The sequence below is a fragment of the Cetorhinus maximus genome, chromosome 31 (genome assembly GCF_964194155.1).
Source record: "Cetorhinus maximus chromosome 31, sCetMax3.hap1.1, whole genome shotgun sequence".
Taxonomy (NCBI): Eukaryota; Metazoa; Chordata; class Chondrichthyes; order Lamniformes; family Cetorhinidae; genus Cetorhinus; species Cetorhinus maximus.
This window is the reverse complement of record NC_135909.1, coordinates 9006736-9078824: the sequence shown is the minus strand read 5'-3', so window position 1 is coordinate 9078824 and position 72089 is coordinate 9006736. Positions and strand designations below refer to the sequence as shown.

General features: G+C 43.9%; 5 non-coding genes across 5 annotated transcripts; 1 reads left to right on the top strand and 4 right to left on the bottom strand.

Moving 5' to 3' along the window:
• Nucleotides 1-11649: 11649 nt before the first annotated feature.
• On the top strand, nucleotides 11650-11721 carry trnam-cau (transfer RNA methionine (anticodon CAU)). The gene has a single exon. It is a non-coding gene; the product is annotated as a tRNA-Met (tRNA).
• A 27805-nt stretch (nucleotides 11722-39526) lies between these two features.
• Nucleotides 39527-39600, bottom strand: trnat-agu (transfer RNA threonine (anticodon AGU)). The gene has a single exon. It is a non-coding gene; the product is annotated as a tRNA-Thr (tRNA).
• A 12917-nt stretch (nucleotides 39601-52517) lies between these two features.
• Nucleotides 52518-52607, bottom strand: trnap-agg (transfer RNA proline (anticodon AGG)). The gene is given in 2 exon segments: nucleotides 52518-52553; nucleotides 52572-52607. It is a non-coding gene; the product is annotated as a tRNA-Pro (tRNA).
• Nucleotides 52608-66172: 13565 nt separating this feature from the next.
• Nucleotides 66173-66244, bottom strand: trnaw-cca (transfer RNA tryptophan (anticodon CCA)). Its single transcript has one exon. It is a non-coding gene; the product is annotated as a tRNA-Trp (tRNA).
• Nucleotides 66245-66820: 576 nt separating this feature from the next.
• Nucleotides 66821-66902, bottom strand: trnas-gcu (transfer RNA serine (anticodon GCU)). Its single transcript has one exon. It is a non-coding gene; the product is annotated as a tRNA-Ser (tRNA).
• Between the last annotated feature and the right edge of the window lie 5187 nt (nucleotides 66903-72089).

The window sequence follows — 72089 nt, the reverse complement described above, 5'->3', positions numbered from 1 at the left end:
CAGACATGATGATTCTTCACTCAGATCGCTGCAGAATATGAGAGACGAGCTCCTGCACGTTCCTCTTTTATACAGCCCGCCCCGACCTAACTGAGAAACGGGCAGAGAGTGAGAGGCGGGACGGGGAGGAGACTGAGTGACAGACAGAACAGAGGAACGTCTTTGATAATCCAGCTCCGCCCCCTGCCCGCTCGAAACGACATTTTTTTTAAATTATCGACAATGGAAGTTAACACAGCGCTCGGCACAAAACTTATAGATTGGAGCTTCATGTTCAACGGTTCTAGAAACCCGCAGCTTTTAAATACAGAGCGTTACAAAGAAAATTCAGTACTACTCCCGCCCATGTACATACACTATATGCTGTCAAATCCTTCTGTTTCCACTTCACTCCCAGCTTCTGTTCTATCCCCACACACCTCCCCTCCAGACGGGTTGAGCAGTTTACCGACACCTCACTCCAGCTGAATTAGACAAACTCATGTATTGGGCTTTGAGTTGTAACGCGGGGTTTCTCCGCCCGGGTAACTGTCTTACACACTCTCACCCTGAATCTGTGAAAAGGAAACGAGCAGAAACTGACAGAGCAGCTGAACAAATCCCCAGTTACAATGGGGCATGGACACCGCTCTGTTTTATTACAGAGTGGGGGAGGGGATGGGTATAGTGCATGTCAGTGAGATACCGGGAATTATCAATTTAATATAAATCATTTCAGTGTGAAACCTGCTCCCAGCGCCGGGACAGGGACATTTGATTCGGGGATCAGCTCTTTCCTGAGAGACGTGGGCGGCTCTGAGAAGAGCCTTTGTGTTCAGAGGTTTACAATTTGCTCGGCTGGTTTCATTTCTTTCCTGGCGCTGCTTTCTTAGCCTTTGCTGCTTTCACTTTGGGCTTGGCCTTCGATTTATCCACTTTTTTAAAAACCTTTCCGCCCGTGACCTTCTTGACGGGAGATTTTTTCTTCAGCGCTGCTTTCTTCACCGCCTTTTTTGGAGTTGCCGCCTTCTTGCTGCTTGTTTTCTTGACTGTTGCTTTCTTCGCTGGGGATTTCTTGGCTGCTACTTTCCTGGCTGGAGATTTCTTAGCTGCTGGTTTCTTTGTTTTCACCTTCTTGGCCGCTGGTTTCTTGACTAAAGATTTCTTGGCTGTTGGTTTCTTCTCCTTCTTTCCCACTTTCCCCTGGGATTCCTTCTTAGGGATTTTGAAGGAGCCGGAGGCGCCCTGTCCCTTTACCTGCACCAGGGAGCCGCTCTCCACCTTCCTCCTGATACTTAGCCTGATCTGGGAGCCGAGCTTCCCCACATCGACACCGCTGCCAGACAAAGCTTTCTTTATCGCGGCCAGGGACATCCCCTTGCGATCGCTGCAACCCGCCACAATCTTGAGGATCTGTTCGCCTAACTTGGGACCGGCTGCCTTCGATCGGGAAGCCGCCTTCTTCTTCTTGGGAGGTTTGACTTGAGCGGCAGCGGCTGGAGGAGCCGTTTCAGTGGCTGCAGTATCAGTCATATCCGAGACTGTGTGGAAAATCTCTCTGACAGTCAGAACTGGATCAGAAATGAAAGCAGTGGTGGCGGCTCAGAGCAACTTAAACACAGAGAGCGGACGGGGCAGAGACAACCTGCTGTCAGCTCCCGGCTCCTCCAGCCTCTCTGTGTTTCTCTCTCCTCATAAACTCCCCAATTCCACTTCAAATTGGACATTTCAGATTCCCACACTCGCTTCCTTCTGGTAACAAAATCCGAATCTTTGTTGTCGAGAAAGTTCCATCCGAATTAAAGGCAGCAATTTCGATTTAAACCCGTTTCTTTGCTGCTTTGATCGCGCCCTCTCAGCCGAGCGCTGACTTCTTCTCTGTGTTTCCACTGAAATCTTGAAATTATCGAAATATTTCCCTTAAATTCTCTCTTCAGGGCTGAGCAGGGGAGCAGCGCGATCCAATTACAGGGATATCTTGTGATTTTACACAAGAATGACTCGGAAACCTGGCGCTGAGTCCGGACACACAAACACAGTGACATTAGTCTAACCCGCCCGCCCCTTTAACACACTCTCGCTGATACAATGTCACTGTCAGCCTGTTCCTGCCCCACGGAACTCATTTCTTGCTTTCTTGACTCCATTCTCTCTCCCCTTGTCCAGTCCCTTCCCACCGACATCCGTGATTCCTCTGACACCCTACATCATATCAACAATTTCCAGTTCGCTGACCCCAACCGACAGGAGCCATGGACGCCCAATCCCGCTACAGCTCCATCCCCCACCAGGATGGTCTGATGGCTCCCCGCTTCTTCCTCGAACAGAGGCCCGAACAATCCCCATCCACCACTACTCTCCTCGTCTGGCTGAACTTGTTGTCACACCGAACAATTTCTCCTTAAACTCCTCTCACTTCCTCCAAATAAAAGGTGTGGCTATGGGTACCCGCATGGGCCCCAGCTATGCCTGTCTCTTTATGGGGTATGTGGAACATTCCTTGTTCCAGTCCTACTCCGGCCCCCTCCCACAACTCTTTCTCCGCTACATCGATGATTACTTCGGTGCTGCTTCATGCTCTCATCTGGACCTGGAAAAATTTATTAATTTTGCATCCAATCTCCACCCCTCCATCATCTTCACATGGTCCATCTCTGGCACCTCGCTTCCCTTCCTTCACCTCTCTGCCTCAATTTCTGGAGATAGATTGTCCACCAATATTCATCACAAGCCTACCGACTCCCACAGCTACCTTGACTACAGCTCCTCACACCCCGCTTCCTGTAAGAACTCCATCCCATTCTCTAAGTTCCTTCACCTCCATCACATCTGTTCTGATGATGCCACTTTCAAAAACAGTTCCTCTGACATGACTTCCTTCTTCCTTAACCAAGGTTTTCCACGCACGGTGGTTGACAGGGCCCTCAACTGCGTCTGGCCCATCTCCCGCGCATCCACTCTCACACCTTCCTCTCCCTCCCAGAACCATGATAGGGTCCCACTTGTCCTCACGTATTACCACACCAGCCCCCACATTCAAAGGATCATCCTCTGCCATTTCCGCCAACTCTAGCATGATGCCACCACCAAACACATCTTCCCTTCACCCCCCCGGCGGCATTGCACAGCGATCGTTCCCTCCGGGACACCCTGGTCCACTCCTCCATCACCCCCTACACCTCAACCCCCTCCCACGGCGCCTTCCCATGCAACGGCAGAAGGTGCAACACGTGCGCCTTAACTGCCCCTCTCCTCACCATCCAAGGGCCCAAATATTCCTTGCAAGTGAAGAAGCATTTCACTTGCACTTCTCTCAATTTAGTCCACTGCATTCGTTGCTCCCAATGCAGTTTCCTCTACATTGGAGAGACCAAACGCAGACTGGGTGACCACTTTGCAGAACGCCTTTGGTCTGTCTGCAAGCATGAGCCAGACCTCCCTGTCGCTTGCCATTTCAACACTCCACCCTGATCTTATGCCCACATGTCCGTCCTTGGCCTGCTGCATTGTTTCAGTGAAGCTCAATGCAAACTGGAGGAATAGCACCTCATCTTCCCACTAGGCACTTTACAGCCTTCTGGACTGAATATTGACTTCATCAATTTTAGATCATGAACTCTCTCCTCCATCCCCAACCCCATTCCGATCCCCCCCTTTTATCCCCAATAATTTATATAGATTTTTCGTTTCCCAACTATCTCCATTATTTTTAAATGTATTTCCGTCCATTGTTTTATCTCTACCTTTTAGCCTATTTCGATCCCTTCCCTTCACCCCATCCACACGTGGGCTATCTGTACCTTGCTTGTCCTGCTTTCTACCCTTAAATAGCACATTCCTTAGATAATATCACCACCTTCAACACCTCTTTGTCCATTTGTCTATGACATTTTTTGGCTATCTCCACTTCTCAGTGGCCTTCTATCCAGCTCTACCTGTACCACACCCCCTCTCCCTTAAACCAGCTTATATTTCACCTCTTTTCTGTTTTTACTTAGTTCTGTTGAAGAGTCATACGGACTCGAAATGTTAACTGTGTTCGTCTCTGCATATGCTACCAGACCTGCTGAGTTTTTCCAGGTATTTTTAATTTTGATCACATCTACACATTGACAGGACAAACTGTGTCTCAGATTTACAGCTCCCAGGACAGGCGTTCCTCTCCTCTCGGCCTGAGCTGTGGATTCTCGGGAATTAGTTGTAGTTTCCCAGCTCAGTAACTGTTAAACCCTCTGAGATCGGAGTTGCTCACAGTGTCTGTTCCCCAGATCCAGGAGGCTGCAGCCAATCACAGCTGTGCCTGAGTTAACCCGTAACTGGTTTAAATTATTAACTTGTTCACAGGCAAATTTACTTTTGATCATTGGAGGGGGCATCGAATGAAGCTTTGTGGGTAGATTTTAGGAATTAAAAAGGGGCAGCCACATTATTAGGTGGTATTATAGACCCCCAGATTGTCAGCGGGAAATTGAGGATCAAATATGTGCACAATTTTTGGAGGTGGGTAAAAACAATGACAATAGGACGATTATATTAGGTGATTTCAACTTTCCCATCATTAATTGGGATAGAAAGTGTGCTAAGGACTTGGATGGAGTGCATTTCTTGAAATGTGTACAGGAGAACGTTTTTGGTCAATATGTAGAGGGTCCAATAAGGGACGGTGCATTGCTGGACCTAATTCTGGTGAATGAAGCTGGACAGGTGGCTGAGGTGGTGGTGGGCGAGCATTTTAGTGATAGCGACCACAACATGGTACAGTTTAAGTTTGTTATGGACAAAGAAATCGAAAAGTTGCAAAAAAATGTTTTGCATTGGGGGAGAGTGGATTTTAGTAAAATAAGGCAAGATCTGGCCAAGATAGACTGGGAACAGTCATTTGTGGGAAAATCTACAGAGGAACAGTGGGGGGTGTTCATAAAGGAAACGGGGATGGTACAGGTTCAACATGTTCCCTCTAGGGTGATAGGAAGTAGTAACAAGCCCAGAGAACCATGGGTGACCAGAGATATTCAGGTTAAGATGAGATAGAAAATAGAGGCTTTTAGCAGGTACAAGGGATGCAAAACAGCAGAGGCATTAGTGGAGTACAGATAGTGCAGTGTGGAGCTTAAGAAAGCAATTAGGAGAGCAAAGAGGGGATATGAGAGAGCTCTGGCTGGTAAAAGAAGGGAAAATCCCAAGATATTCAATAAGTATATCAATGGGAAGAGGATAACCAGGGTCATAGTATATGGGATCAAGTGGGCATTTCATGGGTGGAGCCAGAGGACATCGCTAGAATTTTGAATGAATACTTCACATCGGTCTTCACCCAAGAGTATGAGGATGAATGTATCGAACTCGGGGCGAAAGACTGCGAGGTACATAAGCAAATTGGTATAGCGATTGGCAAGGTATTGGTGGTGTTGGCAGGTTTAAAAGTGGAGAAATCTCCAGGTTCGGATGATTTGTGTCCCAGCCTGCTGAGGGAGGCAAGGGAGGAGATCACAGGGGCTCGGACCCAAATTTTAATTCCTCTCTGGCCACGGGGAAGATTCCAGAGGACTGGAGAACAGCTGATGTGGTTCTGCTATTTAAGAAGGGTTGTAGAGATAAACCAGGGAACTACAGGCCAGTGAGTATCACGTCAGTGGTAGGGAAACTATTGGATAAATTTCTGAAGGAGAGTATCCATCTCCACATGCAGAGGCAAGTTTTGATCAGGGATAGTCAGCATGGCTTTGTCAGAGGCAGGTCATGCCTAACAAATTTGATTGAATTTTTTGAGGAGGTGACCAGGTGTGTAGATCAGGGTAGTGTAGTTGATGTAGTTTATATGGATTTCAGCAAAGCCTTTGACAAGGGAGACTTATAAAGAAGGCAAAGGCACATGGGATACAGGGTAAATTTGATAAGGTGGATTCAAAATTTGATTAGCTGTAGGAGGCAGAGGGTGATGACAGAAGGATGCTTTAGTGACTGGAAGCCAGTGTCCAGTGGCATACCACAATGATCTGTGCTCTGTCCCCTATTGTTTGTCATTTATATAAACGACATAGATGACTATGTGGGGGGGTAGAATTACTAAGTTTGCAGATGACACAAAGATTGGCCGGGTGGTTAACAGTGAGGTTGAGTATCTTGGGCTACACTAAGATATAGATGGGATGGTGAAATGGGCAGATAAGTGGCAGATGGAATTTAAACCTGAAAAGTGTGAGGTGATACACTTTGTATGGAGTAATTTGACAACGAAGTATTTAATGAGTAGCATGGCACTAGGAAGTTCTGAGGAACAAAGGGACCTTGGCGTGTGTGTCCATAGATCTCTGAAGGTGGAGGGGCATGTTAGTGGGTTGGTGAAAAAGGCATATGGGACACTTGCCTTTATCAATCGAGGCATAGATTACAAAAGTAGGGAGGTCATGTTGGAGTTGCATAGAACCTTGGTGAGGCCACTGTGCAGTTCTGGTCGCCACATTATAGGAAGGATGTGATTACACTGGAGGGGCTACAGAGGAGATTCACCATGATGTTGCCTGGGATGAAACTTTTAAGTTACGAAGAGAGGTAGGATAGACTTGGGTTGTTTTCGTTGGAGCAGAGAAGACTGTGGGGCGACCTGATCGAGGTGTACAAGATTATGAGGGGCATAGACAGGGAGGAGCTTTTCCCCATTGAGGAAGGGTCAGTCACAAGGGGGCATAAGTACAAGGTGAGGAGAAGGAGGTTTAGTGGGGATGTGAGGAAAAACTTTTTTATCCAGAGGGTGGTGATTGTCTGCAATGCACTGCCTGGGAGGGTGGTGGAGGCGGGTTGCATTACATCCGTTAAAAAGTACCTGGATGAGCACTTGGCACGTCATAACATACAAGGCTATGGGCCAAGTGCTGGTAAATGGGATTAGGTAGGTAGGTCAGGTGTTGGTCAGGTGTTTCTCACGTGTCGGTGCGGACTCGATGGGCCGAAGGGCCTCTTCTGCATTGTGATTCTGTGATTCTGTGATTTGAAGATAGACTGTGCCTACTCAGCTACAAAACAACAGTATCGCGCCTTCATGTGGAGTTCAAGAGAGAGGGGGTGGAGGGATAGACAGAGACAGAGTGAGTGAGGGTGGTGAGACACAGAAAATGCATCAGTTGCAGAAATCCTTGTAAATTCTGGTGTTATCCAGAAAGATTCTCATGTAGAGGCAGAAGCTGCAGTCTCAGATCTTAATGATATTGTAACAGAGACACATTATTAATCCCACACGCAGGATTAATGCTGTATTTTAACAGAAATGAGGCAGTATGAAGATAATGGTCCAGTTCTAAAAATTGTGCAAGGAAAGAGGGACCAAGAGTCTTTATATCTTTGAAGGTGACAGGAGATTTTGAGGGAGTAGTTAGGAAAGCAGATGGGATCTTTGGTTTCATCAACAGAGGTACTGAGCATAGAAACAGGAACGTTATGTTTAACATTTATAAAGCTCTGGTTAGGCTGCAACTAGAATATTGCCTCCATTTCTGGTCACCACGTTTTTGGAAGAATGTGAGAGTGTTTGAGAGGGTGCAAAGGAGATTTACCAGATTAGTTCCAGACATGAGGGATGATAGCTGCAAGGTTTGTTTGCGGAATCCGGAGTTGCTCTCCTTGAAGCAACCGAGATTGAGGGAAGGTCTGAGAGAGGTGTACAGGATTATAACAGGTTTAGATCAGGTAGACAAAGGAAAGCTGTTCCCATTAGCTGAGAGCAGAAGGATGAGGCAGCACGGATTTAAAATATAAGACAAGATGTACAGGGGGGATGTGTGCAAGAAATTTGTTACACTCTGGGTAATGACCTGGATCTTGATCCCTCTGGGCATTGTGGAAACGGAGATGGTCAATGATTTCAAATTGAAATTGGGTGAGCGCTTGTGGGAAATAAAGTTGCAGGAATGGAGCAGGAGAATGGGACTGACTGGATTATTCTACAGACAGTCAGACTGGATGGGCCGTATGGCCTCCTTCTGAGCAGCAATGTCTCCATGACTCTATGTCCGTCTGTCTCTATGACAGTGTCAGCGAGTGAGAAACAGTAGCCCATGTTTAACCCTCGGTTCTCCGTTCTACTCCCTGCAGCTCTTGGCCGTTGGGTATCACTCTCAGTGAGTGATAGTTTCACTCGGATTGAATGAATCTGTTAGAATTCCTGACAGATATTAGCTCTTGCACGGTCCCAGCAAACACCCCGACTACCGGCTTCCTCCAGTGATTCTGCAGGATTGCTTTGTGATGACGGGCCCCTGAACAGCAAAAAGACTGCACAGAAAGATCCCAAGCTGAAATTCTTAAGGGGGCGAGTCCTAATTTCCATCGTTCCCTTTCTCAGGAGCTCCACATCTTTTGCTGGTCTCGGATATAAGTGAATCGGAGAACGTTTCAAAACAAAATTGTTTCACGGAATGTTGTAGAATTCTGCGTCATTCCGACCCACCAGAGCTCAATGGGTCGGAGCGGAAGAGCGCACGGGCGCTGCTCTCCCCCAGCTCCACCTGGGACAGGAAGAGCTGCCAATGAAGAGACCCCAGTCCTGGGGGAATGGAACAAACAGCAGCCTCCTGGGAGGAGGGAGACAAAATGGCAAGAAGCTGTTATTGAAAATCATTGCTGCTTTCTCCCCACAAAGCAACTGTGAATATTCCTGGTTGAATTCCCACTCCCCCGGTTTGTTGATATTGGACAGTGAGGAGTGGGAACAGAGCCGGACAGTCAGGATGTGGGGAGTTAGACAAAGAGTAGCTATTGCAGGCACCAGATGAGAAATAGGACGGGCACTTTTTAAACTGCGGCAGTTTGGTTTCGGTAGCAGTTTTATTAGTGGAGATGGGGGCGTAGCGGGAATCTAGAATTCCAGGTTAATGAACATAAGAACAGAAGGAATAAAGAGCAGGAATAGGCCACTCGGCCCCTCGAGTTTGCTCCACCATTCAGTAAGGTCATGGTTGATTTGATTGTAACCTCAACTCCACATTCCTGTCGACCCTCGATAACCTCTCACCCACTTGCATTCAAGAGTCTACCCCTTCTTTAAAAGTATTCAGAGACTCCGCTTCCACCCTCTTTTGAGGAAGAGAGTTCCAAAGACTCAAGACCCTCAGCGAGAAAAAAAAAATCTCCTCATCTCTGTCTTAAATGGACGACCCCTTATTTTTAAACAGTGACGACGAGTTCTAGATTCTCCTCCAAGAGGAACCATCCTCTCCACACCTACCGTGTCAAGAAACATCAGGGCCCCCTCAGGATAATGTTATGGAGGTGAGGGATCAAATCCCACCACAGCTGCTGGTGACATATAATTCAAAAAAACCTTGAAAGTCACGTTGATAAAAAACCCATCTGGTTCATGCACTCTCCTGCTCTGTTTGAACGAATATACATTCCTGAGACTTGGGCTCACTGCCGGACTAACTTAGTGCAAACAAAAACAGAAAATGCTGGAAAAACTCAGGAGGAATAACAACATCTGTGGAGAGAAAGACAGAGTTTACGTTTCATGTCTGTATGACTCTTAAACGTTAACTCTGTCTTTCTCTCCATAGATGCGGTTAGACCTGCTGAGTTTTTCCAGCATTTTCTATTTTTCTTTCAGATTTCCAGCATCTGCACTATTTTGCTCTTATCTTACTGTGTTGTTGGTGCTTGTGGAACTGGTGTCTCTGCTCTCTGTGAGTGATACTGTACTTACTGTGTGAGAAGGAGCTGGCTGCACTTCTCCTTTTGTCACGGAATCACTATTTCGATTCTGCTGCTATCAAACTTTTGCCTGTAGGAACAAAAAAGTATTTATAATAATTCAAAGAGAGAGGAGGTAGCAAATACAAAATAGACCAACGCATTTGTTTCAATTAATAGTCAATAAGAAAAAACAGAAAATTAAAAGCAGCAACTCAAGCAGGGCCTGATCTGAAGGGTAATTAGAGCGAGGCAACATATTCTGGCCTTGTCAGCGACTCCTACAGCCCGTAAACAAATAAAAACATAAGTGGATCCCGAGTGTGGGAAGTAGTAATTTGAACTGTACAGAACTCCCTGCTCTGTCACTCAGTCCCATTCATGGAGCAGTGGATTGTTTCTGGAGGGCAGGAAATTGTTGTAAAATGATCCAAGCCCTTGCAGTAGCTGGGTGCTGCAGCACTGTCGTGCAATCAGACACTGACTCTGTTCAGAGAGAGAGAGAGAGAGTGGATGCAAATCATCCTCTAACCCGAAGGTCTGAATAATAGAAAGAATAACGGAGACATTCCGATACAGAATTAACCCCACTTCCCCTGGCAGTAATGGTGTCTAATAGACACAGAATGATTCCCACATTCACAGTCAATACCACTGCCTGATACAGAATTAACCTCACCCTCACATATAGTACCAGGCATTGACCCATAAAGAAGGAAACCTGCTCTCAAAAATTGTTCCAGAGACTGAGTTGCAGAATTAATCCTACACTCACAAACACTATCTGTGATGGACACATACAGAACAAATCTCGCTCAAGTCCAATAACAGAGTTCTCAGAATGTATCACACAATCACATTCATCACTAGAAGGTAACAGATACAGCTGTGAATTGACGACTGTAGTCCAGTTGGGAATTAACCAGATTTTCACTCAAGAAGAGGGAACATCTGAACACAACATGGAACACATTAACATGACAGGGAAAATTAAGGCCCCTGAAAGAAAATAATAACCCGATAGAAAGCAGTCACACTGAGCAACAGAGAACATCTTTGCAGAACAGGGAGCACTTTGAAACAACAGAGAAGATTTTAATGCAGCTGGGAACACGTTTGCGTGACAGGGAAGCGCGTTACACAACGGTGAAGATCTCCCAACAGCAGAAAGCACAGTTACACGATAGAGAGCACAGTTACACAACAGAGGGCACAGTCACACAACGGAGAGCATTGTTACACAACAGGGAGCCGAGTTAGACAACAAAGGGCACAGTTATACAACAGATATATAATTACATAATCGTGAATACAGTTACACACCAGAGGGCAAAGCTCCACAACAGAGAGCACAGTTAAACAACAAAGGGCACAGTTCGACGACAGAGGGCACAATTAAACAGATGACACAGCTACACAACAGAAAGCACAGTAACACAGCAGAGAGCATAGTTACACGACAAATAACACAATTACACAACAGAGAGCGCAGTGAAACAACATAAGACGCAGTTACACAATAGAGGGCGGAGTAACACAACAGGGAGCACAGTTACACAATAGGGAGCACAATTACACAACAGAGAGCACAGTTGCACAACCAGGTGCACAGTTACACAACAGGGTGCACAGTTACACAACAGGGTGCACAATTAAATTACACGATGCAGAGTAACACAACAGGAGTCATTATTACAAACAGGGGACATCTCTGTGCAGCTGGGAACAGTTTACAGAAATGATTAGTTTCTCCACCTCAGTGTCTTGCTAATTTTCTCGGCGTCTTTCTCTGTCACCTTGTGTATCCTGACAGTCTCTTGCTGCCTTTCTGTGTGTGTTTTTCTGTGTGTCTCTGGTGTTACGCAGTGGAATTGTGCAGCCAAGATGATCCACCCAACACATCTTCTCTCTCTCTCAAAAGCACTAAACAAGTGACCATTTAGCTCCCTAATACACAAAACTAGCATTCATTAACTAGTGATAATATGCAGCAGAGTGGCGCAGCGGAAGCGTGCTGGGCCCATAACCCAGAGGTCGATGGATCGAAACCATCCTCTGCTATTTATATACCCACTAAAATAAACATTTTGCTGATACCCACAAACTTATCTCATTTGTAGGTATTAGCATTGGCATCTCGCTTCCTGTAAACACTTCTGTCTGCAACAAATATCTCAAATTGCTTTTATTCACAAAAGGATACTAGCTGCAATTGCTACAAACACTCACCAGCAGAGACCAGCCCATTTCTCGCAAAGAGCTGGCACAGTCTGAATGTTCTTCTCTCGTTCACTATCACCTCATCATTACCTGAATAGGAAATTCCTGAGATGGGAAAATATAGTGAAATTGATATTTATTACATGCAGTCTGTCCGACCTATATGACAAGCAGCAGTAATTCACCATGCTAATTTGGACAACAGCTTCATTCACTGTGACATGTACCATCGAGGAAGAGAGAATCATCATAATGAAGACAGCATCATGTCAAAGGCAGTTAATCAATATTTGGGTAGATATCAGCGTTCCTGCTTAATTACTGGTTTAAAACTGGGATAGTGAAGTTTCCTTCCTTGGGCCTTGCATCAGATACCTTTTATACAGTAAACACCTTTGAGAGCCTCTGATTCTTTCCTTTATCCTGTTATTAGCTGTTCGGAATTTAATGTGTTCAGCTTCCTGCTCATTCTGCCCTTACCGACCTTACTTAAGGTGAAAATTGTAACATTTCTGTGACCATTCTCTGCCTCTAACATATTATGGCCACTCATTGCTAGATGTTCATATACTGTCAGAATATGAATTAATTATCTCTCGTTACTTATTACTAAATCTAATATAACATTTTTCTCTTGTGGTTTCCAAATCAGGGTGGACGGCAGGAGAGGTTAAATGACAAAAGAGTTGATGGTGCAAGGTTAAGGTAAATGGGCAAGTAACAAAACCAAAGATGTGTCTAAAGGAGATGTGAATGATGGGATGATGAACAGCTGCCATTCAAAAGCATAAACAAGATAAAAATGTGAATTCAACCAAAATATCCAATGGAAAAGATACATAATGGGGATTCAGATTACATTCTCAAATTGTTGTACTCATTGTTGAGCCTGGAAGGTTTTAAAGTGCTAAATTTAAAGATGAGACATGGTTCGTCGAGCTTACGTTAAGATTCATTAGAACACTGCGGGGTGCCGAGGACAGAAAGGTAAGTGTGAGGACAAGATGGAAAATTAAAATCACAGGAGATTGGAAACTCAGAGTCTGACCTGCTGACAGAGCAGATGTTCATCACAGTAATCACTGAAACTGCCTAACATAGATCAGACCACCATTGTGAGCAGTGAATGCGGGGTGCTAAGTTAAAGAAATTACACATAAATCACTGTTTCAGCTGGAATGAATATTTTGGTGAGGACAGGTAATATTCCATACCAACACTGCTAATTACCTTCCTTTTTTCGCAACTGGTTATCTCTCCTCTCTCTGATTGAAAGGGCCCTCAAGCATTTCTTTTCCATTTCGCGAGCTCTGCTCTCAACACTTCCCTCGCTCCCCGTACACCGATAGGCTTCCCTTGTCCTCACCATCCTCCCCACCATCTTTCACATTTAATGGATCATCCCTTGTCATTTCTTTGTAAGGCAGAGAGCTGTTGCGGTCTTTAACCCTCTGCCGTAATTGGTGGTGAAAGCCGAAACAAAATAAACTTTCAGAAGTGAAACGAGTAAATACCGAAGGGAAAATATTTTATGTCCATTGTAAAGGAGAAGGGGAGGGGTCTAATTTGCTTCTATAGAGCTTGCACAAAAACGTTTCCTCCCGTGTCGCTGTTTAGAATGAAATGGCGGTAACCGCTTCCCAGAATGCTTTGGGGGATGTAAAAAGGCCTATCTCGAGCAGAAGGGCCGCACCTCGCAGGCGCACCCATGTCCAACGGAAATCCTCTTTAAGCCGAGCATGCGCGGTACAGCTCCCGGAAGCTGAGCTTGGCGAGTGCAGCCTCAGTAACACCGATTCTCAGAGTCCGAATCAGAGCCTCCGGGTCCCTCGGACGTGCGGCGATGAACCCGGGGGACGGCACCATGAAGCCGATGTGCACCATCCCAGGCGCCGCTTCCCGGTTTCATCTCCCGTTTGCACCGAGTCTTTGATGCGGTAACAGAGAGGGTTGGGGAGGGTGATGCTGTTCATGTGCTTTACATGGATTTCCAAAAGGCATTTGATAAAGTCTCACACAACAGACTTGTCAACAAAGTTACAGCTCATGGAATAAAAGGGACAGAGCAACTTGGATATGGGATTGGCTGAGTGACAGGAAACAGAGGGTAGTGGTGAATGGTTGTTTTTCAGACTGGAGGAAAGTTTATAGCGGAGTTACCCAGGGTTCGGTGTGAGGACCCATGCTTTCCTGAAAAATATTGTTGACCTACTCCTTGGTGTGTGGGAGACCATTTCAAAAGTTGCAGATGACATGAAAATTCGAGGTATTGTGAACTGTGAGGAGGATAATGTTAAACTTCAAGAGGACATAAGCATATTGGTGAAATGGGCCGATAAGTTCGACCTCAGAATGACCCGGGGCCGGCCCTGGGGAGCATGCGCACTCTCAATGCCGGGGAAGTCAGTGCATTTGATAGAGCCGTTTCTGGGATGCAGGGAATTGTGGGAACTGCAGTCACCATGGGCAGATGTTAGTAAGTGTTTTATTGCAGGTTGATCGTCAGTAACCCGAAATGTGAACTTTTCTTTCTCCACAGATGCTGTCTGATGTGCTGTGTATTTCCAGCATTTTCTCTCTTTATTTCAGATTGCCACTATCCACATGATGTTGTCAGTGAATTGTTGCAGGTGTTGCTCACAAAACCAAGGTCAGAAACTCAAACTGACAAATGAAGAACACTTTTGAATCAGAATGGATGTTGGACGTGGAAATCGTTCCTCGCTTACTTTGAAGGTATGTTCTTGTTGGCTGATTTAGAACTGGAGAGTATAGAGAGGAGAAGGTGATGGGTTTAACCACGAGCACTTTTGAGAACAGTAGGGCCCAAGCATTGCTGATAAAAGGTCTTTTACTGTTTCCTGTACAGTAACAGACTGACAGGAAGTATATTTCATATTTATATGTAACAGCAGAGAGTGACAGACGGTGTTAATTCCACCCACACTCATATATTGCAAGACAGATTGACAGAGTTAATTCATCGAATCATAGAAAGATTACAACACAGACGGAGGCCATTCTGCCCATGATGTCTATGCTGGCCTTCTGATGGAGCAAATCACCTCTTACCACTTTACCGCCTTTTCCACATAGCCCTGCACGTATTTTCCTTTTTGGATAATAATCCAATTCTCTCTTGAATTCCTTGATTGAACCTGCCTCTACTACATTCTCAGGCACTTCTCCTATCCACTTACTGCATGACAAGGTTTTTCCTCATGTTGCCATTGCTTATTTTACCAGTTACCTTAAACCTGTGCCCATTGTCCCTCCACCTTTCCACCAATGGGATTAAAAACTCTTCCTGTCTGCTCTGCCACACTCGCAGTAACAGAGACGGACAGAAAATTAATTCCATATACATTCAGTAATGCAAATTATTAGACTTTTTATTCAAACTCACATACAGTAACAGACTCTAACAGAGAGTTAATTTCACACTCAGATCCAGTAACAGACATTGACAGGATGTCAATTTACAATCACGCAGAGCAACCAAGACTGTCAGAAATTTAATTTCACACTTATTCACAGTAACTGAGACTGGCAGAGAGTGAATACCACACTCACAGCATAATTGATACTGACAGGTACAGAATTACTTCTGCATTCATGTACAGCAAAGAGTTTGACATGTAAGGTATGAATTCCACGTCCACAGTCAATACCAGAGACTTAATGATAGAGATTTAATTCGTCACTCACATAACAGAGACTGAGACTTAATATCTCACTCATATACAGTAACACAGATTGGCAGATGATGAGTGTGGCATTAACTTTCTCGAAGTAGCAGAGCCTGAAGAGGAGTTGTTTCCATGGCCTGATACAGTAACCGACACTGACAGATACAGAATTAATTCCACGTTCTGATACAGTGACACAAGCCAACAGAGTTAATTCTATATTCACCTACAGTAACAGATTATCATACAGAGATAATTTCACACTCACGTACAGTAACTGACATGATTGGATAGAAAGCTAAATCCGCGCTTGCATACGTGACAGAGATTGAAAGTTAAGCTTTACACAATAGGAAGGATCTGAATGCATTGCAGAGAGTGCAGAAGAGGTTTATGAGAATGAGTCCAGGGATGAGGCACTTCAGTTATGAGGAAAGATTGGAGAAGTTGGGACTGTTTTCCTTGGAGAGGTGAAAGCTAAGAGGAAATTTGATAGAAGCTTTCAAAATCATGAGGTGTGTGGATAGAGTAGATAGAGAGAACCTTCCCTCTTGTAAACGGATCGAGAACCAGAGGGCATGGTTTTAAAGTGTTTTGCAAAAGAAACAAATGCGAAGTGAGAAAAAACTTTTTCACACAACGAGTAGTTCGGTTTTGGAATGCACTGCCTGGAAGTGTGGTGGAGGCAGGTTTAACTAAGTCATTCAAGAGGGCATTGGATGATTATTTGAATAGAAACAACTTGCAGGGTTATGGGGAAAAGGCAGGAGATTGGCACTAAGTTAAAATGCTCAGAGAGCCGGTGCAGACACGATGGACCAAATGGCCTCCTTCTATAGCATAACAATTCTTTGATTCTGTGAATTCACACTCAAAGTGACAGAGACTGACTGATAGAAAGTTAATTCCACACAATCCAGAGATTGTTTGTGTATTCCTCACTCACATACAGTAACACAGGCAGACTAATATGAGAGTGTGGAACTAACTGTCTTACTTTCACTCAGTCTCTGTTGTTATAACTTAATTCCTCACTGAAATATTAATGGAAATTGACAGGTCCTTTATTCCACTCTCAGTTGTCACAACAGAGACTGGGAAAGAGAATTTCACATTCACAGTAACCGAGACTGACCGATAGAGAGTTAATTCCACACTCACATACAGTAACAGAAACTGACATAAGGAGTTAATTCCATATTTTCATACAGCAATTGGCTAACAAAGAGTGAATTCCACACTCATACAGTATCACAGGCTGTTCGAGAGTTATTTCCACTCTCATAACCATATCAGAGACTGACAGAGAATCAATTCCACACTCACATGCAGATAAGGCTGAGTTAATTTCACACTGAAATACAGTAAAAGAGACTGACAGACGGAGGGTCAATCCCACACTGACAAATTAAAAATATAAGAGAAACAGGAGGAAGCCATTCAGCCCATCGGGCCAGCTTTGCCATTCAATAAGACCATGGCTGATCTGATTGTGCCCTCAAACCCACTCTCCCACCTGCGCTATAACCCTTGACTCTTCTGCCGATGGAAAATCTGTCTAACTCAGCGTGAATATATGTAATGACCCAGCCTCCACTGCTCTCTGAGGTGGACAATTACAAAGATTAAGGACGCTCTGAGAGAAGAAATTCCTTCTCACCTTCTTCTTAAATGGGAGATGTTTATTTTTAAGCTGTATCCCCTGGTTCTATTTTCACCACAAATGGAAACATTCCTGTCAACATCTACCCTGTCAAACCCCCTCAGAATCTTATTTGTTTCAATGAGATCACCTCTCATTCTTCAAATCTCTGATGCAGATCAGCCCAACCTGCTTAAACATTCCTCATAAAACAACTCCTTCAACTCAGGAGTCAGTCTAGCACCTCTGTGAATTGTCCCCTATGCAATTATACCCCTCTTTAAATAAGGAGACTCCAACATAACACAGTACTCTCGGTGTAGTCTCACCAAAGCTGTGTAGTTGTAGCAAGACTTCCCTACTTTCAGACTCCACCCCCCACCCCCTCCCCCCCCCCCCCCCCCCACCCCAAACCGAATAAAGGCCAACATTCCATTTCCCTTCCTAATTACTCGCTGCAGCTGCACATTAACTTCTTGTGATTCATGTACAAGGAGATCTTGATCCCTCTGTACTGCAACATTCTGCAGTCTCTCTCCACAGTATCACTGCATCGAAGGAGGCCATTCGGCTTATCAAGTCTGCATTGGCTCTCTGAAAGAGCATTCTACCTGGTGCCATTCTCCTCCCTTGTCCCCATAACCTTGCACGTTCTTTCCTTTCAGGTAGCAATGCAATTCCCTTTTGAATATCTCAAGCAAACCTGCCTCCACCACCCTTTGAGGAAGTTTGTTCCAGACTCCAACCACCCTCTGGGTGAAAAAATATTAAATTTTAAATGAAACTTTGAGTCTATCTCACATCACATTTACTCCTTTTGCCAATTATTTTGAGTCTGTGCCTTCTGGTTCTTGATGTTCTATTGAGTGGGAACAATTTGTCATTTATTTACTCTGTTCATACCCCTCAGTATTTTGAATACATCCCTCAAGTCTCCTTTAAGTCACCTTTTCTCCGGGGAAAACAGCCCCAACCTCCCCAGTCTATCCCCATAGCTACAGTTCTTTATATTGGAATCATGCTTGTGAATCTTCTGTGTACTCTCTCCAATGCCTTAACATCCTTCCTTAAGTATGACACCCAGAACTGGACACAGTACTCCAGATGACGCCAAAAAAGAGACTTATAAAAGTTCAACATGACCTCCTTACTCTTCACAGAATCACGGAATCTTGTCCTCAGTGCCCCTATTAATAAAGTCTAAGTTACTATATGCTTTATTGCCTGTTCCCTCAACATGCCCCACCATCTTCAATGACATATGTACATATACAATGCGGTCCCTCTGTTCCTGCACCTCCTTTAGAGGGTCTCCCTTTATTTAATACTGCCTCACTATATTTTTCCTACCAAAATTAATCACCTGACACTTCTCTGCATTGAACTTCAGCTGCCACTTGCCTGCCCAATCCACCAACATGTCTATGTCCTTTTGAAGTTCAAGACTATTCCAATCACAGTTGACAATGTTTCCAATCTTGTATCTGCAAATTTTGAAATCATGCCTTGCACACCACAGTCTAGGCCATTAATATATATATCATTTGAATGATGTTTTTTTTTTCTATTCTTCCCATCAAAGTTTCCCACTTTGTATTTCATCTGCCAAATGTTTGCCCACTGATTTAACCTTTCTATATCCTCTTGCAGACTCTTTGTTTCCCCCTCACAATCTGCTTTTCCACCTATTTATGTATTGTCTTAAAATTTGGTGATGCTCTCCCCACTCATCTGAGTGATTAATATAGATTGTAAATAGCTGAGAACCCAGCACTGATCCCTGTGACACTCTACTGGTTACAGTTTGCTAACCTGAAATTGACTCTCTGCCATAGAGTAACAGAGACTGACAGACAGAGAGTTAATTACACACATTATTATAGATTGACAGAGAGTGATTTCCACACACACGTAGTGTAACATTGATTGATAGAGTATTAATTCTGCACTCACACACAGTAACAGATTGACAATGTTTGTGCCACACTGACACACAGTAATGGAGACAAAACGATTGAGAGTTAATCCCAGGCTGTCATACAGTAACAGAGGCCAACAGATAGAGAAATAATTCCACACACATATAAAGTAACGGAGACTAATGTAGAGTTAATTGTGCATTCATGTACAGTCACAGAAACTGAGAGAGAGTTAATTCCATATTCAATTACGGCAATAGAGACTGAGGAAGAGATGATGCTGCACTCATATACAGTAACAAAGGCTGACAGTTAATTCTACTCTCACATGCAATAATAGAGATAAACAGAGAATTACTGCCCCACTCACAAACAGTCATAGAGAATAACAGAGACAGAATTAATTCCATCCTCACATACACTAACAAGATGGACAGAGAGGTAATTCCACCCAGAAACACAGTAACAGAGACTGACGGATAGAGAGGTAATTGTGCACTCATGTACAGATTGACAGATACTTGGAATTAGTTAATTCTAGATTCACATACAATAACAGAGATAGACAGATAGAGAATTAATTCCACACTCTTGTACAATAAAAGTCACCTAGTTCTCACTTGAAGAATTTACCTGACATGCATCATACAGTATTTTCATTGTTTCATCATATTTTCTATCTTCTTCTTCATCAAAGGAGCTCTGGTTTTGGTTACCCTCCCTTTCCCCCCTCATTGGAATGTACCTAGTCTGTACCTGAAACATCTCCTCCTGAAAGATCACTCATTGCTCTGTTACAGATGTCCCTGTCAGTCTTTGGTTCCATTTTACTCTGGCTAAACCCCCTCTCCTCACATTGAAGTTAGTCCTCTTCCAATTTAGAAGTTCTACTTTTGATTGCTCCTTGCTCACCTCAAGCTTGTGATACGATGATCACTCTTACCCAAGGGTCCACCCACAGACACTTGGTTCACGTGGCCAACCTTGGCCCACCTCATTCCCCAGCACCAGATCCAGCAATGCCTCCTTCCTAACTGGACTGAGAACATTCTGGTCGAGGATTGTCTCCTGAACACATTTCAGAAACCCCTGGATATCACCACTCTACAGCTCTTGTCGCTGGTTAAAAATAAGGGGTTGCCCATTTAAGAAAGATGAGAATTTTTTTTCCCTGATGGGGTCTTGAGTCTTTTGGACTCTCGTCCTCAATGGTGCTGGAAGCAGAGTCTTCGAATATTTTTAAGGCAGAGGTTGATAGGTTCTCGATAGACAAGGGTGTTGGGGGGGAGGTGAAATCTTATCACAGGCAGGCACGAATGTGGAGTTGAGGTTACAATCAGATCAGCCATAATCTCATTGAATAGTGGAGCAGGCTCGTGGGGCCGAGTGGCCTCCTCCTGCTCCTAATTCATATCTTCCTATGTTCTTAGACACCTCTGTGATTTCCCTGCAGATTTGCTCCTCTATCTCCCTCTCTCACTATTTGGAGGCCGATTTAATATCCCCATGAGTCTGATCATCCCCTAACTATTTCTCAGCTCTAACAAATGAATTCTGCCCATTTCCGGTCAAGGACACTGTCTCTTCCCAATATTACAGTGATTTCCTTAATCAGTCCCGCTAACCCACTTCCTTTTTTCCCTTCTCTATATTTTCTGAACAGTTTGTATCAGTGAATATTAAGCACCAGTCCTCACCATTTTTAAACCACGTTTTCATCACTGTCAAGCAGCTGGAGACACTTCCTGCACATGTGGCCCCCAAGACACATGAAGTGTCCTGAGGCTCCTACATGGGGCAGGAACTGCAAACAACAGGTCTCAGCTGCCCATTTTTAAACCACGTTTTTGTCATTGTCTCTACATCATTTTCCCACGTGGCTATTTGTGCTTCTAGCTCAGCGACATTATTCACCAAACTTTGTGCGATTACACACATGCATTCTAAACCTGTCCTTGTATTCCTCTTAGAATCCTTCTTCATCTACTCCTATTTTATATGGTCCTATTTCCTTCTCGAGTTAGTTCTCCTTTGAACTTCGATATCCTGATGCCCACCCACCCCCCCCTACCAATTTAATTCAAACCCTCCCCAACCACTCGAGTGAGCCTATCCATGAAGACATTGGTCCCAGTCTTGTTAAGGTGCAACCTGTTCCTTTTGATTAGGTGTTTCCTGCCCCAGAACTTGTCCCAATGTCCCAAGAATCTGAATCCCTCCCTCCTGCACCAGCCTCAAGCCACATATTGATGTTCCCTATCTTCACATTTCTACCCTCACTAGCACGTGGCACTGGCAGTAATCCCGAGATTACTCCCTTTGAGGGCCTACTTTTTAACTACCTCCCTCGCTGCTGGAATTCTGACTGAGGGACCTCAATACCTGTCCTCCCTGTGACATTGATACTGATGTGTACAACAACCTCTGGCTCACTCCCTTCCCCCTGCAGAATAATCTGCACCCTCCCCGTGATGTCCTTTACCCTGGCACCAAGGAGAAAACACACCATGTGGGACTGTCAATGACGGTGACAGAAATGCCTGTCTGTCCCCCTGACTATGAAATCTCCAATAATGACTGTGTTTCTACTCTTAGCTGTTCCCTCCTGTGCAGTTTCCTGCCCATTGATGCCATGGTCTGGACTGCACTCCTTCAGGGTGTCACCATTCCCAGCAGTCTCCAGTGCTGAATACCGGTTTGACAGTGGCACATACCTGAAGACTCCTGCACTTTCTGCCTCTTCCTACTCTTTCGATGGCCACCCATCTACTATCCTGAACCCGCTCTTTCCATTTGGAGTGTTCACCTCCTGGAACGTACGATCCAGGAAACTCTCATCCTCCCTGATTCTCCACAGTCACTCCAGCTGCCCCTCAAGCTCAGAAATCCTGAGCTCGAGCTCAAGCAGCTGGAGACACTTCCTGCACATGTGGCCCCCAAGACAGATGAAGTGTCCTGAGGTTCCCACATGGGGCAGGAACTGCAAACAACAGGTCACAGCTGCCCATTCATGATCTAAAACAAACCTCTATTCCCTCTTTTAGAATCTAATTAGTACCTTGTTTAAATTATTAATTTTATTAAATGCATCTCGACCTGCTCTGCACTAATATTCTTATTATACTTACACTTACTGTTATACTTACCCTGATTGTAATGTTTAATTTTCCAGCTCCTATTTATCATGCTCTGACTATTTATTTTAACCATGGCCGGTTTGCTCCAACCCCTCCCTCACAGCTCTTTATTCCCACCCCCCCGTCACTCTTCCCTCCTTCTCTCTCTCACTGCTGCTCTCAGGCTGCTCTGCCGCTGCTTTTTATCCACCCTCCAGTCTCACTCAGCTCTCACCCTCACTCTCGGCTCCTCCACAGTCCCACGTTTCTGACTGTTTAGGAAATTCTCTGATCTTTGCTCCAAGATGGATGATCTCATGTTGACCACCATCGGCCACGGTTTTTTTCACTCACTGAATCTGTCAGTGATGCTTTGAAACTTGCTGCTCCCACCTACACTACTAACCATGTCACCTAACCTAGTGCCATCAGCAAACTTGGATATAGTCTGGAAGTTATTAAAATGTAAAAGAGCTCTGGGAATGGGAATAGAACAGCCGGCTGACGTGACAGAGAATCAGTTGTGTATGTATCCCTCCACCCCGAAAAACACACCGCTCGCCCCCACTTTATCCTTTCTTCCCCTTATTCAATTCTGTAACCATGCTGCCACTGCCCCTGTATTCCCATCTGCTTGAATTTTACTAACAAATCTATGATGTGGGATTTTTGCAAACCCTTTTGCAAGTCTGGACACACATCATCAACCTCACTCCCCTGGTCAATGTTAGTCCTTGGCACTCTTTGGTAATATTTCATACATTTTGTCACTGCCAATCTGTGACACTGTCAATATGTGAAACATTCTCAAACTATCAGTCTCCATTACTGCCTGTGAGCATTGTATTATTTCTGTGTCTGACAGTCTGTTGTTCTCCAGGTGAAATTGTAAATCCTGATGTTCAGAGAGATTTGAGTGAACTTGTATATGGATCATGGGAAGATAGCATCCAGAAATCAATGTGGAAGGCAGCTAGCATGTTAGACTTTATGACAAGGGGATTGGAGTACAACAGTAAGGAAGACTTACTACACTTCCATACGGCTTTGCTGAGACCACACATGCAGCATTTGGCACTGTTCTTTTTGTCTCCATATCTAAGGAAGGATATATTTACATTGGAGGTCAGAAAATAATTGGTCGCTGTGATGAGACGTTTCTCCAATGTTGAGAAGCAGTGTAAATTGTTTTCATATTCTCTGGTTATTGGAAGTAGAAGTGATCTCATCCACGCGTGCAGGATTACAATGGAGCTTGACAGGTTAGACACTGAGAGGTTGTTTGTCTTGGCTATGGAATACGGACATACATATGAATTCGGAGCAGGAGTCGGCCACCCAGCCCCTCGAGCCTGCTCCGCCATTCAGTAAGCTCATGGCTGATCTGAATGTAACCTCAACCCCACATTCCTGCCTTCCCCGATAACCATTCACCCCCTTGTTAATCAAGAAACTATCCAGCTCTGTCTTAAAAATATTCAAAGACCCTGCTTTCACTGCCGTTTGAGGAAGACAGTTCCAAAGATTCTCAACCCTCTGAGAGAAAACATTCTCCTCATTTCTGTCTTAAATGAGTGACCCCTTATTTTTAAACAGTGACCCGTAGTTCTAGATTTTCCCACAAGAGGAAACATCCTCTCCACATCCACCCTGTCAATACCCCTCAGGAACTTAAAGGTTTCAATTGAATCACCTCTTACTATTCTAAATTCCAGTGGATACAAGCCTAACCTGTCCAGCCTTTCCTCATAAGACAACCCCCACCCTTTCTTGGTATTAGTCTAGTAAACCCTCTCTGAACTGCTTCTAACATATGTACATTTCTCTTTAAATAAGGAGACAAGTACTGTATACAATACTTCTGAAGAGGTCTCAGCAATGCCGTGTACAACTCAAGCACAGCCTCCTTACTTTTGTAATCAATTTCCCTCACAATAAATGATAACATTGTATTAGCTTTCCTAATTACCTGCTCTACCTGCATACTCACCTTTTGTGATTCATGCACCAGGACACCCAGATCACTCTGAATCTCAGAGCTCTGCAATCTCGCACCATTTAGATAATAAGCTTATTTTTTATTCTTCCTGGCCAAAAGGAAAGATTTCACATTTGCCGACCTTATACTCCATTTGCCAGATCTTTGCCCACTCACGAAATCTATCTATGTCACTTTGTAACCTCCTTATGTCCTCTTCACAATTTACTTTTTCTACCAACTTTGTCTCATTTATATAAATTGTGAAAAGCTGGGGTCCCAGCACTGATCCCTGTGACACACCACTCATCATATCCTGCCAACCATAAAAAGACCCATTTATGCCAACTCTCTGCACCCTGTTACCTAGCCAATCTTCTATCCATGCCAATATGTTGCCCCCTTCCCCATGAGCTTTTATTTAATGCAAGAACCTTTGGTACTCTTTCGAGTTATCAACAGTCACAGATTGCAACTCTTTCGAGAACAATCACAGTTCTTGGTTTTCCAGGAGTGGGACATGAACCCACAACCCTCTGATTCAAAGGCAAGGGTGCTATGAACTGAGCCACAGCTGTGGCACTTCATCAAATACCTTCTGGAAATCTAAGTACAGTACATGGACTGGTTCCCCTTCATCCACAGCACATGTGACTCCTTCAAAGAACTCCAATATATTGACTGGACATGATTTCCCTTTCACAAAGCCATGTTGACCCTTGAATTTTTCTAAGTGCCCTGCTATAACTTCCTTAATAGCTTCTAAAATTTTCCCTATGACAGATGTTAGGCTAACTGGCCTATAGTCTTCAGCTTTCTGTTTCCCTCCCTTTTTGAATGAAGGAGTTATGTTTGCTATTTTCAAATCTAATGGAACCTTCCCTGAATCAGGACGTTTGGGAAATTAAAACCAGTGCATCAACAATCCCACTAACCACTTCTTTCTAGACCTTAGGGTGAAGCACATCCGGACCTGGGGATTTGTCAGCCCGCAGCCCCAACTATTTACTCAATTCCACTTCCCTGGTGATTGTAATTTTCCCCAAGTTCCTCCCTCCCTTCCATTTCCTGATTTACAGCTATTTCTAGGATGTTACTTGTGTCCTCTACAGTGAAGAATGAAGCAAAATACCTGTTTAATTCATCCACCATTTCCCTACTTTCCATTATCGATTCCCCTGAATCTAGAACATGTGGGCACCATGTCAGCATAAGGGGTTGATCATTTTGGACTGAAATTTGGAGACATTCTGCACTCTCAGTGTGTGAATATTAATACTTCTCTGTCCTAGTGAAATATGGATGCTTCATCCATGAATATATTTAAGGATGACGCAGACAGGTTATTCAGTGAATCAATGGATATGGGGTGTAGGCAGGAAAATCTAGTTAGGCAGAAGGTCAGGCCTCTGACCTTATTTTGTTTGCTGTGATATTGCCTCTTAGTGAGTGATTTATTTGGTGTATTTCAGTCTTTGGTATGATGTATGAGTGGTTCGGGTTCTGCAAGTCAGTCTCTGGTACTCTATCTGAGTGTGAATATCCTTTTATTTCTCTTTTAGTCTCCCACTCTGAACAAGAGTGAGTGATTTTTTTTTCCATCAGTATCTGGTACTGACTGTCAGCTTGAGATTCATTCAACATCTGCCAGTGTTTTATATTCCATGTCAATGTGGAACTAATTGTGTTTTTCAGTGTGAGTAGTTGCAATCAATTCTGCATCTGTCAGTATCTGGAACTGAACAGCACTATGGGATTCATTCTGTATCTTACAATCTCTGTTAATGAATGTCAGTAAAATTCATTTTGTGTGCATTATTTTCCGGTACTGGAATTGATGGCGGGATTTAATATTTAACTGTTATTCCCTGGTACTGCATGTGAATTTGTGTCACATCCTGTATCAGTCACTATCTTTGTGTGTGTCTGTATGTGCATGCAGGGTTCATTCTGTATTTGTCAAAATCTGGTACTGAATGGGAATTTGGAATAATGTATTTTAATATGTGTCTACATCTGGGGCAGAGAGTTACTGTGGGATTAATTGTATATCACTCGGTTACTGGAACTGTGTGTGTAAGTGGGATTCGTACTCTATCTATGTGACTTGGGAGCTGTATATGATGGTACTTTACTTCCATATCTGTATTTAATAGGTATCTCAAGAGTTGTCGGCAAAACCATTTATTTCACATTGTAGACTGCAGTTCAGGGTTAACCTGATTATTGTGATTTGTTCTAAGATCACACATAAACCCAATTGGGTAAGGATTGGGATGAGAGGTTTCCTTCCTGCCAGGTATTAAGATGTGAATCATTTACAACACCATGCCTGAGATAACTATTGAGTACAGATCCAGAATTAATCCCAGAGTCATAAGCAACATCAAAGATTGAGAATAATAAAATACACCCCACATTCACACACAAAACTGGACATGGTGAACTACTGGACAAACCCTCTACGTTACCAGGCACGGACAAACTGCCCAATACACAGACAGCACCAGAGACAGACAAATGCAGAATGAATCCCACATGTCACATTGAGAACAAAACACTTGCACACCTGCAGTTCTACTGGCAGGCTCAAAAAGTGTCCAGACACTCATACAATACCAGAAAATGCAATATGCAGTCTGAATATGACACAGATATATTGTACCAGAGAATGAGAGACACAGAATGACTCCAACACTCACTTTCCCACCAGAAGCTGACTGATAGAGCAAAATCTTTCCACATACAGTTCCACTGACAGTTTCAGAATGTAACCCACCTCTCAGTATCAGAAAATACTGATACAGATTGGAATTGAATATAACACAAAAAAACTGTCCAAGAGAGTGACTGTTACAGAATAAATCCAAACATATTGGCAGTTCCACTGACAATGTCTCCACACTCACATACAGTAACCAAGACTGACAGGTTCAGAATGTCTCTCAGTTTCACACACTACCAGTGAGTGACATAGATAATAAATCCCACATTTACAAAATGGGCCAGAAAAGGGCAGTGAAGAATGTATCTCACTCTCAAATACAAAACAACGGTCTGTCGGTTTGAGCACAACATTATAACTTCTGCTTGGTATAACAAAATATTATGAAATGTCATCACCTCCGTTAGTAATTCCAAAAACCTCCCTTCGCCGTCCAATAAAATGTGAACGCTTCTTGTCTGTTCTGTCGCTCTCTGAGTGTGCTGACATCTACTGGCCAGAGCTAAGAAGTGCAACAGAGCGGAACTTTTTTTTATTAATTCAATGGATATGAGATTCGCTGGCTCGGCCATCATGTTTATACAACTGGGAACACGTTTGTACTGCAGGGAAGCATTTTACACAACAACAAAGAACATTTCAACACCAGAGAGCACAATTTCACAGCAGGAAATATATTCTAAACATGTGAAGCACTTTAACACCATAATGGAACAGTAGACATTCAACACCAAGCAGCAGAGTGGCGCAGCGGAAGCGTGCTGGGCCCAAAACCAAGAGGTCGATGGATCGAAACCATCCTCTGCTATTTACATTCTCATCAATGCCACAAGGGAGTATTTTCTGTTGCCCACAATCATGTCTGTTATTTGCAACAGTTTCTTGCAAGAAATTTCAGAAGAATTCAATCTTCAACAAATCTCTGATATGGTGTTTATTCACAGACGGACACAAACTGTAAATGCTGCAAACACATACTAGCCAATGCTTTCCCCTTTCCCTCAGCCCATTCCTCCCAAAGAACTGGCACAGGCATGTCCTGAGTGGCCACCTCCTCTTCACTATCGCTGTATGATTATCTGAATAGAAAAAACCATCCTCTTAGATGGAAACAATATCGTGAAGGTCATATTTTTTTCAAGTTAATTCACGGGATGTTGGCTTCGCCGACAGGGCCGCAATTTTTTACCCATCCCGAGTTGCCCTTGAGAAGGTGGTGGTGGGCTGATTTCTTGAACCGCTGCATTCCGTGTGGTGTAGGTACACCCACAGTGCTGATAGGAAGGAAGTTCCAGGATTTTGACCCAGCGACAGTGAAGGAACGGCGATATATTTACAAGTCAGGATGATGAGTGACTCGGAGGGGAACTTAGCCGCAGGTTTTCCGATCTATAGGACACCCTGCAGTAATTCGCCATCTTTATTTGAACAGCAGCGTCCTCCCTGTGACATGAACCACCGAGAAGGACAAAACTATCAGCATAGCGGAGACATCATCGCACCAAATACACAGTTCATCATTATCTGGACAGAAATTGTCATTCCTTCTTAATCACTGGTTTAGTTTATGGAATTCCGTCCCCATGATTAATAATATCAATCATAAAAATAAGTAACCATAATTATCATAAAAGTTTCATTCCTTCGGGTTTGCATTAGATACAGATTACAGTAAATTATTATTTGAGTGCCTCTGATTGTTTCCTGTCTTGTTTTACCTGTTAATAGCTGATGGGAATTTAACGTGCTCAGTTTACCACTCATTCCGTCCTTATTGGCCTTACTTGAGGTGATAACCAGCATGTACGTGACCTTTCTGCTCGAACTGAATGTCTGTCTCTCACATATTTTGGTCACTCATTGCCAGATGCTCATTCACTTTCATATTGTTAAGACATTCGAAACTCCAATGAGTCTAGATCCAACCTGATCAACCCTTCCTCATTAGAAAACCCCTTCAGTCGAGGGAATATCCCAGTCACCTTTCTCGGGAACTGTCTTCAATGCAAATAAAATCCATCCTTCAGTAATCAGACCAAATCAGCACCCATTATTCTAGGTGTGGTCTCGCCAATGCCCTGTACAGTTGCAGCAAGGCTTCTCCGCTTTTCTATTCCAGTCCCCTTGCAATTAAGACCAACATTCTGCATGCCCCCCTAAGTATTTGATGCACCTGCATGCTAACTTTTTTTCAATGATTCTTATACAGCGGCACCCATATCCATCTGTACTGCAGCATTCTGCAATGTCATCTAAACATTTTTTGTATTTCTTGTACAAGGATCCCTCTGTACCACAGGATTCTGCAGTCTCTCTCCATCTCAGTAATATTCCTCTCTCCTATACTTCTTGCAGAAGTGGGCAACCTGACATTTTACTACATTGCACTATATCTGCCATTTTATCCCCACTCACTTGAACATCTACATATCTATGCAGACACTCTGTATCCACCTTACAAATTGATTTGATTCCTATATTTGCATCGTCAACAAATTTTGCTACAATACAGTGGATCCCATCATTCAAATCATTAACATCGATCGTAAATAGTAGAGGCCCCAACACTAAACTCTGTATCTGTCCACTAGTTATAGTTTGCCAACCTCAAAATGATCCATTTATCCTGACCCTCTGTTTCCTGTTAGTTAGCCAGTTCTCAATCCATGCTAATATATGAACCATAACAACATATACTCTTATCTTGTGTCGTGACATTTTATGTGGCACCTTATAGAATGTCTTTTGGAATACAACTGGCTCCCCTTTATCATCCCTGCTGCTTACATTCTGGAGGAGCTCTAAAACAATAACCCAACAAGATTTCCCTATCTATCTCCCCTTAGAATCTTTGAATTACACTCACCATTTGCCTTCACACTTGACGATAGTACATTAATTTCCCTCATCCAAACCTTCCTGGCACTTGGTGATGGACGGCTTCAGTATCCAAAGAGACGTGAATGGTGCTGAACTTTGTGCAGTCATCAGGTTTCTGACCTTATTTTGGAAGGATGGTCATTCATGAAGCAGCTGAAGATTGTTGGGCCGAGGACACTACCCTGAGGAACTCCTGCAATGATGTCCTGGAGCTGAGGTGATTGACCTTCAGCAACCACAAACATCTTCCTCTGTGGTAGGTATGACTCCAAGCAGCAGAGAGTTTTCCCCATGATTCCCATTGAATCCAGTTATCACACTGGCACTTACTGTTATACTTACCCTGATTGATTTTTTAAAAAATTTTCATCTCCTAGTTTCAATCAATATCCAAATTTAGAAAGAGAAAAACAGAGAAATCGGCACAAACTAACCAGTTACCTCCTTTCCTGTGATATCAAGCATTGAATATTTTGAACATCGCCGGTTTGCTCCAGCCCCTTCCTCTCAGCTCTTTATCCCCCGCCACTCTCACTCTTCTCTCCGTCTCTCTCCCTCACGGCTGCTCTTGGGCAGCTCTGCCGCTGTTCTTTCTCCACCCTCCAGTCTCACTCAGCTTTCACTCTCGGCTCCTCCGGCATAGTCCTAAGTTTCTGACTGTTTAGGAAATTCTCGGATCTTTCTTTAGTTCAAGATGGATGACCTCACTCTTCCCAGTGTTGACCACCACCGGCCACAGTTTTGTTCTCTCACTGAATCTGTCAATGACCCTTTGAAACTTGCTGCTCCCACATACGCTACTAACCATGTCACCAACCTATTGTTATCAGCAAACTTGAATATAGGCTGGAAGTTATTAAAATTTACATTAAAACAGAAAGTGCTGTAAAAACTCAGCAGCCCTGGCAGCATCTGTGCAGAGAGAAACAGAGTTAACGTTTGAGTCCATATGACTCTTCTTCAGAGCTCGCCACTACTTTACCCTTTTTGTCCCTTATTCAATTTTGTATCCATGCTGTCGCTGCCCCTTTACTCCCAGCTGCTGGAATTTTACCAACACGTTCATTATGTGGGACTTTTTCAATTCGTTTTGGAAGTCCAGACACTTATCATCATCCTCACTTCCCTGGTCAATGTTCTCTGACACGTCATCAAAGAACTTTATTAGTATTTCAGTGCTGATTTTCTGTTAACCAATCTGTGCTGGTTATCATTTATCAACTCATGTTCTGCCGAGTGACAATGAATTTTGTTCTGGATTATTGTCTTTAAATGTTTCCCCACCACCAGCATGAGACTAACTACTCTGTAGTTACTGGGTTTATCCCTCTCAATTTTAAACACGGATGTAACATGAACAACCTGCAGTTGTTTGGCTTCATTCCCATATCCAAGAAGGATTGAAAGATTGTGGCTCGAGTCTCCGCTATTTCCACCCTTCATTCCCTCAGTAATCCAAGGTGTATCCGATGCGGATCGAGCAGCTTTTCTACTGTGAGCGGTGCCAGCCTTGTGATAGCTTCCACTTCATCTATTTTCATCCTATCCAATTGCATTAGCAGCATCCGCTTGTTTTGTGATGACAGGTTTAGTGCAAAGTTTACGAGGCGAATACCAGGGATGGGCCGGTTGTCTTTGAGGTGAGATTGAACAGGTTAGGCATGTATTGCATGGAGTTCAGGACAGTAAAATGCAACTAGATTCAAACTTTTAACATCCTGAGGGTCTTGACAGGGTGGAGATGGAGAGCACGTTTCCTCTTGTAGCAGAATCTGGAACTAGGGGTCATTGTTTAGAAATGAGGGGTCGCTCATTTCAGACAGAGTTTCTTTTCTATCCGAGGGTCGAGCGTCTTTGGAGCTCTCTTCCTCAAAAGCTGGTGGAAGCAGAGTCTTTGAATATTTTAACGGCAGAGTTAGATAGATTCTTGATTAACAAGGTGGGGGGGGGAGGTGAAATGTTATTGGGGGGAGGCAGGAATGTGAGGTTGAGGTTACAATCAGATCAGGCAGGGTCTTATTGAATGGCGGAGCAGGCTCGAGGGGCTGAGTGACCTACTCCTGCTGCTAATTAGTTTGTTTGTATGTTCTCATTTAGTACGTCAGCCATGCCCTCTCCCCGCACAGGATCTCCAAATCAGCCCCCCTTTCAGTGACTGCCCTTATGCTGGTAAAAAATCTTCTGTGTTTTCGGTTGTTACCTGCAAATCTTTTCTCATACACCCTCTCTTCTGATCTAATTTCCTTTTTCCATCTCTCCTCTGCACTTTCTGTATTCTGCTTGGTTCGCTAATGTATTATGAATCTGACTATTATCATCAGTCTTATTTGGAGTTCCCACAGAGCACAGGATGTGTAGGCAACAGCTCTCAGCTGTCCCAACATTTCACTGAAATGAATTGTCTATTTAATTAAAGTTCTTGTTATTTAGAGAGTTCCAATCCTTCCCTCTTGTACTTTTGCTGCAGTATCTCGGTTAAAATTACACAGCAGCTCCTTCCCCCTCTGCACTTAACCCTCACTTGCAAAAAATTGAAATTTTTAAGTCTTCACTCTGAAATTTACTGGCTCTGTGTTTGAGCTCACAGGTCACTTGAGTTCTTGTTTGTAATTTAATTGTTTCACGTAATTTACCTGAAAGTAAGGTTTTATTTTGAATATCAATTCATTTGCATTGTAATTCCAGTTTATTTGAATTTATTATATCAACAAACTAGAAGTTTGCTCCTAGTTTCTATGTTTTCAAAGGAAAATCTAGAAGTGGCTTATTTGTTCTGCAATAACGTGCCTGCACAACTCAGGTCAATAAATCCTGTTCTAAACAGAACGCTTTATCCAGACAATACATCTACTTGATGAGCTGATGATGCACGGAACACTCAGCTTTTACTCACTGATCTTCACAAGAGTTGATTGAGTTTTGATGTTGACTTGTTCGCTGGTGTCGATTTACTCAGACTCCTCACCTGATTTCTGTGCTGTCTAATGAAGCTTTCTCAGCGGAATTCTCAATAATAAGGTGACTTTTCCTCATAGAATTTCAATCTTGATGGTTTTTGAACTATTTTATCAAATGATTTTGTCTTCAAAATGTCACAGTTGCTCTCATGATCAGGCAGAAAGTTTAACTGCTGTGTTTTCAAGCAGCCGACAGCTTTATTTGAGATGTCTTTGAGACAGGATTTTGGGTTTGAATCCAGTCACAAATCTGGCTGTGATGCCTTGTGGCTCCAGCTGTCATTACCTGCCAGGGGATGATCACATAATTACCCCAGTCATGTAGTTGTGGATTGGGCGATTTCTTAAACACTTTCACTGGGGCTGACTTGGTCATACTCGCCTTTGAAACACAAGGGTCTTTCTTCAAATCCCAGAACGGAATTTTCTTGTAACAAGGAAGGCTGACACTCCAGTACTAAGGGAGGTGTTGTCCTTCAGAAGAGACATTAAAACAAAGCCCCGTCCATCCTCTCATTTTATTTTAAGTGATCGGATGGTGCTGCGGCAGAAAACACACGAGCAGTGGAGTTATCCCCGTCCCGAGTACTGGCTGATATCTATCCATCAATCAACAGCCCGAAGTATGATCACATTGATGTTTGTGGGAGTTTCCTCTGTGCAAATTAGCTGCCCCTTTCTGACAGAAAGTGTATGTTCCTTTTCCCTTAACCAGTTTCGGTTTTGCTCAATTAGACATGAAATCTGACTTAAAACTCAACTCGGGTGGCACTCAAAATCACAACAAATGAATCATTAATAAAGGATAGAGGGTCTAATTGATCAGAGTATGCGAGGGGCTAATGTTTTCTGTATGAAGAATTGATTGCACTAAGTCACTAACCTCAGTGTCCCAGCTCAATATAACCCTGAGCAATAACTGGCAGCAGGTTTTTGTAGAGATGATTAAATTGGGCCCTGATGTTGACGAAGGTTCCCCCGCGCTATTGAAAGGAGCGCGGGGAATTCTGCCACTGTCATGGCCAACTTTCGTGACTCAATAACGCCACCAGAAACTGCTGCACATAAAGAATTAACTGAAGGGTCAAAGTTTAAAGTGGAAAACCAAACCCCTTCCCGGCTTCACACAGGAACACATCGCCCTTCAAAAAACATTCTTCATCAGATCCAATATCTGATCAATGAGATACAGGCACCTCCTCCTGCCTGAATTCATTATGTGCAGGAATTGGATTTATTTTGTTTTATCAGCTCTTAAAAGTATCCAGGAACCGGGAAACTTTCATGATTTCCTGTGTTTCAATGAAAATTATCATCTGAAATTTTCAGAAAGACACAGAAAATGCTTGTATCACGGAGCAGATTTGTCCATCACTGGATTAATACAAACTCACTTCCCGTCCAATCAGTGAGGGATGTAGACACAGAAAGAATATGAACAGAGAGGGAAACAACTGGATTCTAATTCCGCCCCCCTGAAAAAAACACGACGAAATTGGGTTAACAGACAGATGTTTCAGGATTTAAATTCCCAAATATTTATCAAAGGATTGGCAGATGGTAAAATCTAGGAAATGCAGGTTGGAGAGGATAATTTTATTATCTGCAGTGTTTACTCGGGGTTGAGTTGGGTGCGGAATTCTAGCTCAGGACTGGAGACTGTCAATATTGAGAGAATAATGGCATCAACAAAGGCTGACACCTCGTTTCAGTTCCCTCCAGATTTAGTTTTTTTTTATGAAGAGGGGGTGGAGGAATTAACTTCATGAGGCAATATGTACACACTGGATCAGAATTTGAAAACCTGCTCGGTCCAGGATTGTGAAAATCGGAATATACAAACAGAAGTAAAGTATCCTTCCCTCATGCCTGTTCTGCCATTTAATGAACTCGTGACTGGTCTGTATTTTAGCTCCGTCTATCCCTCTTTGTTTTGTAATTCTTAAAGTTCTTACCAAACAAAAGCCATCAGTTACAGTTTGGAAATTTTTGATTGACTCCCAGCTTTAACGCTTGATTGAGGGATAGAATTCATTATTTCCACCAACCTTTGTGTGAAGAAGTGCTTCGTGAAATTACCCCTGAAAGGCTTTGTTCTAATTTGAAGGTTATGTCCCCTTCTTCTGGTCTTCCCCCGCCCGAGGTAATAGTTCCTCCCGATCTACCCTGTCAAATCATTTAATCATCATGTATGTCTCAGTTAGGTCGCCCCTTAATCTTCGATATTCAAGGCATTATGAGACTAGTTTTTGAAATCCGTCATCATTTGAGGCTGGTGAAATTCTGCTGCTCCCACTCGGAGGCCAATCTATCCTTCCTGACGTATGTTGTCCGGAACTGAACACAGTGATCTAAATAGGATCTAAACAGAGTTTTATAAAGCTGTAGCATGAGGTCCTTTGTATTCTACTAGCATTGTTACAGTATTTTTACCTTCCTGTCCACTGGCTTTTAATGATGTCTGTACATAGCTTCCTGCTCCTCCACATTTTCCCACCTCTCAGCACAAAAATTAACAATCCGCTCTATCCTTCATAGGATTAATTAGACAGCCCATCACTTTAAAGTTCATTTGCTAAAACTTGCTCACTCACTGAACTCATCAAGCAAAATTCAAATTAAATGTGTTCCCCAAGGATCATGTTATGTTTCTGCTCCATTGTCATTAACTTTTTCCGTTGCCTCCTTTCATGAATCCTGTCTGATAATCATTCCAGTATAATTTGGGTGAAGAACTGTAATTGTCGGTCTCAGTTTTGATGAAGTCTGAACAAATCCGGGATCTCCAGTGAGATATTGACAATCAACGGGTTTCAGGTCTATTTTATTCAAAATGTAACAAAACAGAAAGCAACAATTAATTAATAATATCCACAAACTAGCAACAAGGATTGGATTGGAACCCACATATGCAAAACACAATAGATTAGCAATCCAGCACCTTAAACTCTCAGTCACCTGGTCACCTGTCTGAGTTTTAGAACACAGCCTCACACCCTTTTACCATCCATGAGAAGTTGGCAAGAAGGCTCTGAATGAACATTTCTATCACATCAGGTCAGGGACTGTTTGGAATGGACCAATGTGAAACATTTCCTGACAAATTAAGTTATGACAATAGCAAAAACTTACAGAGTGTATGTACTCTTCATTGGTTGTCATTCTGTCAATTGGTTAACCGTATTGTATAAGAAACAAAATACTTGGGATGATTTTAAATACCTGTATTGAATTTCCCCTTAACGTTCCCTGTGATAAGAAGAACACTGGCAGTTTTTTCCCCAGTCCATCCACATACGGGATCCCTCACCGCTCATACCATTCCAGTAAATCTCCACTGTATGGTCTCCAAGGTCTTGCTGTTCTTCCCAAAACATTTCCCTAGCCCTCACCAGGATCTTATTATCATTATTATAATGGGATATGCCTCCTATTCTTTGAATCACATCTACCCACATGATTCTTGTTAACTAAGATATGCTGCATTATAGATGAGGATAGGCTTCCATCAATGTTAATTTCCTTAAAGACGTCGAAAAATTGATTTTCAATCTCTATTAAATTAACCTTTGAGAAATTCGGCAATCAGACGATGAAAACCCCGTTTCCTTCATTGCACTTATTGCTATTTTTATTTCTGTTAATCCTACTTCTTTATCACAAAATCTTCTCCTTTACATCCTCTTCAACAAAAGTGCTCATTTTCTCCATCCACAATTTACAACCGTCTTCTTTTATATTTAACTCTTGTTTAAAAAGAGGTACTGATGGACTGGCTGAACTTTATGTTGGTAAGTCGCAAGGACTTAATGGGATGCAGCTGACGATGCTGAGAGATGTAATAGTGGAAACTGTGAAGTTACTGGCCAGAACTTTCAGAATTCTATTTGTTTTTGTAATAGACAGCAACAAACCACTTATTTATCCCAGGACACAATATTGAGTTAATGTGAATCGGTGCTGAGCAGGTTCTAACGTCCCGCGTCTCCAATTCTTTTTTACTTCAGTGACCGGTCCTTGATGTAAGCTTTTTGCTTCAGAACTCTTGTTTATTACGGGAAACAAAGATGAATAGAATTTAATCGGTGCAGAGCAGATTCCAACTCCCTACATCTCAGTTTTGATGTAAGTTTTTTCCTCTAAAAATGAGACCCCACCTCCTGGGAACACAGCAGCAATACTTCCAGGATCTGATTTACAAATTTGAAACTCAGTGAAAGGCTTTCACCCTCCCCTCGGGCTCTGACCGCCGCTCTACCCCCAACATTCCGCTTGGATAAGCAGACAAAACAACTTCCTTCCCAGCAGTCCCCCAGCACAGACTGGATAATGTCCCAAGCTCGTATCCCGCTAATCTCACATTGCTCTACCGATTTATGATATTCCCCCAAGCTCCGGGAATCTCGGCCCAAATCCCCAGACCTTTCAATATCTCCTTAACCAACATTATCTCCCCAGATTAAGTCCACCCTGAGAAGAGGTGCTCAGCATTCCGTGTTCCTCTGCAGACATCCGGTTGCTGCTAATGGGCCAAAAGGGGCCTAAAACCTGAAAGAAACCCTCTGGCACAGCCCCCTGAACATGTCTCCATTAGACCGTATGTCTCCATTAGACCGTGCAGTCACTCACTTTTCCAGAGCCGCTTCATCCAATTCAGGATCGCGGGGAGTCCGAGACCATCCGGACAGGCACTAGGCGTTGGCGGAGTTCACCCAGGGCGTGGACTCCAGTCCATCACAGGGCACACACTCACACACACAGACACACACTGAGGGGCAATTTACCGTAGCCAATCCACCTAACCGGAGAAAATCTATGCGGACACGGGGAGAAAGTGCAAACTCCACTCGGACAGACACCCGACCGAACCCGGATCCCTGAAGCTGTGAGGCAGCAGCGCCTCCGCCCACCGCGCAGACAATACCTGCTTCATAGATAACAACAGCGCGAAGTATGAGCCATTTCGGTGCCAGCATCCTGTGGAAATAGAGGATTAAAGATAAAACAGAATTAGAAATACTGAACAGATCCTCAGGGAGCAGGACTCAAATCAAAGTGGAAAAACCCAGTGGATTTGTCGTCGTAACTTTTCACCATTGGACAATGGCAAATGAAATCACCCCCCCTCCCCACCCACCTCCCTCCCCACAGCCCCCCTCCTCCCACCCCCCCTTCCCCCCACCTTCCCCTCCCCCGCTTTCATACAGAACAAAAATGTTCCTGCGCTGATTCACTTTTGTTCAAGTTGTTTACAATCAAATGAAGAAAATAAACTGCTGGAGGGAATTTCCATGATTTATGGAAACACCAACAGCCGCCAGTTGTCAATCACTCAGCCCCATCAGACCCACCCACACTGACGGGAGCTTCCTGCATCCAGCACTGGCCCTGTCGCACTCACCAGCTGCTCACCCAGACCCCACTCTCACAAACACTCAACATTTTTACACAGACACTTCAAATTATTTTTAACAATGAGAAGAAATGTTCACATTTCATCGCAGTTTGGTTGAACAGAACAAATGTTCAACTTTTCACCGTCACTCGGTAACCACGCTCGACATTCCTTCAATCAGTTGTATAAATTATCGGCTGTAAGGATTTATTTCACTGGGTTAAACAATTTCCATGTGAGGAATGTTCCAGTGTGAGAATGGAGGGGGCCGGGCTGACTGAGCTGTGTCTTCACCGCTTCTGGGCAGTGGGAATGTTCACCCTTCATTCTGCTCCGATTCACTTTCCCAAAGGGAATCTACAGATTCTCCAATCTGGGCCCTGGGGTTTATTCATTGGTTCCTTTCAATTTGTCTCATTTTTCCTAATGACGATGTTTTCCGAAATTCGGGGAAACCCTCCCCCTTACATCATGCCCCAGTCTAGGGTGGAACAGGCCGATAGCGACCCCAAACTGGTCACCTCCACACTGACAGATACAACACGGTCACACTCTGCTTCAGTGAGATGAATGTCGAGAGCGGTTTCTTTTGAAGAAATTGTGGCTGATTGAGGTGCTTAGAAAGTCCTGATTATTTGTAATGAATCCGTCCCAACTCCATTGGAATGTTCCTGGAGTGACACCTAATAACCCTCTTTGTGAAAGGATATTTAAGATAAATGATAATCTCTTTCGGCGAAACGTGTTGAGCAGGTTGTGAGGAGAACTCTTTGAAATGTTCACGTGCTGCCACGTTAACAACATGTAAACAATTGACACTTTTTCACAAATAAATTTAAACCAAATATCCACCTAGATGTAAACTCAGAATATTCAGCATTTTAAACGGAGTGGAAAACAGGTTCATTGCACATCTTCAGTGAGGTCTCGGCAAGCGGAATTTGCCAACTGCTTGTTACAGTGTTCACACAGTAAACTATTGTTCACCTCTCTTCCTCTTATTTCCGGTGATGAAGTTTGAATCCTATCGCTGACCCAGTGAGTTTTACCTTGCTCTGTTGTCTTGTTCTTCCAAAATCTGGATGTCAGTGTTCTGAACTTCAACTATTAAATAGAATAGCGCCCATCTCTTCCGGTGGAGTCACACGAGGGAGGGTTTCTCAGTGTGAGTGGCCACTTTCCACAAATCTCTTCTTCAGTTGTGTTGAAACGTTAGAAGTAAACCTGCTGTACAAGGGAGGGCAATTTGAGCTAGCAATTTGGAAATACTCATCAGAACCAAGAAATGTTTTGCACTGTTACGAAGGACTTGCTCAAATCAGCTCAAAACTTGTAAATGGAAGCAAGGCTCCGCTAGGATTTGAACCCAGGGTCTCCTGTTTACTAAACAGGCGCTTTAACCAACTCAGCCACAGAGCCCAAGGTCCGTTTAGATGTCTCATGAACAGTTAGTTATATGTCGCAGATCTGGCACGACTTCTGTCCAGAAAACTGGGGTAAAGTATAAAATGAGTGTAGCGCCTTTCATGATGTGGTAAAGAGACACTTCACACAAAGGGTGGTGAAAAATTAGAACTTTCCTCCCAAAAAGCGAACGAAACTTAGAGTCAAATGACAATTTTAAAAATGAGATGGATCGTGGTTTTTTTGAATCAGCACTGGTATGATTGTCTGTGAAATCCTGCCAGGAAGATGGAGCTCAGATACAGATGATCCAGGATCCAGTTGAAGGGCGGAACAGGGTTGTGACCCAGCGACAGGGAAGGGGTGGCGATATATTTCTAAGTCAGGGCGGTGTGTGGCTCCACTGAATGGGGAACTCACCATACTGAAGGGACAATCCCCTCCGCGACCGCTGCTCTACCGCCAATATCCCCTCCCCTTTTAACCGCACCTTTCTGTGCTAATGCAGGGGATACAACGTCAGCTTTTTATCTCCTCAAAACCCAAACACCTCTTCCAAGTGAAGCAGTGATGCACTTGTCCTATTTTTCAGTTTAATGTCGTGTGTTTGCAGGTGATGGTGTTCCCATGCGTCTGCTGCCCTTGTCCTTCTCGCCGGCAGGAGTGGCGGGTTTGGAATGAGCTGTGGAAGGAAAGTTAATGTCAGGAGGGGGATTCTTCACCCACGCTTCCAGAAGAATTGGGCAATATAAACACAGCACTTCAGACCACTCGGCCATCATAAATCGCAGCTGTGATGTATTGGGACACTAACCCATTGAACTTTGCACAAATGTTTTGGATTCTATTTTCACCTTCATTGAATTAGAAACTCGATGTGATTTTGCTTTTTTCAGCACCTGTCAGGTTCCTGTATCTGAGTCCCATCCTTCCCCAAGCCGCCGGGGGGTGAGGAGCTTCTCATTGCTGCATTGCTCTGTTTGCTCAAATCAACAAAGACCCAATTCCCGCCCGACCTGTTCCTCACACGAAGGTGATGAGAGTGTAAGATCTGAGCGGCGTGAAGTATCCAGTTGGAAAGTTACATCCTTGCGACAGGAATCTCTCTCTACAGCTGCTTTCGGACCTGCTGTATATTCTCCGCATTTCCTGTTTCTGATTTTGTGCCTTCATTACAGGAGTTTTTTTTCACTGACAACCCAAAACTTGTCTCTCGGGGCAGCTCCAGCCATAGCTTTTCTGTGATCTCCCCACATACATGCTCTCTCTTCACTTTCCTACACACATGTTTTAAAGTCGGCTGTTTTCACACTCACCATCCTGCGCCATTGATTTCAATCCCTCCCTCCCCGCCTCACCTCCCCCTACCCCACACCCGCTGCGCAATTACGCCTCACGCAGTCTAAGCATTTCTTAGGCATTGGCAAAGACGAGGGGAGAATTAATCCACACTCACTTTCAGTAGCACTGAGTGATAATGAGTTAATCACACAGACACACACACGTACAACCACATACACCCCAGCCCCCACACGCCACCAGCCAACAAACACACACAGACACACAGACACACATACACAGCGCCATTGTGAGATTCAGGATGAGGACATTCAGAAAGTCGCTTACAATACCAAAGACTGACAAATACAGAATAAATCCGGTCATTTACAGCACCGGAAGCTGACTGTCAGGCAGATCAATTGCACACGTACAGCTCCACTGACAGACTCAACTAATGGCCCAAACCTCATAAAGTATCAGAAAATGCAAGATGCACACTGAATATGACGAAGATATATTGTGTCAGGGAATGACAGATGCAGGAATCTGATCCTGTCACTGGAAGAGAATTCCAGCGATCCCAGGCTCATGCTCTGAGAGCCATCAGCAGCAGCAGAATTGTATTCGACCATAATTGATACACTCCTGGCCCAGCACATCACCCACCCTAACATTCCCATCAAACGGCGGAATCAGCCTGTATATCGAGGGTCTGCCGAACGTCACGACTCACTGGGGATAGTTCGCTGCAATATCAAACCCCACTGCTCCCCGAGCCACGACAAATGTGAAAGCGTTTGATCAAACCACCACATTGCCCCAATTCTACCTAACTGTTTAATTTAGGCTAACAGAGTATGAGCACCAGGTTTGTAAACTTAATAAGTAAGTCATTGTTTTTGATCAAATTGTTTTTATCAAATGGCAAAAGAAAAAAAAATAACTGCTAACTTCTAACACGATAACTTAAACTCCACCCCCTTCTTAAACCCCCTACGTACACACACACATACACATACGTCACACAAAACATGCATTTTAAGGGTGGGGTAAAACAGTTCATTAGCAGCAAGCTGGAGTACAGGTTGGAAGGATTGATTTAGATTGATGGCTTCCAAATTCCTTTCAGATCTTGTTGATGATACGAGGTGGCCTTCCAGCACTTTCAGAATTTAGTTCATTGGTTGATAACTTGCCTTTCAATGTCTCTAACAATGGTTTCCCCTTTCCCTTTTCACACTGGTTTCCTCAGAGAGAGAGAGCTGGTTATAGAGATATGAGGAAAGAGATTTTAGATGCTTTCTCTTTGCAGGCCAAGAGCTTTCTGCTATACCGCGCTTCACACAAAACCTTGGTCACCTGGTCAGGAGCCAATGACGATGTTGTTGTCAGACAGCTGCCTTCTTCCAGAAATCCTCCCTGGCACCATCCTGTCTTTCATGACACAGTCTGTTCCAGGATTGCAGCATTGTATATATCTCTCATTCTGTTCCAATGAGCATGTCTTTCAACATGCAGCCATTGTAATTCTAATCCACAGTCCAACAGGAAATAAAAAGATATGTTCTTTACAACAGCTCAACAGAAATGAGAAGATATGTTTCTTACACTGTGAATAAGAAAATACCAGAGACATTTAGCCAATTTCCCTCACAATAATGATGGCTGATAGATACAGAATGACTCCCACATTGGCAATCAGTACCACTGACTGATACAAAATTAATCCCACCCTCACTTACAGTACAAGACATTTACCCATAAAGAAGGAATTCTACTCTCACAAACGGTCCCACAGTTGGGGATACAGAATGAATCCGACACTCACAAACACTACCTGTGACTGACAGATACAGAACAAAGCTCATTCAGTTACAGATGCAGAGTTTTATGGATCTTTAATCCCACAATCAAATTTATTCCCAGCGATTAGCAGATGCAGTCGAGACTTGATGACATTAATCCCATTGTCGTTTAACCAGATTTGTACACAAGAACTAGAACATTTCCTTTTTTTGCACGAGATGTGGGCGTCGCTGGCGAGGCCAGCAGGTGTGCCCTGTCTACAAAAAAAGCAGAATAAATCCAACCCGGCCAATTAGTCTACTCCTGATCAAAAAAAAAGTGTTGGGTGGGGACTTCGACAGCGCCATCAAGCAACAGTTACTCAGCAATAACCTGTTCATTGATGCTTGGTTTGGGATACACCAGGGCCATTCAGCTCCTGACTGCACTGCAGCCTTGGCACAAACATAGACAGAAGAACTGAGCTCAACGGGCGAGGTAACAGCGACTGCCCTTGATATCAATGAGGTATTTGAATTGAAGATTTGCATTATTAAAGCTGTTTTCACAACCACAAGGGGTCTCAATACGCGTTACAATGAATGAAACACTTTTCAAATCTAATTAATGGTCTAATGTTGGAAATTGCTGAGCTTTGGAACAATTATCCATTGTTGGAAATCCGAAAGGAACACGCGCAAACCGAAGTGGTTCTGCGGCGCAATGGAAAGCGGGTTGAACTTCTAGGCAGTGATAATTAAGGTATTCAAAGGTTGTGGTCTAGAGTCCCACGGGAGTCGGATTTTCGATCAGGTTACAAGCAAATCAATGAGTCCACTGCGGATGCTGGCAATCAGAAAGACAAACAAAAAAGGCTGGATAAAGTTAGCAGGTCTCACAGCGTCTATGGAGGGAGAATAGGGTTAATGTTTTGAGTCCGATATCACTGTCCTTCGGCACTCTGAAATAGTGGACACGAAGCGTTAACTCTGTTTCATTCTCCACAGGTGCCGCCAGACTTGCAGAATTTTTAACGTTTTCTGTTTTTCTCACTCTTTCATTCAAGGCTTTCAGTGAAGGGGAGCTGTTTCACCGACATCTCCAGTTATACAGGGGGCTCCTGTCCACCCCCACTTTCTATCTGAACCACTGACCAGAAGAAACTCGCCTTCTCACGGCTACTTTTCATGAAACTAGAAAACACCAGGCCAGGCCAGAATCAGTCTGTTCATTCTTCAAACAGTTTCCAAAGTTGACATATACAGCCAGCGGGAACAGTGGCACGCAGCACAACACGATCTTTCCAAAACTGCTCAGTCATCTCACCGTGCTGTTTCTGGCAGAGAGCGTGGATACAAAATTGTCAATGAACAGTTGTTTTCCAGACTTCAGCGGAGCGGACGGTAATGTCCCCAGGAGTCAGTGTTAGAGCCACTTCTCTTCTGGATAAACTTTAATAGCCTTCACTTGTGTTTATTGCGTACAATTACAAAGTCCAAAATTACACATAACTCAGAAGTCATCAAAACAATGTGAACGATTGCAACAGATTTCAGGAGGACATTAAAAAAACACTGGTGAAGTGGTGGAGTCTAGGACTAAAGGACATAAATTTCAAACAGAGACAGGCCATTCAGGAGAGGCGTTAATAATTATTTCTTCGCGCAAAGATGGAGATGTGAAGCAATCTTCCCTCGTAAGCAGTAAATGCTGCCTTAATTAATAATTCAATAACTGCGAGTGATAATTTTTTGCTAGGCAACCGCCTAACAGGATTGGAAATCACGGCAGCTGGATGGAGCTAAGATACAGACCATTGAAGAGTCTCTGAGGAATCTCTACAGCTCAAGAAAAAGGGCAGAAATAGCAGCTATGGAACCGACACAGGGCTGACAGGAAGGGGATGGAGGTTAAGTCTATAGTTCCGTGCTAGAATCTGGGAAATCTGGAAAATCAGCGGCGTTTCTTACAATAACCCTGCAACCTATTCTTTAAAAAGCCGAGGTTGTGGGCCGCCAGATCCAGGGAGTTCATCAAATTTTAAACCGTTTTTTTTCCCAGTAGCACAACATCCTATCTTCAAATTTCCGTCTGAACTTTCTGAAAAAGAAATTACATTTGTTTGTTGAAATATGAAAAGTGTTTTCTGTCGATGGCTGATTTTCCTTAAGAATAACGGGAAAGAGGAATCGGAATCTATTCAGCCTTCTGTTGCCTTTTCTGATCGAGAGCGAGGGAGAGAGTGAGATTTAAGGGAGGGATAGTCAGAGAAACAGACAGATGAACAGAGGGAGAGCGATGGAACTGCGCTTTTGACGAACACATGACGTTCCAATCCGTTTGAGCAGCAATGAAGTCGTTTTGAAACGTTGTTAATATTCTAATATCAGATATGCTGAACTTTTGCAGCTCTCTGCTCGTCCTACATTGTCAGAAATCCTTATAAGGCAAAGGGAAATGCTGCCACATGTGAGACTCTGTAGTGCAATGGGTCGTGTGTGTATTGCTTAAAACAATGACAAAAAGGACATTCAAAAGTCGTGAGTGCCAGTCCCCTGGAAGTTAGTTTTTAATTCATGTGTGAGCAGCTCCTTGTAGGAAAATCTACATCATCGCAGTGGGAGACATTCAAAAAGAAAATTATAAGATTGTAGGCCAACATGTTCCCGTAAAGGTGAAGGGTGGGACCATCAAGTCCGGAGAACCCTGGATGTTAAGACATTTACTGGATTGTAAAAGGAGAAAAACTGGAAGCTAGGGCAGACACCGAGGGCTCAAAACAGCGGAAGCCCCCGGGGAGTATAGAAAGTGCAGGGAGTTACTTTAAAAACAAATTAGGGGAGCGAATAGCGGGCATCAAAATACTCTGGCAGGTAAAATAAAGGAAAATCCAAAGGCGCTTATAAGGATATTAGGGTAAAGGCGATAACTAGGGAAAGATAGGGCCAATAGGTACCAATGTGACAGCCTGTGTGAGGAACCAGAAGACGTTGGTGAGGTTTTATTTGAACACTTTGCATCTGTATTCACTATAGAGAAGGACGGTGCAGGCATAGAAATCAGGGAAGGGGACTGTGATACACTGAAACAAATTAGCATTGCGAGGGAAGAGGTATTACTGGTTTTAGCAGGCGTAATAGTGGATAAGTCGCCAGGCCCAGAAGAGATGCATCCCAGGCTGCTGTTGGAGGCAAGGGAGGAGATTTCTGGGGCGCTGATATTAATTTTCAAATCCTCTCTGGCCACAGGAGAGGTGCCAGAGGACTGGAGGACACCATTATTCAAGAAGAGTGGTAGGGATAAACCAGGGAACTATAGGCCAGTGAGTCTAACATCAGTGGTAGGGAAACTTCTGGAAAAAATCTGAGCGAAGAGTTAATCTCCACTTGGAGGGGCAAGGATTAATCAAGGATAGTCAGCAAGGCTTTGCCAGGGGGATATTATGCCTAACAAATTTGATTGATTTTTTGGAGGAGGTGACAAGGTGTATAGGCGAGGGTAATGCAGTTGACATAGTCGACATGGACTTCCATAAGGTGTTTGACAATGTCTCGCATGGGAAAATGGTCAAGAAGGTAATAGCCCATGGGACCAGGGAATTTTGGCACATTAGATCCAAAATTGACTTAGTGGCAGGAGACAGAGCATGATGGTCAAAGGTTGTTTTTGTGACAGGAAGCCTGTGTCCAGTGGCATCCTGCAGTGCTCAGTGCTGGTCGCTTGCTGTTTGTAGTGTACATTAATGACGTAGACATGGATGTAGGAGGTATGATCAGTAAGTTTGCAAATGACAAGTTATGGTGTGGTAAACAGCGCAGAGGGAAGCTTTAGACCACAGGATAACACAGGCGGGCTGGCCAGATGGACAGAACAATGGTAAGTGGAATTTAATCCTGAAAAGTGTGATGTGAAGCATTTTTTGAGGATTAACAAGGCAAGGATCACACGATGAATGGCAGCACCTTAGGAAGCACAAAGGATCAGAGGGACCTTGTTGCGCATTTCCAATGATCTTTGAAGGCAGTAGGACAGGTCGATGAGGTGGTTAAGAAGGCAGATGGGATACTTGCCTTTATCAGTCGAGGAATTGACGATACGAGCAGAGAGGTTATGTTGGAACTGTATAAAATTCTAGTTAAGCCACAGCTGGAGTACTGTGTGCAGTTCTGCTCGCCATAATATAGGAAGGATATGATTGCACTAGAAAGGGTGCAGAGGAGACTCACCAGGATGTTGCCTAGGCTGGAGCCTTTCAGCTATGAAGAGAGACTGGATCGGATAGGATTGTTTTCCTGAGAGCAGAGGAGGCTGAGGGGGCGACCTGTTGGGGTGCACAAAGTTATGAGGGGCAGAGATTGGGTAGTTAGGAGGAAGTTCTTCCTTTTTTTGAGAGATCAATAGCCAGGGGGCATATATTTAAGGTAAGGGACAAGTGGGACAGAGGCGATTTGAGGATTTTTGTTTCATCCAGAGTGTGGAGGGCATCTGGAACTCACTGCCTAAAAGGGTGGTAGAGGCGGGAACCCACACGGCATTTGAGAAGCAATTAGATGAACACTTGAAATGACGTAGCATATAGGACAAAAGCAAAATACTGTGGATGCTGGAAATCCAAAATAAAACCAAAAATAACTGGAAAAACCCAGCAGGTCTGACAGCATCAGCCGAGAGGAATAGAGTTGACGTTTCGAGTCCGAATGACTCTTCATCAGAACTAAGGAAATAGAGAAATGAGGTGAAATATAAGCTGGTAGAGGGGGGTGGGACAGGTGGAGCTGGATAGGGGGCCAATGATCGGTGGAGGCAAAGAAGATATTGCCAAAGATGCCATAGACAAAAGGACAAAGGGGTGTTGACGGCGGTGATATTATCTAAGGAATGTGCTAATGGGGGCATAAAGGGCAGCAAGCAGGCTAGTGGCAGATGGACCTAGTGGGGGTGGGGTGGCGGAAGGGATCGAAATGGGGTAAAAGGTGGAGATAAAACAAAAGATTGAAATAAATTTAAAAATAGGTGGAAAAAGAAAGATTTATATATTTTTTTAATTATAAATTATTAGAAAAAGGGGGTGGGGATGGAGGAGAGAGTTCATGATCTGAAATTGTTGAACTCAATATTCAGTCCGGAAGGCTGTAAAGTGCTTAGTCGGAAGATGAGTTGCTGTTCCTCCAGTTTGCGCTGAGCTTCTCTGTAGCAGTCTAAGGACGGACATGTGGGCATGAGAACAGGGTGGAGTGTTGAAATGGCAAGCGACAGGGAGGTCTGGGACATGCTTGCGGGCAGAACGAAGGTGTTCTGCAAAGCGGTGGCCCAGTCTGCGTTTGGTCACTCCAATATACAGGAGACCGTATTAGGAGCAGCGAATGCAGTAGACTAAATTGAGGGAAGTGAAAGTGAAATGCTGCTTTACTTGAAAGGAGTGTTTGGGCCCTTGGACGGTGAGGAGGGAGGAAGTAAAGAGGCAGATGTTGCACCTTCTGTGGTTGCATGGGAAGGTGCCGTGTGAGGGGGTAGAGGTGCAGGGGGTGATGGAGGAGAGGACCAGGGTGTTCCGGAGGGAACGATTCCTACGGAATGCCGCCAGGGGGGTTGAAGGGAAGATGAGTTTGGTAGTGGCATCATGCTGGAGTTGGGGGAAATGATGGAGGATGATCCTTTGAACGCGGAGGCTGGTGGGGTGACAAGTGAGGACAAGGGGGACCCTATCTTGGTTCTGGGAGGGAGAGGAATGTGCAAGGGCGGATGTGTAGGAGATGGGCCGGCTAGGATTGAGTATCCTGTCAACAACCGTGGGTGGAAAACCTCGGTTAAGGAAGAAGGAAGACATGTCAGAGGAACTGTTTTTGAAAGTGGCATCATCAGAACAGATGCGACGGAGGCGAAGGATCTGAGAGAATGGGATGGAGTCCTTGCAGGAAGCGGGGTGCGAGGAGTTGTATTCGTGGTAGCTATGGCAGCCAATAGGCTTGTAATGAATATTGGTGGACAATCTATCACCAGAAATAGAAACTTAGAGGTCAAGGAAGGGAAGGGAAGTGTCAGTGATGGACCACGTGAAAATGATGGAGGGGTGGAAATTGGAAGCAAAATTAAAATTTTTTTCCAGGTCCAGTCGAGAGCATGAAGCGGCACTGAAGCAGCCATCGATGTACTGGAGAAAGGGCAAGTGCTGGAGAATGGGATTGGAGTAGAAAGGGGATTGTTGACCAATGCGGGCACGAAGTGCCGAAGGGCCTCTTTCCGTGCTCTAAAACCCTATAACTCCATGACTGTGGTTTAATTGAGAAACTGGTTCGATAATGCCTGTTGGTGATGGTGACTCAAGTCCCTGTTCCTTTTCCCTCCGAACCACTGAGCAGAATCATCAAATTCTCAGGGCAACTCCTCCAACACACATTGAGAATTGCTCGAACACAGTCAGTTTGCTCAGCCCTCAGGCAGACTCCAACCTGTCCATTAGCAGCCAGTTGGTAATAGTGACATGCAGCACGGCACTGCCTCTCAGAACTGCCCTGTCACCTCTCCAGACTGTTTCTGGGAGACACCTTTAAACAATAACATGATGAGGCCGATGTGAACCTACACCACTGGATGTCAAGACCAGCACCATCACCACGCGGCTCTCACAATTGTAATGAACAGCTCCTGTTGCAGTTTTCGATCAGACAGTGGAGGCTTATCCCGGGTTCCCTGTCAGATTACATGCTGCTTCAGAACGTTTTCCAACTGGACACATGGGGCGAGCGGCAGTGAGAATATTGGAGGGCCGGGGGTAGATTTCTCACTTGTCAGGCTGGAGTTTCGTGTCCATTTCCAGACAATCCCCTTACTCGATCTGAAACTAATTCTGGTCCCTTGATGATTCGCGCATTTCCTTGTTCCACCATTGGAGGCCGTGCCTTCAGCTGTCGGAACCATCAGCTCTTCAATTCTTTCCCTAAACCTCCCAGCCCTCCTTTCTCCTTTAACGATCTCTTTAAAATCTACCTCTTTGATGAAGTGTTTGGCCACCTGGCCTAATACATGTTTCGGTATCAAATGCTGCTTGTGCCTCTCCTGTAAAGCACCTTGGTCGGGTTTACGACTTCACGGTGTTGCAATAGCCTGAATGTGGATAAACTCACATTCTGCTTCAATCTTAAAGTGTCCCCTGCATTTTCCTGACGTCGCCTATGTCGACAAAACAGTGATGATTTGCACAAAATGATGAATGATTTTGATAGACTAAATAAAGAGAACGTTTTTTTTTTAAATCCTGTGACAGAAGGGTCAGTAACCACAGCACCCAGTTTTAAGGTAAATAGCCTCTTGGTGGCACAGAACTTGAGTGTTTCTGATAAAAAAAAGAGACATGCTGTCGAAGTTTTTCATCTTGCACTTATCAGGACAGACACACGAACGCCAAATTTCAAAGGGAACAACATTGAAAACTATGTGATAAACAGGGTGCTGATTGGTTGGCATGTGGAATCTGACTGGTTAAGGCGTTGCCATAGACAATGCACCAAGAAACAGTTAATCCAAAGCTTTTGTTTTAATTCCAAAAAAAGGCAAGACAACTCAGATTGGTCAAACATATCAACATGCGAGCTTACGAAATAGGAGCAGAAGTGGGCCATTCAGCCCCTCAAGCCTGCTCTGTTGTTCAATAAGATCATGTCTGCTCTGCTTGTGTTTCGATTTTCACATTCCCATCTACCTCCGACAACCTTTGATTCTCTTACCTAACATGAAAATTTGTACCTTTGCCTTAAAAATTGTCAGTGATCCTGCCCCTACCGCTTTCTGAGACAGGGAATTCCAAAGTCACACAACCGTCTCAGAGAAAACAAATTCTCCTAATCTCTGTCCTAAAAGGGCGACCCCGAATTTTAAAACAGTGCCTCCTAGTTCTGGACTCACCCACAAGAGTAAACATCATTTCCACGTCCACCTTGTCAAGACCATCCAGGATCTTATATGCTTCAACCAAGTCACCCCTCAATCTCCTTAACTCCAGTGGAAACAAGCCCAGTCTGTACAACATTTCCTCATAAGGCATCCCGCTCATTGCGGTTATTAATCCAGTCAACCTCCTCTGTACCACCTCCAACCCATTTACCTGCTTCCTTAAATAAGACCAAAACTGCGCACAGTGTTGGAGATGTGCTCTCATCAATACCATTTATAACTGAAGCATAACATTGTTACTTTTATGTTCAATTCCTTTCGTAACAAAGGGTAACATTCCACGAGCCTTCACAATTTCTTGCTGTACCTGCACTAACTTTCTGTGAATCGAGAACTAGAACACCTAGATCCTTCAGCACCTCGGAATTCTGCAGGCGTACCCCGTTAAATAACAATCTGCTTTTTTTAATCTTTGTGCCAAACCGAAAAACTTCACCATCTGCCAAATGTTTGCCCATTCATTCAACCTATCTATATCCGTCTACAATCTTCTTATGTCCTCTTAGCAACTTACCTATGTTTGTTTCTTCTGCAATTTTAACTACTATGCCTTGCCTACCCTCATCTAAGTCATTGATATAAATTGTAATAAGTTGAGACCCCAGCACAAACCCCTGCGCGGCCCCATTCGTCACATCCTGCCAAACAGAAAAAAATGACCCATTTATGTCTACTCTCTGTTTTCTGCCAGCTGCCAATTTTCTACCCACGCTAATCAGAACAGTGGTGATCGGCTTGAAGTTGACAGTAGCAGAGAACTCATTTAGCGGATTTCTCAAATAGCACATCTAGGAAAGGGAGCTGGTTACAATGTTCATTTTCAAATGTGAATATGAGCGCGGGATGGAACACGTTAATGTCTGCAAGGAAATGCTTACTTACAGCTACATGCTGGTTGTTAATTCCCCCTGAACGAGATTGCGGAACCACATAAAGGCCCATTTTCTCCTCAGTGAAACTCCTGGAATACCATGTAAATGCGGTCAAATAAAAACCAAGCTGCGGGGTTACCAGCTCTCTCAGTCCTTTCAGATAATATTACAACAGAATTCATCAGCCAGCAACCTGAACTCACAAGCATGGTGTTGCCTGAATTGCTGTTTTGGGATAATTTCAGAGTCAGATTACATAGGCAAACATTTATAAGGCCTGTGTTTATTTTCCCCACACGTGCAGCGTGGATAAATTCTAAGCAATAACGACCCGGATTCTCAAACCTGCTCCCGATTTCAGTAAATCCCACCTTCCAGAGCACAGCTCTTCATTGTTTTCCTTACGCAGCCCACATCTTGGACCAAAAGCCACAAACGATGATGTTTGGCTGGGGGTTGAACCCTTCACTTCTCGCAAACCAATTCAACAAAAATTCCTAACTAAGGATCGCACTCCTAGACCAAAGAGCCAGCGGAGATGACCCGCTTCAATGAATATAGATGTTGATTGCCATCAAAGTGCTTCAGTCACCCTTTTACATTGTTATAGTGAAAAGACAGCAATGAACAATTCCAGCTCAGCTCCGGCTGTAATACGGGGAGTGAAACATTTTGCTGCTCCACAATTTTAGTCCTGCCCAGATGTCCTGATTGTTAATTCCCCCTGAACCGGATTGCTGAAACGCTCACTTTCTGCTCAGTGCAAATACTAGAAAACAGCTCAAATATCGAAAAAAAATCAAGCTATGCCATTCTGTGTGTTCGTTCAGGCAAAATTGCAAGTGACTGCATTGGGCATCCCACCTGAATCAACAAGGTGGGAGTTGCTGCATTTGGTGCAGTGGGATGAATTCAGAGTCCCATGACACGAGGAGACTTTGCGGTCATTTTCTTCACGTCCGCTGAAGTGAAGTATTCTCTGCAATGACTTCCCGGGTGTCGGGTCTCGCACTGATTTCCGTAATTAGAATTTGAAAAATAGCAGGGCTCGTCCGGGATTTGAACCCGGGACCTCTTGCAAGTTCACACAATGAAAATCCCTAAGCAAGAATCATACCTCTAGACCAACGAGCCAGCCGGTAACGTGTCCCCGGTGCAACTAAGGAATCGTTTCAATGCCATCTACAGTCGACCAAACATCTTTGGACATCGTGATTGGGAAATCAGACATTTTGGCAATTACTCCGCATCTCAGGCAGTAACACGGACAGTGAAACCGATGTTCACGTTTCACATCGATTACTTTTGATCAACAATGGAAAAAGGTACTGTTGTCATTCGTTTTAATCCAGTGAAACGCAGGAAAAAAGCAAAAGCGGTAGCCTATGGTGTATTGGAAATCAGTAACGATAAAAGGAGAATAAAGTTTGTGCAGTTTGGCCAGAGAGAGGGAAACATAAACTCTTAGATTTACAACAGCGCAGAATGAGGCCCGTCCTGTCTGTGAAAACGGTTCCGACTGTGCAGCCAGTTGTGCAATGTTGGAAATGTCGTTTCTGTTTTTGATCTTCACCAGAACAGGCAGTAAGATGTAACATTGATCATCATACAAACCGCGAGAGATTAAATCACAATAAAACACAGAGAGCGATAAATAACCTGAAACAACAAATCTATTGGATTGAAATGTTGAATTTCGATTGATATATCGCAAACAGCCAATTGAATTGGATCTTCGTCGTTTTATAGATCCGGAAGAGAAAAGAGAAATTGATGAAAAATGAAAAAAAAAGAACGATAAGGAATGAAAAAAAAACTGCTGCCTTATTATCTGTTTCTTCACTCACCCTTCAATACTGGATAAAACAGAATGGAAATAACTGGGTGAATTTAACCAAACGGGTCCCGATCTAAAACGTTCACTCTGTTTGTCCCGTCACAAACGCTCCCAGTTCTGCTGTGTATTTCCAGCTTTTTCTGAGTTTTCTTCAGATTTGCAGCATCTTCATTATTTCGCTTTTGGAATGTATGAGAAACCTCGGTGAACACTCGCCCTTCCCCCTTGCGTCGTGCCCCAGTCTCATTTTAAGTGGCCCAATGCGACCCTAACACCGTCACCTCCACGCTGACAGATACAAGGTGGTCAGGCACTGGTTCAGTGAGATTAATGCCGAGAGCGGTTTCCAGGTCCAATGCAATCGCAAAAAGAATCGTTGATTGAAGTTGTGGGGGATTGCGGCAACTTTGAATTGTGAATTTGTGCAGCGAATTACTATATGAGAAGGGACAATTTCAAACAGCCATTCTGAAAACCTTTCTGAAAAGAAAATGATTCGGCCCCGTTTTGTTTAACTTCACAAATTAATCCAAATGTTAGTTTCTTCGACAGGGATTTAACCACAGCGTGTTTGTTAGGAGGATATTTTAACTAAATTCTCATCGAATCAGAGCAGAGGAGCCTGATGACTTGATCTGAGGGGTCTTGGGGGTGTATTTGATGTGTTTAGCTCTGAATTTTCCGTCTCTGGGTATGTTACGATTCCGTGAGTTTGCTGTTCTGTGTGATTGAGAGGGAGGGAAGCAGGAAGATCTATGAAGAAGTTTTCCCTTTAAATATTTCACAGCTCCGCCGTCTACCTTTTTGTATTCGTTCATAGGATGTTGACATCGCTGGATAGGCCAGCATTTTTTGCCCATCCTGAATTGCCCTTGAGAAGATGGCGGTGTGTTGCCTTCTTAATCCGCTACTGTTATGACGCGGCAGATGGTGTGAGCCAGGCGGATCAAATCCACAAAGGAAATTTGATCACTAGGTCACAACGATTTGGCAATTTGTATTTTATTTCAAGGTGCGTGCCCTGAATTCACTAGTATTATATCTACCAAGACTCTAAAGGTGTTTTCAAAACTAAATTAAACATTTATTAGCAAAATAAAATATTTCAAGTACATACATAGGTCTACAAATTACTGCTACAATAACTTGTACATCCGCTAATTAATCTGGCTTCCAGTTATACCCCCATTAAGGCAGCGTTAAAAAATAGATTTAAACTGATCCAGCCAAGTCAAACATAATACCCTGAACAGTAGAATTCAAAGTGGCTTTTCCCAGCTTCTGTTTCTGTAGACAGCACCTTAATGAACAAACACTGGAGGCTTTTCACACTTCTGGTGGATCTTGCAATGCCTTCCCTTACACAGAACTTCTATATTCTTTAGACAAGTTTCTCCCTTTTAATGTATATTCCATTGTTCCCGTATGTCTTTGGAACTTTACTTTTCTCATAATATAAATCATTGCATGGTGCTCATATTATCAGAAACCTCTGGGAAAAAATAATTACAGTGCTTGGCCTAGCTTCTGTGGCTAGGCGTAACATTCTATCATCTCTCTGAAATTCATGCTACCTTGATTTATCTAAAAATGCAAATTCTCCTCACCTCACATTCTAAAACTTCAGCCATGTTTACTAAATTAGCATCTCAAACAAAGCTCCCTTTTGATGAGTCAAGCCTCCAGACCAGCTGCCTCTAACTCAATTAAAGCCCACACACACGCACAGAAACTATTCATACCGCACTACTAACCCACTTTTAAAACAATAACATTATGAGAACTATTATACTGTTGTGATAGCCACAGTCCATGTGTTGTAGGTGCATCCACAGTGCTGTTTGGGAGGGAATTCCAGGATTTTGACCCAGCAACAGTGAAGGAACCACGGAAAAGTGCTACCTCAGGATAGTGTGTGGCTTGGAGGTGAAATTGCAGATGGTGCCCTTCCCATGATTTTGCTGCCCTTGTCCTTCGTGGTGGTAGAGCTGCGGGTTTGGAAGGTCCGGTTGAAGAAGCCTTGGTGAGTTGCTGTAGTGCCTCTTGTACATATTGCTGCCAATGTACGTCAGTGGTGGGAAGAGTGCATGTGTATTGTGGTGAATGAGGTGCCAGTCAAGCGGATTGCTTTGCCCTGGGTGCTATCGAGCTTCTTGAGTGCTGTTGGAGCTGCACTCATCCAGGCAAGATGAGAGCATTCCATCACACTCCCGACTTGTGCCTTCAAGATGGTGGAGCAGCTTTGGGGAGTCAGGAGGTGAGTTACTCAACCGAAGTCGCGTCCTCTGATCTTGCAGCCATTGTATTCAAATGGATGGTGTAGTTCGATTCCTGGTCAATGGTAGCCCCCAGTGTGTTGATAGTGAGAGATTCTGCGGCAGAACTGCCATTGAATGTCAAGGGCTGATGATTAGGTTACTTCTTGTTGTGGACGGTCATTTCCTAAAACTTAATGGCGCGAATGTTATCTTCCACTTATCAGCCCAAGCTAGAATATTGTCTAGATATTGCTGTATATGGTCCAGACTGCTACACTATCTGATAAATGAATGATGCTGAACATTGCACAACATCCACCAACATCCCCACTTCTAACCTTATGATGGCGGCAAGTTCATTGATGAAGCAACTGAAGATTGTTGGGCCAATGGCATTCCTCTGAAGAACTCCCTCAGTGATGTCCTGCAACTGAGCTGAGTGTCCTACAACAGCCACAACCACCTTCCTTTCTTTTAGGCCTGACTCCCCCTCATGGGGAGTTGTCCAGCTGATTCCCATTGATTTCAGTTTCGCTCGGGCTCCTTGTTGCCACACTGGGTCAAATGCTGCGTTGATGTCAACGGCAGTCACTCTCACCTCACCTCTTGAGTTCAGCTCTTGTGTGGACAAAGGCGGCAATGATTTCAGTAGCTGAGTGGCCCAGACGGAACACAAACTGAGAGTCAGTGAGCAGGTTCTTGCTGGGTAAGTGCAGTAAGTGGTGATAGTACGGACAACAGCACTTTTCATCACTTTGTACATGATGAAGAATAAACTAATGGAGCAGTATTTGGCTGGGTTGGATTTGTCCTGCTTCTTCTGGACAGAACATGCCTCGGAATTTGTGCACATTGACGTGTGGATGCCTCTTCTGCCTCTTTACTGAAACAGATAGGCTACAGGGGCAGCTAGATCTGGAGCTCAAGTCCAGCGATGGCCAACAAACCCAATTGGAGAGTTCAGGCGCAATCGGGCAGCGACTACAATCACTTTCCGTTAAATTCACCCAGTTGTTTTTACATGTTTTAATGCAGTATTGATTAGCGACAGGATAAACAGAAAACAAGGAAGCAGCTCCATCATTTCTTTTCTTCCTATCGACATTTTTTTCCCTCCGTTTCTCTTTTCTCTCCCGGGTCTAGAAAATGACGGGAATTCCAATTTACTTTCCTTTTCCATCGATGGTTTCTCATTTCTAAACGATATTTTACATTCCAATCGAATCGATTTGTTATTTCTCATTGTTTTTCCGCACGTTTTGTTTTGTTGAATTCTCTGAAGGCCTGGTTGATGATCAATGTTCACTCTAACTGTCTGTTCTGGTGAAGATCAGCAGCACCATCCGCCTCGTCGGCTTGAGGCAGCGCCTCGCCAATCATGTGGAATTAAATCAATTCGTCCTGTCAGTTGGCATTTCAAAACATATTAGAATAGTCATTACTTCGACAATGGCCTAATGTTTAAGGCGTCTGGCTGATGGTCATGTTGATGCGATCCAATGATTGGATCTTCCCGTTATTCCGCGATGTTTTATTTACAACGTGACGAAACATGTTGCACATGGTCTTGCAGTGTTTCACATCAGCCCATTCATAAAAATCCGTGACCTGATGTGATGGAAATGTAATTTACCGACAGAAAAAACATTTTCAACAAGTGGCGAGTGATGTAGTTGAAGAGTTGGTTTTAATTTTCCAAAATTCTCTAGATTCGGGGAAGTCTACATTAAGTTGTAAAATAACTAATTTAACACCTGTATTCAAAAAGGCCGGGAGGCAGAAAGCAGGAAACAATATGCCAGTTCACTTAACATCCATCATAGTGAAATTTTTAGAAGCTATTATTAAAGGATTTATAACAGGGCACGTAGATGAATTCAAGGCAATCAGCAGGGTCAACATGGTTTTGGGAAAAGGGGAATCATTTTTAACCAGTTTGTTGGATTTCTTTGCTGTGGTTAAAGGGAAATATTGGATGTGCTGTATTTAGATTTTCAGATGGCATTTGGATCAGCGGCATTGTGGAGACTAATCGAAGACTGGGTGACCATTTTACGGAACATTTTTGCTCAGTCCTCAAGCATGACCCTGTCTTCCGGTCACTTGCCATTTCAAATCACCATCTTACTCTCAGGCTCACATTTCCGCTGTGGACTGCTGCAATGCTCCAGTGAAGCCCAACGCAAATGGGAGGAACAGCATCTCATCTACTGGCAAGGCAATTTACAGCCTTCAGGACTTAACATTGAGTTCAAGACCATGAATTCTAACCTCCTCCCCCTACATGGTCATCTGTTACATGTTCTCATATTTGCCTTTGGAGAGCGCTGACCTTGTTCTGCTGTTAACACGTTCTGTAATCGTACCTTTATGCCCCATATTAGCATTTACCATAGTCTTTAACACTACCTTTAACACTCTCCTTGTCTTGTGACCATGATATCTTTGTCAAGTCTCTGCTGAGGTCCCGACTATACCCGACCTTCTGTTTTGCTCCACCTGCTCCACCCGCTCTCTTCCACAGTATAAAATCCATCACATTTCTACATCTCTTCAGCTCTGAAGAAGAGTCAAACGGAGCTGAAACGTTTCTCTCTCCTCAGATGCTGCCTGGCCTTTTGCAGAAGTTTTTATTTCAAGTTTCCAGCACCTGCAGCATTTTGGTTTAATTTTAGTGCACGATTCCTGGATTCCCAGCCATCGGAAATAGTTTCGCTCTCTGATGCTACCGCCTTAACATGACGAAAAATTCGATCAAATTACTCGTTAAATGGAAAGAAGGACTTTCTTCAAGGCGTGGTTTAAATGTTTCGTGGACTAATTTCTGGAATTTATGGAATAAATACAACCACATATTTATTCACATGGGACCAGTATCGGTTTACTAGGCCGTGTAAGTACCGCGGGGCCTAATGGGCAAGTCGATTGACTTCGGTGTGTGTAATGATGCTATCAGAAGATTGCAGCTTCGAGTCCTCCCGCGGTCGCTTTATACAGAAATCGATTGGAACTTTCTGAAAACCGTGGGTCTTACTCGTCAGTTGAAGATTTTGCTTTTCCCCCCGCCCCCCAAACATTTCAGAGCTCTTTCTCAGAACGCAGTGTCTTGTTATTTTATACAATCTTTGTATTTTTTTCAATTTCTAACAAATCCACAATATCTGATGGACCTCGATCAATTTTTGATGTTTCCAACTGGAACAAAACGCTTTGCCTCAACCCATTTCATGGGATTAATAAAATGCTTTGGAAGAAATTCCAATCTCTCCGTGAAGCGGCTCAAACATAAGCTAAACGCACTGCGTTTGTGTACAATAGGGATGGACGACAGTGTCACTGTGTTCCTCAACTTGAAGCCCAGACTAATCTCCGTGCACAAAAGCAAAATACTGCGGATGCTGGAAATCTGAAACCTTCGGTCTGTCCGCAAGCATGACCCAGACCTCCCTGTCGCTTGCCATTTCAACACACCACCCTGCTTTCAAGCCCACATGTCCGTCCTTGGCCTGCTGCAATGTTCCAGTGAAGCTCAAAGCAAATTGGAGGAACAGCACCTCGTCTTCCGGTTAGGCACTCTACAGCCTTCCAGGCTTAATGTTGAGCTCAACAACTTCAGATCATGAACTCTCTCCTCCATCCCCACCCCCTTTCCGATCCCCTTTTTTCCAAATTCATATTTTTAAAATATATTTTTCTTATCCCACCTGTTATTAAATTTATTTCGATCTATCGTTTTATCTCCACCTTTTAGCCCATTTCGATATCTTCGCCCCACCCCAGGCCCACTAGCGTTATCTGCCACTTGTTTGTCCTGCTTTCTGCCCTTAATGTCACCATTAGCACACTCCTTAGATAATATCAGCACCGTTAACACCACTTTATCCTTTTGTCTATGACATCTTTGGCAATCTCTTCTTTGCCTCCACCTATCACTGGCCCTCTATCCAGCTCCACCTGTCCCACCCCCCGTCAACCAGCTTATATTTCACCACATTTCTATATTTCTTTAGTTCTGATGAAGAGTCATTCGGACTCGAGGCGTTAATTGTGTTCCTCTCCGCAGATGCTGTCAGACGTGCTGAGTTTTTCCAGCTATTTTTATTTTTGTTTCTAATCTCCGTGGACATGTGTTTAAATCCCGTGGTGGCAGCTGATGGAATTCAAGCTCAATTAGGTAATAAATATGGAATTGTGATCTCATCTTAGTCATGGCGACCATAAAACTATAGTCAATTGTTCTCAAAACAAATCTATTTCATCAAAGCTCTTGAGATACAGAAGTCTGCGGCGCTGTCGGTGTCTGGCCCGCATGTAACTCCCCACCCACAGCAATATTATTCCCTTAACTGCTCTCTGAGTTAGCCGAGTTCAAGGGCAAATAGGGAAGAGCAAAAAATGCTGGCCCTGCAGCTCATGCAAAGAAGAATAATTAAGAAATAAAGAAATTCGTGGTGGACAGAGACAGAAGGAGTGACCAGTTGGGTCTTTTTTCTCTTATAACAACAAACGTTACGATCCCAGCTGATGTTACTGCTGGGTAAGTCAGATCCAGGGTGGAACTTTATATGATATATCTTATACGTTTTTTGCTTAGAAACGTGAAGGATGGTTACTGAACAGAATCACAGGAGTCTGCTGATGAAATTTTAACACAATAATAAAACATTTATTATGCAAGGAAAGGCGAAGTACATTACACTGCTCCTTCACCCAAACTATACCTTTACTGATATACACAAATACATAAAGATAACATAAACTACAAAAATATCTTATGTTCTAACGTTCACGGCAAGTGTAGTCTATGTAGCTGAATGGGTGAGCTGCAGTCGGACATACCACACTCCAAAACCAAGTTTCGAGGGATTTCTCATTAATCCCCCAGTTGCTCATAGCACTGTGAGGCAACTAGTCTCAATGAAACTTTGCCTGTCTCACAAGGGTTTCCAATCTTCACATTCGAAGATCTCGGTTGGGTATTCTTTCCCAAACGACGCTTTCTCTCAGTTACCTTCAAGAAGGGTCCACCTCCAGGGTTTCAGCCTCTCTTTCCAAGGTTCTTTTCTCCTGGATCTATCCGCACATTCAATCTTCACCTTCCACACGGACACTATCCGGTATTAGGCCCCGCCAAACAGAACAACATTGCTCCAAAGGTCCATAATAAGGGCCAACCTTTGGCTGTCTACGCAGATTATCTGGCTTCTTGCAAGCCCATCTCATTCTAAGTCTGCTCCGCGCGGCTCTGACTCTACTCCTCAGTCTTCACTGAACAGGATCTGTTTCAGATTCCTGTCCTTATCCTTCAACTTCCTGAGAGCTCTTTCTGTACCAGTCCCTGGTTTGGGACTGCTCCTTTGTTTTGGGAACTGCTCCATGTACCTCTCCTTTGTCCAGCTTTTTCTGGCACTTTTTTCAGAAAGGAGCTCTCTTAGTCACCTGCGTCCCTTTTCACGCTGTTTTGCTTTTGACCTGTTTTCACTACTGCGCAGGCGCAGAAGTAACTTCCAACCTGGAAAAAATGGAAACGAATTGCGCATGTGTGCAAAGCCTTGTCCCGGCCTGAAGTCGAGAAAATGCGCCAAATACGCATGTGCAAGTATTTGACGAACAGCATATGCGCAGTATCAACGACGTCGCTAAAAGAACAACCTGCGCATGTGCGACCATTTCAGAACTAGCCTTTGCGACCCCCTGGGAACTGTAGTTCGCAGTCTCCGAGGGCTCGATCTCCATTTTGAAAGATAAATTTCAGCTTGTTCCTTTTTGGGTTCATCACAGAACGCTGAGGAGTGGCGCCTCGTTTCAGTTCCCTCCAGATTAAGTTTTATTTTCTGAAAAGGGGGTGGAATAACTAACTTTAACAGACAACGTGTACAGACTGGGTGATAATTTGTAAACCTGTTCAGTCCAAGATTATTAAAATTGAAACATAGGAACAGAAGTAAACTATTCTTCCCCCATGCCTGCCCTGCCATTTAATGAACTCACGATTGGCTCAATCTATCTCTCTCGTTCTAATTTTAATGTTGTGTACCTTTGGCCTGGCTCCACCCCGCCTCCACCAGACGTCATAGCCTCTACTTATCTACCCTGTCAAATCCTTGAATCATCATAAACATTTCAGGCAGATCACCCCTTAATCTTCGAATTTCAAGGCATTACAAAACTATGCTTTGCAATCTGTCCTCACTATTTGATTGTGGCAACACAGCTGCACCCACTTTTCACTCTTCCTCAGGTTTTGTTGTCCAGAATTGAACGCAATGATCTGAATGGGATCTAAACAGTATCTTACATAACTGTAGAATGAGTTCAGTCAGTTGTATTCTATTAGCCTTGTTTTTTTTCACCTTCCTGTCCAATAGCTTGTAATGATGTCTGTACATGGCCCCCTGTTCTTCCACAGTTGCCACTATCTCACCCCAAAAATAACACCCTGCTCTAAGTATCATATGTTTATTTAAAAGGGCCCTAAATTTAAACTTATTTTGCTAAAACTTGCTCACTCACTTAACTTATCAAGTAAATACTAAATTAAATGTGTTCCCTAATGATAATCTTGTTTTTCTGCTCCGTCACCATTATTTTTTTCTGTTGCTTTCAGCTGGTGTAAATCCAGAGAATAGAAGGGAGGGAGGAAAATGTCTTACTGCCTTTCATGAATCCTATTTTATCATCATTCCAGTAAAATTTGAGTGAAAAACTGAAGCTCTCAATCTCAGTGGTTTTATGGCCTGAACAGACCCGGAATCTCCAGTGAGATATTAACAAGGATAGGATTCCAGGCCTATTTGATTCAAAATGTTGGCAAACAGGAAGAAGCAATTAATTGATAATGTCCACAAACAAGCAACAAGGATCCAAATCAGAATGGATAATCGTTCCTTCACCTTGAACTCTCTATCACTTCGTCACCTGTCTGAGTTTCAAAACAAAGTCTCATATTCTTTTTCCATCCAGGACCGTTGACAAGATGGTTCTGAATAGGCAGGCAGGTGTGCAATGTTGGACATTCAGCTTCTGTGAGTAAAATAACCTTCCATCACATCAGGTCAAGGATTTTTTTAAATTTACAAACGTGAAACATTTCCTGACAAAATTATTTCGGACAAAAGCAAAACCCTGCTGATTATGTTGAATTTGTTCATTGGTTACCTAACATTCAGTCAATGGAAAAATATTGAATAATGTGTATAAGAAAATCATATGCCTGGGATCAATTTAAATACCTGCACTAAATCTCCCCTCAACATTCTCTGTTGTAAGAAGAACATCCCTAGTTGTTGTTTCTTTGTCCAGCCACATACGGAATCCCTCACCGCTGATACCATTCCAGTAAATCCCCAATGTACGCTCTCCAAGGCCTTGCCGTCTTCCCTAAAACTTTCCCCTAGCCCTCACCAGCATTTTATAATCCACATTATAATCTGATATGCCTCCAATTCTTTGAATCACGTCTCTCTACATTATGATGATAAACTGAAATCACAATACATTTTCGATCACGAATGTTAATTTCCTAAAAGATGTAGAAGAAATATACTTAAAATCTCTCGAAATAAACCTTCGTGAAAATCTTCAATCAGCTCATGGACAACCCGCCCCCTTCATTCCACTTATTGCTACTTTTGTTTCTGCTAACTCTACTTCTTTACCACAAAGGCCTCTTGAAACCCTCTTCAAGAAAGGTTCTCACTTTTTCCATCGACAAATTGCGAATATGTTTGTTGTTCCCATAAATCTTGTGAAAGAAGCGGTCTGAGCAGGATTGGCTGCAATGAATGTTAATAAGTCACGAGGTCCAGATGTGATGCAGCTGAGGCTGTTGTCGGATGCAACAGCGGAAATCCTGAAGGTACTGGCCAGAATCTTCCGAATACTGTTTGTTATTTTTAATGGACAGCTACACACAACTTGTTTATTACAGGAAACAAAAATGAATAAAAGTGAATCAGAGATGAGTGGATTCTAACGTCCTACATCTCCAGATTTTTTATTTGGTAATGATGTCAGGTTTTTGCATTAAGAATGAGACCCCCGCCTCCAGGGAACACAGCAGCGATACTTCCAAGATCAGATCTGCAACCTTGAAACTCAGTGAAAGGCTTTCACACTCCCCTCGGGATCTGCGGCAGAGTGTGTGGAGTCACCTCAGAACCCATAGCCCCGGAGTGGAAGGAAGTCATTCTCATTCAAGAGGTACTGTCTAAGACAGGAGACTAAATTCTTTTGTGAGTGTCTCTGGGTGATGAACTGATGGTGCACGGAGCTGTCGGCTTTTACTCATTGATTTCACAGGAGTTGTTTCAGTTTTGATGTTGATTGGTTCTCTGGTGTCGATTCCTCGTATTCTTCGCCTGATTTCCTGTCCAATGAAGCTCTCTCAGCAGAATTGTCATTAACGCCTTGTCTTTTCCTTGCAGCGTTTCAATCACGATGTTTTTTGAACTATATTATTAAAGGGTTTGCAGCAGCCAGCTTCCAGGAACAGCAATGTGATGAAGGCAGGAGAATCTGTTTTGAAGTGGTGTTAATTGAGGGGCAAATGTTGGCTCCGACACGATGGAATAACTCCCGTGCCGCTGTCCGAAATTGTGCCATGGTAATTTTACATGTGAAGGCAGATGGCACCTCAGTTTGCCATAGCATCTCAAAACTGGCAACTGTAACAGTGAAACTTTGGCTCAGCGCGGCACTGAAGTGTCAGCCGGACTTTCTGCTCAGAATTCTGGAGAGATTTTGAACTCACAACCCTCTGCCTGTAAAAACGTGATAGCAACTGACTGAATCATAGTTCACAGAATAGGGCAAAGACAGGGGACATTGTACTCTGAGAGCAGAAGCAGCACTAGATTGTTATTTAGAGAGGTGCTACAGGGAATGAGAGATTAACACTCACAGTTGAAAGAGGTGGACTTTTTAGCAGGGCAGGGAGAGAGAGGTTGCAGGAATTTCGATTCAAGTGTTGCAATCAGAAAACGTTATCTTTGTTTTAAAGATTGGATGTGATAACGTGTCAGAGGCTGAGAGAAATTAATGACAAAAACTCTTATCAGTCGGATCTACATAGGGAGGAAGTGATGATTTCTGATTCCCACATTTGCCCCAGGAATGGAGCAGACACCATTACAACATTGAGAAGTTCAACGAAACAAGGAGGGAGACTCTTCAATCGACTGTCTTTGAAGACAATGGGCAACATCTGCTGTGGTGTGTGAGCTTTATTCTGAGGTATGTCTGCATCACATCTCCACCGACTGGAAGAGGTTATGTTTTATTATCAGTGGCCACGTGAGTTAGTAATGGCAGAACGAGCAGTTTCTCAGTGTTTCCAACTCCTTGACCTTCTCGAAGAGGTAAATTGTTTACCACGATGTACTGTAATACCCACAGAGGGGTAACAAGGATATATGACACTATCCAGTAATAAACCACATTTAAAACCGGGATCCCATCTTCCCCTCTCGGAGGGATGTGAACAATCCAACCAGGCTATTTACAGCAAGAGAAGAGGAGTGTTACCCGGAGTCCTGGGATCATTAATAATCCCTCATCCAGAATCACTGAAACAGGTTATCCAAATATTGATCAGGTTACTGCCTGTGGGATCCTGCTGTGCACATTCAAGCACGGATCTCAATTACCAAGACCCCCCATCAACCCCCTTGCCAAAAATACCCACCCATTGGCTGTGCGGTTTTGGATCTTTCTGCGGTTGCAAAATGTGCTGGCGAAATGCAAGTTCCTCCTCATTCCCGCCCTCCCCGCAGCTCCCTCCCTCTTTTCCTCCGTCGCTCTCTTCCTCGTTCTGACAGATGCTGTCCCCCACAACCCCTCCCCTTTTCTCCCCCGTTTGCATTCCTCCCGTCGCCATCCCTTCAGTCCCCTCAAATCCGCAAAAACCTTCCTTCTCTCTAATCTCATTCCCTTTCCCTGGAATCTGTCCTCTCCCCAGGCTCCCTCTGACACCGGGCTCGGGGATTCTTAGGCCGGCCCTGGCTCTTTAACCGGCTCCATTCACAGGAAAAGTGACTTCAGTTTCCACAAAAACATCCGCTTTCTCTAAAATCCCAAAACTGAAATTCAGGCTGCCGGTTAATGTGAAGAGGCGGGTGTCGGGATGCGGTTTCCGCTCCTGCTGTTTAATGCAGGTCGCTATAACTGGATGCCGTGAGCAGAATGAAATTGCTGCTGTTTTTAGACATTTGTTTTAACTGAACTCACTGTCGCTCTGCTTTAAAAGGACGAGTTTCAATCTCCTGACTTATAGATAAAATAAAGTCGGGTGATTATAGTTTACACAACCAACTCTAGCCAACGGAATTAAGCAGCTGTATGGACGGAAGCGGCTGTGGGTTTAAACCCCAAGATGGACACTTTGTGTTTTCCTTCTTATGCTGGGTAACAGAGCAATTGCAAAAACAGTAGATACCCCACATCGCTGAAACTTTGTTCCAATGTAAAATTGTGTAAAATGAAAACTGAGCCGGAAAATCGGAAGAGATTACTTTCACCATGGTTCTGAAATTAAACATTTCGCCAGAATCCAGACACAAGGAAATTTGTGTCCAGACAAAAGCATCAGGTATAGTGAAGAGCCATGAGCCCGACGTGATTTGAACACGCAACCTTCTGATCTGGAGTCAGACGCGCTACCGTTGCGCCACAAGCCCAGCTATAAGAAGCCTGTTGTTGCTTGTCCTAGATTCACTTCCTTAGACCTTGATCATATTCAGTGCATTGAAAATAAAACAGGGATCCTGAAAGGGAACATGATTTTCCCTCCCTTCCTCGTGGCCTTCTTTGCTTTCTGTCGATTTACATCACAAGGACGACTAACAGAAAAAGCAAAGAACGAGAGAGCAAACGCACAACAATAAGCCGTGGGAGAAGTTTATTTTCAAATTTCATAAATAGTTTAACTGAGTGAGAAATACTTTGGCAGTTGGATTCACAATGAACCATAATCTGATTGAGGCCACGAATGCACGAGTTTCGTTTCGTTTTGTTTTTAATTGGTGAGATGTTGCAAACGATGGAGGAGCAGAGGCCCAAATTATACAACTGAAAATTAGCGGACAGGGAGAAAGAAATAACGATGCAGGATTTCAAGGAAGCACATCATCTCACAGTGCAGAAGTGGCCCTTCAGCACATCGAGTCTGCACCGAGAGGTGAGAAACACGTGACCTACCTACCTAATCCCACTTACCAGCACTTGGCCCTCAGCCGTGACCGTTAATAAAGTGACGACGAAAGTGGGATTCGAACCCACGCGTGCAAAGCACAATGGATTAGCAGTCCATCGCCTGAACCTCTCGGCCACCTCGTCGCGCGGTGTCGATTTATTAAATCTCCTTCTATGCTTTTTGCATTCATGATCTGTTGGAATAAATGATCCTCTTTCGTACAGGTCCTGAATATTCGGCCAGGTGTCTAAAGATGGAAATGTATTTTCTGTCAATAAAATGCATTTCCACCACATCAGATCAGATGATGTTGTAAATGGGCTGATGTGAATCGTTTCAACACTTCAACATGATATCCAACATGTTTCTACACAGTGTGAAAACCCATCGCGGAAAGACCGGAACATACAAGCATTTGGTAGCAAGAAGAAACCCTTCCCAGCTGACTGCCAGTGCCCGATCACAGCTAAACTGTGGGAAATGAAAATAAATCTTTGGAGATCCCGGCTCTGCTTGGCCTTTCAGTCAAGATTTTCACTGAGTTCAATCAGCCTCCCACCTGAATCCAGAAGTAGACAGTTCCCTTATGTGATGCATTCGGATAATTTCAGAGTCCCCTAACACGGAGAAACGTTCTTTAAACCCTGTGTTCATTTCATCACGTGTGTTGAGGTGATGCATTCTCTGCAATGACTTCCCGGGTGTTCAAACTTGGTCCTGATTTCCGGAACTGCCACCACCACGAGCGCGAAAAAATACTGCATTAAAATGCTTGCTGGGCTCGTTCTGGAGATGAAAGCGGGACCTCTTGCATACGAACTCATTGAAAAGCCCCACGCGAGAATCGAAACCCAAGAACAACCAGCCACCTGCACGATAAACTGCTCTCAATGGATCCTTCCATTGCCACCCACAGTGTATCAACCAAAAGCGAATTCCTGTTAATGCTGGAAATCTTTTAGAATGTATTGGAACCCCCGGGCTCGACTCCAACCAGTGGAGAGTTTCCCGACTCATTTCTATTGACTTCAGTTTTGCGAGTGTTCCTTGATGCCACACTCGGTCAAAAGCTTCTTTGGACTCAAGTGCAGTCACTTGCACCTCAGGTATTAAGTACAGCTGCTTCCTCCATGTTTGGACCAAGGCTGCAATGAGATCAGGTGCTGAGTGACCCTGGCAGATACCAAACTGAGCTTCAGTGAGCAGGTTATTGCTGAGTAAGTGCCACTTGATCGCGCTGTCGAAGAAATTTCCACCCACTTTCTCGATGAACGAGAGGAGACTGATCGGGCGGTTTTCGCCGGTTGGGTTTTCCTGTTTTTTGTGGACAAGACAGACCTGAGCAATTTTCCTCATTGTCGGGTAGATGCCAGTACTGGAACAGCTTGGCGAGGAGCGAGGCTATTTCTGGAGCACAGGTTTTCAGTGCTGCTGCAGGAATGTTGGCCGGGCCCAAAGCCTTTGCAGTTTCCCGTGCCTTCAACCATTTCTTGATTTCACTTGGAGTGAATGGAGCTGGCTGAAGACTGAGATCTGTGATGCATTTCCCCAGCTTTGTGCAAAAGCGGAACTGAGGGAATCACATTTGTGGCTCTATGAAACTCACCTGCTAAACAGTGAAAGATGACAGTGTTTATCACAAGTGGGTCCCATTAATTCAGAAACAGTTTTGCTGCAAAAGTAGCCATGACCATGTGCGATACACAGTTTTCTTATCTGCAATTAGATGTGCTCCCGCTGTGACACTTACATACGCGTGAGTTGAGAAGATTTAGGCGCTATCTGGTTGAGGTAATTGAGATGATTAATAGGTTTTAACGTGGAGAAACAATTTCCTCTTTTGGGGGAATACAGAACAAATGTATATAACCTTAAACTTAGAGTTAAGACATTTAACGGTGACATCAGCAAACAATTCACTCAAAAGATGAAGAAGGCTGTTTGTAGGACAATTCTAGTGTAGCGATTGGCCGAGAGCTTATGGCAATGAACTGATGCTTATTTGGGCTTTGGACCCCCTCTTTGTCAAGAAAAAAATCGAAATCTGGAGGGACTGAAACGAGGTGATGGCTGTCCTTTGTCATTATGCGATCATGTTCTCTAATATAAGCGGAGGACAGTCGGTGACTGTAAAACTGGTATCCTGGTCGCTGTTTAAATTCTGGCTCGAAGCATCGCTTCTGTCAGCTGAAATAGTTCAGTTGGTCGAGCGTTAAACTGATGATCTAAAAGTCACTTGTTCAATATTGTGTTCCGGCAAAGAGTTGCAAGTCGACTCGCCTGAGCATCTCCGGTTTCGTGTTTCCCGGTAGCTGATTGAGGGTGCCTGTCTCTTTTGGGGAGACGCAGTCCCATTTCTGAGGGCAGCGGATACTTGCCCTCCCCGCTTGAGCGTGTGCAGCTCTGTGCCCGCTGGTCCACGTTACTGGAATAAAGATCGGTTTAACTTCTAAAAAGATATGAAAAAGCGCTGGTCAACTCATCTCCCATTGAACTAACCGAACCAACCTGCAACTCTCAGGTGGCGCAGAGGAATCGTGCTGGGCCCATACCCAGAGATCAATAGATCGAACCCATCCTTGCCTAATAATACTGGCACAGCAAAAATTCGTCCGTCGGAAGAAGAAGCATACAAAAGGAAGGACGAGGCAACCATGGCTGACAAGAGAAGTCAGAGAGAGCAAAAGAGAAAGCATATAAAGTGACGAAGAGCAGCGGGAAGCCACCAGAGGACAACTAAAGGAGAAGATTAAATATGAGGGTAAACTAGGCAGTAATGTATTAGAAGGTTGCACGAGTTTTTTTTAGATATATAGAGGGTAAGAGGGAGGCAAAAGTGGACATTGGGCCGCTGGAAAATGACGCTGGAGAAGTAGTAGTGGGGAACAAAGAAATGGCAGAGGAACTGAATAGGTACTTTGCATCAGTCTTGACGGTGGAAGACACGAGTAACATCCCCAAAGTTCAAGAGAGTCGAGGGGCAGAGCTGAGTATGGTGGCCATTACCAAGGAGAAGGTGCTAGGAAAACTGAAAGGTCTGAAGGTGGATAAATCACCTGGACCAGATACATTACACCCCAGAGTTCTGAAGGAGATAGCTGAAGAGATAGTGGAGGCGTTAGTGGGGACCTTTCAGGAATCACTGGAGTCAGGGAGGGTCCCAGGGGACTGGAAAATCGCTAATGAAACCCCCCTGTTTAAGAAGGGCGTTAGACAAAAGACTGGAAATTACAGACCGATGAGCCTGACCTCGGTTGTTGGTAAGATTTTAGAGTCCGTTATTAAGGATGAGATTTCAGAATACTTGGAAGTGCATGGTAAAATAGGGCAAAGCCTGCATGGTTTCATCAAGGGGAGATCATGCCTGACAAATGTGTTAGAATTCTTTGAGGAGGTAACGAGTAGGTTAGACAAAGGAGAGCCAATGGATGTTATCTACTTGGACTTCCAGAAGGCTTTTGACAAGGTGCCGCACAGGAGGCTGCTCAGTAAGATAAGAGCCCATGGTGTTAGAGGCAAGGTACTAGCATGGATAGAAGATTGGCTGTCAGGCAGGAGGCAGAGAACAGGGATAAAGGGATCCTTCTCAGGATGGTTGCCCGTGACTAGTGGAGTTCCGGAGGGGTCAGTGTTGGGACCACAACTTTTTAATTTATACACTAATAATCTAGATGATGGAACAGAGGACATACTGGCTAAGTTTGCAGATTTTACAAAGATAGGTGGAGGGACAGGTCGTATTGAGGAGGCGGGGAGGCTGCAGAACGATTTAGACAGGTTAGGAAGAATGGGCAAAGAAGTGGCAGATGGAATAGAATGTGGGGAAGTGTGAGGTCATGCACTTTGGTAGGAAGAATAGAGGCGTAGACTATTTTCTAAACGGGGAGAGAATTCAGAAATCTGGAGTCCAGGATTCTCTTAAGCTTAACTTTCAGGTTGAGTCAGTAGTTAGGAAGGCAAATACAATGGTGGCATTTATTTCGAGAGGACTAGATTATAAAAGCAGGAATGTGCTGCTGAGGCTTTATAAGGCTCTGGTCAGCCCACATTTAGAATATTGTGAGCAACTTTGGGCCCCGTAGCTCAGGAAGGATGTTCTGACCCTGGAGAGGGTCCAGAGGAGGTTCACGAGAACAATCCCAGGAATGAAAGGCTTAACATATGGGGAACGTTTGAGGACTCTGGGTCTATACTCGATGGAGTTTATAAGGATGAGGGGGGATCTGATTGAAACTTACAGAATACTGAAAGGCCTGGATAGAGTGGACGTGGTGAAGATGTTTCTATTCGTAGGAGACACTATGACCCGAGGTCACAGCCTCAGAGTAAAGGGAAGACCTTTTAGAACAGAGATGAGGAGAAATTTCTTTAGCCAGAGAGTGGTGAATCTATGCAATTCATTGCCACAGAAGGCTGTGGAGGCCAGGTCATTGAGTGTATTTAAGACCGAGATAGATAAGTTCTTGATTGGTAAGGGGATCAAAGGTTACGGGGAGAAGGCGGGAGAATGGGGTTGAGAAACTTATCAGCCATGATTGAATGGTGGAGCAGACTCGATGGGCCGAATGGCCTAATTTCTGCTCCTATGTCTTATGCTCTTATGGTCTTATATGGTCCCAGCTGCTGATTCCTTGATCAACCATTAGGGATATAAATCCTGAAAAATCCGCCGATTGATCCATTTCATTGGTGCTTTGGTTAACATTAATCGAGGGGAGCGGATTGTAATCTATCAGTTCCCTCTCGTTTTTTATGCTTTATTCGTGTTCGTATCTGTCAGTGATGAGATCGAGAAGTGAGCTCACTGCAGTCATGCGGCGGGCGGATCTTATGAGTATGAGAAATATTTACCCTTTCCTTTTAAATTCAGGTCAGAATGTATCACTGAAACACAGGAAATGCTGCTTAATCTGCTCGAAGGAGGCTTTAGTGACTCACTGAGACGATAAAATTTGACCTTTCAGTAAGCTATTTGTGTGCAGCAGTTTCTGGTGGTTTTCCTCAGTCACAGAATCACACAGAATCACAGTGCAGAAGAGGCCCTTCGGCCCATCGAGTCTGCACCGACACCTGACCTACCTACCGAATCCCATTTACCAGCACTTGGACCATAGCCTTGAATGTTGTGACGTGCCAAGTGCTCACCCAGGTACTTTTTAAAGGATGTGAGGCAACCTGCCTCCACCACCCTCCCAGGCAGTGCATTCCAGACCGTCACCACCCTCTCAGTAAAAAAGTTTTTCCTCACATCCCCCTAAATCTCCTGCCCCTAACCTTGAAATTATGCCCCCTTGTGACTAACTCTTCAACTAAGGGGAACAGCTGCTCCC